Source organism: Quercus robur, chromosome 8, assembly GCF_932294415.1.
Source record: "Quercus robur chromosome 8, dhQueRobu3.1, whole genome shotgun sequence".
Lineage (NCBI taxonomy): Eukaryota > Viridiplantae > Streptophyta > Magnoliopsida > Fagales > Fagaceae > Quercus > Quercus robur.
The window spans coordinates 22145602-22217690 of record NC_065541.1 but is presented as its reverse complement, the minus strand read 5'-3'; the positions used below and the strand labels follow the sequence as shown (position 1 = coordinate 22217690).

General features: G+C 33.3%; 3 protein-coding genes across 4 annotated transcripts; 2 read left to right on the top strand and 1 right to left on the bottom strand.

Moving 5' to 3' along the window:
• Window positions 1-34954: 34954 nt before the first annotated feature.
• On the bottom strand, window positions 34955-40638 carry LOC126696050 (putative disease resistance RPP13-like protein 1). Its single transcript, XM_050392835.1, has 4 exons — window positions 40597-40638; window positions 35876-39996; window positions 35589-35677; window positions 34955-35492 (listed from the first exon to the last, which is right to left on the bottom strand). Exons 1-2 carry the CDS (start codon window positions 40636-40638, stop codon window positions 35896-35898), a joined length of 4143 nt encoding a protein of 1380 aa, XP_050248792.1. The 3' UTR covers window positions 34955-35492; window positions 35589-35677; window positions 35876-35895.
• Window positions 40639-41006: 368 nt separating this feature from the next.
• LOC126693939 (uncharacterized) lies at window positions 41007-42780 on the top strand. 2 transcript variants are annotated; one of them, XR_007645575.1, is made up of 3 exons: window positions 41007-41870; window positions 41950-42175; window positions 42280-42780. XR_007645575.1 is itself a non-coding variant. In XM_050389992.1 (2 exons), the coding sequence occupies exons 1-2, from the start codon at window positions 41376-41378 to the stop codon at window positions 42100-42102; spliced, it is 648 nt and encodes a 215-aa protein (XP_050245949.1). In that variant the 5' UTR covers window positions 41007-41375; the 3' UTR covers window positions 42103-42179. The 2 variants fall into 2 exon arrangements, 1 of the variants encoding a protein (XP_050245949.1); XM_050389992.1 differs by lacking the exon at window positions 42280-42780 and having other exon boundaries at window positions 41950-42179.
• A 271-nt stretch (window positions 42781-43051) lies between these two features.
• LOC126693938 (uncharacterized) lies at window positions 43052-44509 on the top strand. Its single transcript, XM_050389991.1, has 2 exons — window positions 43052-43362; window positions 43925-44509. Exons 1-2 carry the CDS (start codon window positions 43087-43089, stop codon window positions 44462-44464), a joined length of 816 nt encoding a protein of 271 aa, XP_050245948.1. The 5' UTR covers window positions 43052-43086; the 3' UTR covers window positions 44465-44509.
• The last annotated feature ends 27580 nt before the right edge of the window (window positions 44510-72089 follow it).

Below are 72089 nucleotides of genomic sequence, written 5' to 3'. Positions count from 1 at the left end.
ATTTATCATCAAATTAACATTATTTTTTTATTTGTTAGGATATATTTCTTAAATTAGGGGATAATATATAACATACAAAAATTTAATTTAGATAATATTTAACATCTAAATTTTCAAAATTTTAATATTATTAAATTAATATTATTTTATTAGAATATCAAGCTACAAAACTTGATTATTAAGGGATAAGCACAATCCAAATTCTTCAAGAGGTGATTAATATAAATTGGGTTTAGACACCGTGGTCGCGCCATGTGGCTTCACCAAATTGTAGAAATTTTAATAAATTTTTAGATTTTTAAAGAACTAAAAGGGTATAGTATACTACCAGGACTCTAATTCATTCTCATCATTAAATAAAATTAGATTAACATTATTTTTTTATTTGTTAGGATATATTTCTTAAATTAATGGATAATATTTAACATACAAAAATTTAATTTAGATAATATTTATCATCAAAATTTACAAAATTTTAATATTATTAAATTAATATTATTTTATCAGAATATCAAGCTACAAAACTTGATTATTAAAAGATAAGAACAATCCAAATTTTTCAAGAGGTGATTAATATAAATCTATCACAAAAAACAATATATATCTTCAATAATTTGATAATCTCTATCTATTCCAAAAAACAGTATATATCTCCATTAATTTGATAATTTCTATGTTGATGACATTTAAAATATATATATATATATATATATATATATCAAAATTCCTTATAGCTATCAACCATGTTCTCTTTCTTTTTCTTTTCTTTTTTTTTAATTTTTAATTTTTTATATGTTACGTTATGTTGAATCAACTCTTTTTTTTTTTTTTTTTTCATTCTATTCATATGACCGTTTTTTAATTCCAATTTTTATGAGATAAAAACAAACACATTGATTAGATATCTTTAATTTCAATAAGATTTAAATGAATTATATTTCAAATGGAACTCTACCAATATATATAACGCTATATATCCCTTTTGGAGTGAAGCTTATTTCAATATGTGAATGCCTAAATTCCATGACAATGCATGTATCATTATTTCTTCTTTTATTATTATTATTATTTTCATTTTGTTTATTTTCTTTAGTGTTATTATTGGTTTTTTGTCTTCTTGTGATTTTAATTGATGAGTTCAAAACATTCGAAAACATTGTCAAGTTTCTAAAGGCTCCTTCTTTGTTTTTGTATTTTGTTTTTATTAAATTGATTAGGTTTTGTGTATTGGTTGCCTTTTGTTTAAACTATTTTTCTTAGCTTTGATATAATTTATATGCTTAGGGTTAGGATCTTAGAATTAATGATTAAATTGTGTTAGAATTAATAGATTAATTTTAACAATTTTCTTATTTGATTTTTATGTTACATCAAATTATTAAGATGTTCTACACGTGTATTCTTAAATTATCACCTTTAATTTTTAATTTATAATATTATCAAGATTATATTAATTTTAGATTTATCAATTGTTTAGTACATTTTGTTTTTAAAATAATTATCAACTTAAAATTCAATTTGGAATTATCAATTTAATTTAGTAGGAAGAAATCTTACCCCTTATTTTAGTAAGATAATTATTTACACTTGATAATTTTTTCTTTTATCTTTATTGAATCTATTAAAATATATAATTATTTATACATTTATTTTATAAGCTATTTCACAAAACCGTACAATGCACGGGCCTATTAGTATATATATAAAACCGAAGTCTCTGACCTCTCCACAATTTTCCACATCAGCATTTTTAATTTATATTTTTTTTAAACTCAAATAATCATTAATTAGACTATAATCATTAAAAAGACTCACATTAGGATTCAAAAAAGAAGAGAGAGAGAGAGACTCACGTTATAACTCCTTTCTTCCCACCTCAAAACCCTAGCCAATCTATCCCACTCTCAAGTTTAAAAATAAACCGACCATTTCTGCAAACTTTCTCTCTCCAAATGTAGGAAGCCCTAAACGCTCTATAGCATCCCCCAATTATGGCTTCAAGATTTACCACACACCCTTATACACATGGTAAGTATTTTGCAATCCATCTTTTGCTTATCAGATCCTTGAAAGAAAAAAAGAAAAGAAAATATAGTTTTGCAATCCATCTCTATTATCTTGATATTTCTTTCTCCATGAACCCTAAATTGCTAAACGTAAACGTAATGGGTAAGGCAATGGGTTCCATGTTTGTTTTTTGTTTTTAATTTTTTAATTGTGTGAAAACATTTTTTTTAGATAATTGTTAAAAAAAATTAAAACAAGATTCATATGAGGAATAATTTGATCCTATATATAACTAATGAGGTATATCTGATTTTATAATTAATATAAAATTAAAACATGATTCAATGATGAGGTATATCTGATTTTATAATTAATATATATATATATATATATATATCATTGGCACTTGCCATCAACAATTTTTGGACCAAATTGACTCATTCTCCAGTCACTACCATCGAGAAATCAAATCAATGTTAGGGTTTTTCTATTTAGTTGAAAATTACCATCAGCAATTTTTGGACCAAATTGACTCATTCTCTAGTCACTACCATTGAGAAATCAAATCAATGTTAGGGTTTTTCTATTTAGTTGAAAATTACCATCAGCAATTTTTGGACCAAATTGACTCATTCTCCAGTCACTACCATCGAGAAATCAAATCAATGTTAGGGTTTTTCTATTTAGTTGAAAATTTTATTTGCTTATTTGTTTTGTTTTTACTGGGAATCAACGCAAAAAAAAAAGGTACGAAATTGATTTCTAGAGTTTTCATTTGTGATCTAATTCAACTAATCTAGGAAAATTTTTACATTACTTATAAAAAAAATCTAGGAAAAATCGCAGATTATCTTATTTCGCAATCAGTATTTCTGTTGTCCATTTAAAAATTTCACATGTAGATTAATAAAGTTATATTTCTTGGCTGTATTTGCTAGGTGTTCAGCAACAAGTTTAACTTGGCATTTGAATTTATGGCTGAAATTTATGCTGTTCTTTGGAAGTTCAAATTTGAAATCTTTTCTTCATTCATTGTGGTTTTTCATTGAGTAATTTTTTTCTCTCTTACTCCTCTTGATGAGTTTTTCCTTTTCACTAAAATTTTAACAGGTTTGGTATTTGACTAGAAGAAAGTTTTTTAGCATGAAGCACCTATTTCATTCTATTTGTCATCACCACAAGGAAGACATTAAGGTAAGACACATAATCTGTTTTAAAGTTAGAATGAAAATTACCATATCATACAAAGTACAAGAGATAAATTTTTAAAGGATGAGCTTAATTGTTTCTTATATATAATCAAAGCCTTTGACTTTTTTTAGACATCAACACTATTTAAATAAAAAGAAAACAAAAATTTTGATAGGACTCAAAAAAAAAAAAAAAAAAAGACTCACGTATATATATAACTATTGGGATTCAACATAAAAGATAATGGAATTAGGTATTATAATTTTGATATTGTTCCATGTTTTGAATTATCTATATTATTATTTATCAAAAAAAAAAAGAAAAGAATTGTCTATATTATTATTACTATGAGAAAGTCATTTTGCTACTCAAATTTGAAACTTGGTGTGTCTTTCTTATATCATGGTCTTTGTTTATATCTTTGCAGTTTATATTAGTTTTGAGTGTGTGTATATATATAACTATTAGGAGTTTTGCTTTATTAATTTAAGAATTGTAAATTACTTTGTAGGTTCTGGTAATTATGCACTTGCAACTCAATAATGTTCTATGTTAGACAACACTTCTAAACTATAGAAAAGTATAGAAATTAAATATTTCTTCATTTAAAAAAAAATATTAACTAGCAAAATGTCTATTTACTCATTGTTGGATTTTTTTTTTAGTCAATAGCTTTTCCGTGCATTATACAGGTTAGCGACTAGTTTAAAATAAAAATAAAAGGAAAAGATTACTTTAACATTTTTTATTAGCTTCAAAAAGAATTTAAGTTATGTGATAAAAATATATTGTGTAATACCTAATTTTTTAAAATAATAATAATAATATATAATTAAAATAATTTTAAAAAATATTAATGTAGCCTGTTTCAAATTTTTTAAAATTTGGGTAATAAAATTTCACTTAAAACAAACCATGTTAATATTTTTAATTACTTACATTTAACATCACATAACGAAAGCATGTTGTACAATATGTAACATCTGCATATATCGAGTCACATAACAAAACCAAAACACAAAAAGTATAACGTTTAGTGCTAAAAGAAAAAACAAAATATGTTGAATAGTTAAAAATATTTAAAGTAAATCACGGTTTAAATTAATAGAAACTCTTGATAATTGAATTTTAATCAAAATAATATATATTGCTAAATATCAGAATAATATTTTTAAACTCATTGAAACTTTGGTAATATGATTTCATTTTACAGTAAACAATGTTAACAATTTTAATGTATCTATAATGCACCATAATCTCTTTAAGGGTACGTTTGGTTGGAAGGTTAGAAAAGTGGAAGGATAGAAAATGGAGGATAGAAAATATTTTAATTTCTCTCATTTTTGTTTGGTTGGGAGTGGAAAAGTGGTAGGATGAAAAAAGTGAGTTTGTATAAATTTATGCATATACCACTGTTAAAAAACGGTGCTCAATTAAAACCAAAAAAGGAATAAACAACCAAAAAAAAAAATCAATCACCTAAATTTATTAAAAAATAAAAATCATTTCTTAAAAAAAAATCACATCTAAACAAAAAAAAAAAAAAAAAAAAAAAAAAAAACACAAAAGAAAAAAAGAAAAAGAAAAAGAAAAAGAAAAAGAAAAAGAAGAATATGAGAACTGGACACGTAGGAAACCTGCCCAGTAAATCAAAAAAAGAAAAAAAAAAAAAAAAGAAAAAAAGAAAAGAGGCAACGTCTAGGAGGAAAGAAAAAGAAAAAGGAAAAAGAAAAAAAAGATCAACGTGGACAAGCCCATGTGCAATTGTACATGGGCATTTTTTTCCAAAAATGATGTCTAATTTTTCCCTTTAGTTTTCTCTCCATTTTGGAGAGAAAACTTTTTGGTGGGCCCGAGAAGAAAACATTTAGGTCCTACCATTTATTTTCATACCTCCTCACCCAACCAAATACACTTCAAAAGTTTCCTTCATATTTTCTCTCCAAAGTTTTCTGTTTACCCCATTTCACCTCCTAACAAACACATCCTAATTATCTGAAATTGAGAGAAATCATAGAGATTGTAGTATGTTTTAAAAAATTTTTATTTGAAGTTCTCATTTTTACCCCTTTTTTCTTAAATGCATATACTTTTTTTGTTGTTGTTGAAGAAATTGCATGATTGTAACGTTGTTATGAAAATATTAATTTCCGCTTACATCTTAAAAATGTTACATTCTTTTTCTTTCATTTCAAACATCCAAATTAGAGAGAGTCAAATTATCGACATGTTGTCTCTGTTAGTAAATGGATAGAATATTGAGTAATGGGTCTATTTTGGTACTGTGATGACATTTTAATATGATTTTTTTGTGTGGAAAATGTTAAAGTTATAATAAATTTTACTAAAAAAAACTTACAAATTAATATAGTGATGAATATGATCAGTGATACTTCAAAAAAATAATAAATGAGTATTTAAATGAATAATGTTAGGATATTATAAATTTTACAACATGAGACTTAAAAAAATATATCACTAATTACTAAAAGAAATTCAAATATGGATTTAACAGGTAGTTGAAGTCCATCAAATATATTCATTGTTATATCAATTTGTAAATGTTATGTAGTAAAATTTATTGTATTTCTAACATTTTCTTGTTTGAACTATTTCTTGTGATTTGTGACACATTTATTTGTAAGATTTATGTATTCAAATTTTTATTATCTTTAGCATTATTCAATTTTTTGCGCCTTCTTAAAAGTGTATGAAAAATCTAAAACAACATTCTTTTTTTTCAAAAATATTTTTTAAAAAAAATCAAATTTTGTCCCCACATTTTGGGGCCTTTCTAGTTTGGACCCTAGGCCTAGGGCCGGCCTGAGTCCAAGCAGTGTCAGTTCTAAAAGTGTGCCATGTGAATTTGGGTGGCCTTCAGCATTATTCAACTTTTGTACCACTTTTGCTCCGGATCTTAATATCTTGTGTCGGCCTGTTTGACATGATAGCATCAGGATTCAGGGAAGTAACAAAATGAGCCCACTGGCAAATTAAGATGGTCTATGCTGAGCGTCCAATAGTCCGATTTCAACGCACAAGCAACCCAGATAATTTTTAGCCATAAATATATGGGAAGCTAATGCTTCTATTCTTTGACATTAGGGTCGAGTAAAGGTGTTCAATATATTTTCTACTTTAGATTCGGTTTTATAAATTTCAATTTATTTGTTTGTCAATGTTTTGCCAGAAGATGAATTTTGTTTATAATGAAGTTCGGATTTACATGAATCAATACTTTTCTCCAGTCCCACTAGAAATCTGTTGGTCTGGATCTGGTTCCATGTGGCTATTAGTACCCATTTGAGCCTAACCTATTACCTGTCTTTCTTTCTCTATCGGTTTCTCTAAGTTGGATTGCATATGCCCAAAAACTGCAATTTTGTTTTGATGCAGTCCTGTCCAGGTGTAATTATGTGTAACAATTGCACACATCTTTATCCTTATATGCGGCGGGATTCTATAGGCTTGATGAAGCCAAAAATGGTCGTTAGTCGATGACCTCATTGGAGCTTATGACGAGGTAATGTTACTTGCAAAGATGAGAGAGAAAGACACCGAAGTGACGTTAACCAATGGTTCTCTGATAATAAAGTTAGTAGAGTTCTCAATATATCTCAGAGAATCAGAATGTAATTTTGTGTGTTTGAGTTTGTGTACCTTCTCTCGATGCTTGGTGGCTTATTTATAGCCTTGGTACAGCTTTTGGGAGGCTCATTATGAGTGTAACTGATGACAGCCTCTTAATGGCTTTCTTGGCTGTCTTTTATAACGTATGCTTGAGTTTAAATGAGGCTTAATTGGCTCATAGTTGGCCTTTCTGACCGTTGGAGCTCGTTGGTTACGAAACCATTAATGATTGCACTATAAATGTTGTATGGTCGTCCTCTAATGGACAACCCTGTAGATTGTATGCTCATCATTTGTTTGGACAAGTTGTAGATTGAATGCTTGTTGGTTGTATAACGAGCCTATAATTTTAGTACTCGTCAATTGCCCCCCTTGTTCTTGTGTTGATCTTTTGGATGACTGTAGGAATATTGATGGTTTACACCTGTTTTGACAAAGACTTCTATTTTTTGATGCAATTTATATCACATGCTTCTTGCTAATCTTGATAATTAGGTAGAACTTTTGATTTGTTGATATTGTTAATCTTGCCTGCTTCTTTGAGAATTTCGTCGAAACAGTTATGCCCTTCGGTTTTATACTTTTGACTCTAAACATACGATGTTATTCTTGTTTTGAGAATTGGGTTGTTTATATGATTTTGTTCATTGGTTTTAATCTTACGAGTTTGATCGCATGACTTAATCTCGTATTGCGAAAATTTTGTTGTCGATGTGATTTTTCTCGTTGATTTTAATCTTGTGGGTTTACTCATGTGGCTTTACTCTCGTGATGAGAATTTTACTATTAACATGATTTTACCCTTCGGTTTTTAACCCTGTCAGTTTAATCATATGATTTACTCTAGCTTTGAGATTTTGATCGTCATTATGATTGTACTCGTCGGTTTTTAACTTTGTGAATTTAATCATGTGACTTACTCTCACTTTGAGAATTTGATTTTCAATTTGTTTGTACTCATTGGTTTTTAACCTTGTCAGTTTAATCATATGACTTACTCTAGCTTTGAGAATTTAATTCGTCATTATGATTGTACTCGTCGGTTTTTAACCTTATGAATTTAATCATATGACTGACTCTTGCTTTGAGATTTTAATTGTCATTATGATTGTGCTATTTTCTTTTAACCTTATAAATTTAATCATATGACTTTATTCTTGTTTTGAGAATTTGGTCGTCAATGTGATTTTACTGATTGGTTTTAAACTTGTGAATTTAATTATATGACTTGCTTTCACTTTGAGAATTTGATCATCATTATGATTGTACTCGTCGGTTTTTAACCATCTGAATTAATCATATGACTTACTTTCGCTTTGAGAATTTGATCGTCATTAGAATTGTACTTGTCAGTTTTTAACCTTATAAATTTAATCATATGACTTACTCTCGCTTTGAGAATTTAATTGTCAATATGATTGTACTAATTTGTTTTAACCTTATGAATTTAATCATATGACTTTATTTTTTTGTTTTGAGAATTTGGTTGTCAATATGATTTTACTCATTAGTTTTAACCTTGTGAATTTAATCATATGACTTACTCTCGCTTTGAGAATTTGATCGTCATTATGATTGTACTCATTGATTTTTAACCTTGTTGTGAATTTAATCATATGACTTACTCTCGCTTTGAGAATTTGATTGTCATTATGATTGTACTCGTCGGTTTTTAACCTTGTGAAATTAATGATATGACTTACTCTTACTCTAAGAATTTGATCGTCATTATGATTGTACTCGTCGGTTTTTAACCTTATGAATTTAATCATATGACTTACTCTCGATTTGAGAATTTAATTGTCATTATGATTATACTCGTTTGTTTTAACCTTATGAATTTAATCATATGACTTTATTCTCGTTTTGAGAATTTGGTCGTCAATATGATTTTACTCATTGGTTTTAACCTTGTGAATTCAATCATATGACTTATTCTCGCTTTGAGAATTTGATCGTTATTATGAATGTACTAGTCGGTTTTTAACCTTGTGAATTTAATCATATGACTTACTCTCTTGCTTTGAGAATTTAATCATCATTATGATTGTACTTGTCGGTTTTTAACCATACGAATTTAATCATATGACTTACTCTTACTTTGAGAATTTAATTGTTATTATGATTGTACTCGTTTGTTTTAGCCTTATGAATTTAATCATATGACTTTATTCTCATTTTGAGAATTTGGTCGTCAATATGATTTTACTCATTGGTTTTAACCTTGTGAATTTAATCATATGACTTACTCTTGCTTTGAGAATTTGATCGTCATTATGATTGTACTTGTCAGTTTTTAACCATGCGAATTTAGTCATATGACTTACTTTTGCTTTGAGAATTTGATCATCATTATGATTTTACTCGTTCAAATTGAAACTTATGTGACGATTTTACTCTTATCGAGATTTTTATCGTCTACTTGGTTTTACTCATTGGACTACAATGACGGGCTTTCTTCTTAAAAAAGAATAATATGTCTTTTGTATTGTAAATAAGACTTTTAGATTTTTCAAGAGAACGAAATTTATTTATGTGGGAAAAAATGCCCCCTTATTCATTGCTACTTACAAAACAGTTTGATAAAAGAAAATTGAAAACATCATCTAACTAGCAATAATACCTCTTGAGGTGTTCTACATTCCATGGATGAGGTAATTGTTTGATGTTGAGTAATTCGAGGTAATAGGTTCCTCCTTTGGAATACTTAACGATCTTGTATGGGCCTACGTACTTTCGTTGTCATTCTTTTTACTGGAGGAATGATTGTTCTTCTCCTTCTTTTTGTGTTGGAGCTCGTCGATTTCTTCCATCTATCCCATTCCCTGTTAATGTATCCTCTCCATTCATGTACTTCTAGGCTTTGAACAGGAGGTCTATCATTGTAGTTGGTGGGGTTTTGGCTAACGAAAAGATGAAGTCCTTGGTCATCAAGCTAGCTTGGAAGGCTGTCAGTTGAACTTGGTCGTCATTTTCGTCTACCTCCAAAATTGCTTAGTTGAAACACTTCACATAAGCTCTCAAAGTTTCCTCTTCTTACTGTTTTAATGTTAGTGGATGCAAAGTTGACTTTTTGTTTCTCTGGCCACCGATAAAATGTCGTACAAAGGAGTCACTTAATTGTTCGAAATTTGTGATCGAAGATGATGCTAACTTGCTGAACCAAACCTGAGTAGCTCCTTTGAGAGTTGTCGGGAAGGATCTACACACCACCTCATTAGGTGTCTGCTGAAGGTTCAACAATGTCTTGAAAGACTCTAAATGGTCTAGTGGATTTGAATGCTCATCAAAAGTCTCTAATTGGGGGAGTCAAAATTTCGATGGGAAAGGGCACTCCATGACCTCGCTGGTGAATAGAGAGTCTGTTCTTTTGATCATCCCATCTAGGTTCCTAGACGAATTTCCTTTCAAGGCATTTTTCATTTTGTCCATCTCTTTCCTCAAGCTCTTTAGGAGCTCGTCATTGTTTCGATTGGGCTAATCTGTTTTCCTGAAACTAGACTGCTCTGTTCACCTAGAATTGTACTACTCTGTTCATCTGAAACTTTCTTCCCTATTACTAGTTCATGGGCTATGACCTTCCTCGTTGTCATTGTTTTGGTTACATTGGCGACAAGGCAAGTTGCTATTCTATTGAGAGAGGCGCTGCCTCAACTCCTCGTTTTGTTTGGTTAATTCTTCAACACTTGCTGCCAGCGTTTGAATTTGTTGGGTCATCTACATTGGATCAAGTGGGGTCGATGAACTTGGATCCATTGCTTCGTTTGAATGGTAGAGCTATGAAAATATGTATGATTTAGAAGTCCTCACAGATGACACCAAACTGATAAAGCCAAAAAATAGTCGCCAGTCGATGACCTCGTCAAAGCTTATGACAAGGTACCGTTCCCTGCAAAGATGAGAGAAAAAGACACTGGAGTGGCGTTAGCCAATAGTTTTCCGATGATAAAGTCAGTAGAGTTCTCAATATCTCTTAGAGAATCAAAATGTAATTTTGTGTGTTTGAGTTTGTGTACCTTATCCTAGTGCTTGGTAGCTTATTTATAGCCTTAGTATAGCTGTTGGGAGGCTCATTATGAGTGTAACCGATGGCAGCCTCTTAATGGCTCTCTTGGCTGTCTTTTGTAACATATGTTTGAGCTTGAATGAGGCTTAACTAGCTCATGGTAGGCCTTTTTGATCGTTAGAGCTCGTCGGTTATGAAACCATTAATGACTATGCCATAAATGTTGTATGGTCATCCTCTCATGGACGACCTTGTGGATTATATGCTCGTTATTTCTATGGACGAGCCAACAGATTGAATGCTCGTCAGTTGTATGATGAGCCTATAATATTAGTACTCGTCAAGGCCCATTTGTAAAACTAAAAGTAGCTCTCTCTCTCTCTCTCTCTCTCTCATCCCAACTTTTTTTTTTTTTTTTTGGTGAGTTGATAGATCTGTGAAATTTTGGATGATTGAGTGTTGTAAATTATCAGTTTAAGCAAAATTAAAGAAAATAAAAACAACAAAGAGATTTTATATGATTAGGTAATGTCCTATATTAATCCACTATATGACAAATTAAGGTTATAACAATGTTTATATATAACATAACATAAGTCTACTCATAATGCCTCTAACAAATATGATCAAACTTTTTACGAAAAAGGATAAATAACAACTAGGGGTGGCAATTGGATGGGTTGAGTGGATATTGAATCATGTTATAAACTTATAATTAAATAAGTTGGGTATATAATTACTTATTTACCCATTTATTACTCATCTAAAAGTAAATAAATATCTATTATCCAGAAAAAAAGAAGAAAACCCTAGTGAGATCAAACTCAAATTAAGACACAGAAAGAAGACGAGAGGCACAACATGAAAGACTTGAACTGGATGAGTTTAATTTACACAAATACCAGCAAAATTATAGTCAACTATATAATCATCTTCATGGAGCTAGGCTCAGGAAGCCCAACATAAACTTAAGATCTTGATCTCATTTAGATATAATATTAGTGAATAACTAATAAACTAATCTGTTTGTGAGTGGTTTGCCACAAAGTAGTAGTTTTTAATTTGTCCTTAAGGATCATTCAAAATACAACAAACCTAATAACAGTACTGTTGCATATGAAGATGATGTTGTTTTGTTGATTTTCAAAATCAAAACGTATGACTTCCTTCTCGACATGTTGTCAACATATATTAGGAACTATTGAAAAGGGCTGATTGTTTGATTTAGCAAATCAACTTATGACAATAAATAACAAACTGATCTTGTCGCCATTTCACAATGTGTACGTATTTTATTCTTTTGTAATTGTCTAAAACATCATTATACATGTTTTTCAATTTCCCTTTTTCTTTTCAATAGGCAAGGCCATATAATTTCAACTGCGCTGAAGGAAGCAGGACGTGTAAATACGTAATAGATGTCAAGCATTTTGATCCGTTTGTGCAAAAATTTCATATTTATTTTAATATAAAAACCTATATTTTTTTAAAAAAAATTTACATACTTATTTTTTAAAATACCGCATGTCAGATTATCTAAAATGTGATCTTTTTTTTATGGAAAAAGTTAACGAATACCTTAAGGGCATTTTTTAATGAACCATTTTAATAAAGTTTTTATGGAAAAAAAAAAATTAACATTTTGACAGATTTTTCAATTTCTAATAAAAACAATATAAAAACTTTCTTAAAATGATTTATTAACCATTATCCTAAAAGAATTCATTAACATTATCATTTTTCTATTATACAAGCACATATGTAAGTGCCTTTATCAGTTTTTTATTATTTTTGTCAAGAGCCTTATACTCAACTAGTATGTAACCCATGCGTATGCACAAGAATGAAGAATTGTAGTGATGCTATTGTTATTAGCTTAGGTTATTAAATATATAGAACATAATTTGACCAATACATTTGGAGGTATTAAAATAGTTTTTTCTTGCAATTTTCATAATATTGGTTGCGCCAAATTTCTCATTGCATTGCTATTACGTATATAATTTTGAAAATCACTATTAAATCTAAATATACAATATCAATTCACAACTATTGTCTGTGAAATTCTACTAAATACAATACAAAATAGAATAATAAATTGGTCAAATAATATCTCTTAAATTGAATGAGGATGGGTATATGAGATCGTTTAGCTCAATTATAGTTTGGTAAGTTCAATATTTTCTCATACAAATATCTAAATAGAAACTATATAAAAAATATATTCATTAGTTCTGAGAAAAAATAATAACAAAAATCTAAACAATTTAATTTGTATGGAAAGCTAACAAAAGCAAAATCTAATTTTGATTTTAATTGAATTTTCTCTAAACTATGGTTTTATATATATACACACACACATATATGACCTAATTAATAATGGACCGTAGACGGTCATAGTATATTACATAAATGACTTATAGATTTGAATTGTTTTTAGTTATATGATTAGGTTTTTTATTAATTATTTATGTTGGACTCTTCGTTTTCTACACTAAATTAACTCATTTGGCACAAAAAATTAAAAAAAATTAAAAGAAAAAATTTAGATTAGATAGAACACGTGGCATAAGATTAAATTCTAATTGAAATCCAATTTTTATACTGAATTAACTCATTTGGTACAAAAATTTAAAATTTAGATTAGATGAAATGTGTGGCACAAAATTAGATACTAATTGAATTCCAACTTGAATTCCAATTGAATTTTCTTTTAGTTTTACCTATTAATATATATATAGATTAATACATTTAGGTATTTATAATTGAAGCATTTATGATTTAAATCTTCCCACTTGGTCAACTATCGACTTATAAAAAAAAGTTGAACTGACAATAATAATATAATTATTATTATTATTATATAAAAGTTTTTAATTGGATTTTAGCCGGCTTAAGTAGGCTGGCCGGCCAGCATTATCCCTGTAGCTTCTTCACGCAAACATTCTCCTATAAAGAAGATCATGATGAAATCTGGGGACAACGTCAACATGATATCTGGAGAGGCCCCAATTGTTTTTTCAAAGGCTTGTGAGCTGTTCATAGAGGATTTGACACGAAGGTCTTGGATGGTGACCATGAAAGGGAAGAGAAGGACGCTTCACAAAGACGACGTGGTCTCAGCTTTTATGGCCACAGATATCTTTGACTTTCTTGTCAGTTTGGTCATTGGTGTCCGATTCTACAAACCCTTTGGACTTGATCACGGTGAAAAGGGAAACATTTCAGCCTTAGGGCCTCCCTACCTTTCTCTTTCACTTGAATGTAACAAAGCATATCTAAATATACACTACAACTTTGAGAAAAAGACATGTTTTATTTTTTATTTTTTTGAGAAAAAAAAGACATGTTTTATTAGCAGCATGTAATGCGCATGACATTTGTATTTCAATTTCTTGAAATGAACCAGGATCTACTCTTTTTTTTTTATTTTTTAATTTATTTATTGAGTCAGACAATGGTATATCTATCTTTTTTTTTTTAATAATATTTTGTAGTTATTTATTTTCATCTATTGGAATGTGACAATGCAAGCTCAGAATCAAATATTGAAGGAGAAGAAGCAAATGTTTCAACGGCTAGTTCTCAGTCCAAAATGGTGTCGTGTAGTAAAGTGGTTAGACACAAAACACGCCTAAAGTGTAACGGTGTCGTTTTTCATTAAACCCAACGGTACCGTTTTGGATTATATTAGTTATTGAAGGTCTGAAGGATCACGCACGTGTAAGGATTTGTTATGACTCGTGTGAGATGGTTACAAGTCTGTTATACCAGACTCCGTTGGGCTTCTCTCTCCCTTCTTCTCTGATGTACCTATATATATAAGTATCGATTCACTTGTAAATCATTGAATTGTATTGTTCTCTTTCATAGCAATAATACTTGAGCTTTTCCAGTTTATTTTTCAGTCTCTATTTTTCATTTCTGTATTGGTTAACACAGTAACAGTGAGATAGAGAGTGGTTTTCTCATGGTATCAGAGCATTGATCCATATCAATGGCTTCTGCTCAGTCCAGTTCATCTTCTTCATCGTCTTCTTCAAGTGTTGTGCTTGCTATGGCTTCTTTAGGTCTGCCAGTGAATTCTTCGTTGCTGTTGCTATCAAATATGTCATCTATGATGACTATGAAGCTGGACTACGAGAATTATGTGGTGTGGAAACATCAAATCAAGGTAATTCTTGATACCTACTCCATGATTGATGTTCTTGATGACTTAGTCACTGCTCCAGATAGATTTCTTAAGGATTCATCTGGTAATTTTACCATTGAAATTAATTTAGCATTCATAGCTTGGAAGAATCGTGAACAAGCAATGTTCACATTCTTGAATTCAACTCTTTCTCCTGCAATTCTTGCTCTCACAGTTGGGCAAAAATCTGCTAGAGGAGTTTGGAGAGTGTTAGAGAAGAGATTTGCATCAATTTCAAGATCTCATGTTATGAGTCTCCGTAATGAATTGAATGCAATTAAGAAAGGGAATGAATCAATTGATGGTTATTTTCAAAAAATTAAGCAAGCTCGTGATAGATTAGCTGCTGTGTTTGTGTTTGTGGATGATGAAGAGCTTCTCCACATTGTTCTTGATGGTCTTTCATCTAGCTATGACTCTTTTAGTTCTGCTATTAGAACTAGGAGTGATGTGTTGTCAGTGGAAGAATTGAATGCATTACTAAATGTTGAAGAGAGAGTTATTAAGAAGAGATCTAATGGTGTTGATCAAGTTTCTATGGCTATGGCTGCAAACTTTCATTCACAAGGCTTTCCTCGGGGAAGAGGAGGAAGAAATTACAACCAGAGAGGAAGAGGTGCTCGTGGACATGGACCTCACTCTGGTGGAATGAATTCTCATTTTGGTGGGGGAAATTACTCCAATTTTGGTGGATCTGGTTCTCAGTTCCAGAGTTTTAATCCTGGTAATCAAGGTTTTCCATCTCAATTTCAGTCTTTTAATCAACCTAAACCTTCTCAAAATCAAGGTCAATCTAGTAGGCCTATTTGTCAGATATGTGGGAAGAATGGTCATTCAGCTCTTGACTGTTACCATCGCATGGAATTTACATATCAAGGAAGGCATGCCCCTACTAAACTTGCTTCAATGGTGGCCAATGCTGCTCAAGTTCAGGCTTCCAACTCTTGGCTTACTGACACAGGCTGCTCAGATCATGTAACTCCCAATTTGTCACAGCTGTCTCTTCATCAACAACCTATTCAAGGCAATGAGACTATTATTGTTGGGAATGGTCAGGAACTGCTAGTCACTCACATTGGTAATGGTAAGCTTCAAACCCTAACTCATAATTTTAGGCTTGATAATATTCTAAGGGTGTTTGACCTTGCTTCTAACCTTCTATCTGTTCATAAACTGTGTCTCCAAAATAATGTTTTTTGTTATTTTGATGCCAACAAGTTCTTAATTCAGGATTTGCCCACGGGGAAGATCCTTTATGCAGGGTTGAGTAGAGATGGGGTCTATCCTATTCAATCCATCTCTGACCTATCCTCATCATTGAACCATTTCAAGTCCTCTGCCTTTGTGTCTGTCAAACCACACCAGATTCTGCTCTGGCATCACAGACTTGGCCATCCTCACTCTAGAGTTTTATATTCTGTTCTTAAGACTATATTTTCATCTCTTTCTTTGTCCATGATTGATGAGGTTTGTTCCTCTTGTGAACATTGTATAAATGCTAAGATGCACATACTTCATTTGAAAAAATCTTCAATTGTTTCCACTTCAATTCTTGAAATTGTGCATAGTGATGTTTGGGGTCCCTCTCCTATTACTTCCTTACTTGGCTTTAATTACTATGTACTATTTGTTGATGATTACACTTGTTTCACTTGGCTGTTTTTGCTTAAGTCTAAAAATGAAGTTTTGTCTGTTTTTAAGCACTTCAAGAACATGGTTGAAACTCAACATAATTCCAAACTTAAAATTTTAAGAATTGATAATGGTTCTGAATATACTAATGTTGAGTTTCAATCCTATTGTTCTGCTCATGGTATTCTCCATCAATCTTCCTGTCCTCATATCCCTGAGCAAAATGGAGTATCATAAAGGAAGCACATACATGTTGTTGAAACAAGTCTTGCTCTCCTTTATCAGTCACATCTTCCTCTTAATTTTTGGTCATATGCCTTCACTGCTGCCACTTACCTTATAAATAGACTTCCTTCATCAGTGTTAAGTTTTCAGTCTCCTTGGGAAAAATTGTACTCTAAAACACTTTTGTTCATGCTCTTAAATCCTTTGGGTGTGCTTGCTATCCTTTTCTTAGACCCTATAATAAGATCAAGCTACAATCTAGGTCTACACCATGTATTTTTCTTGGCTATCCACCTTTGTCTAAAGGGTATATTTGCCTTGATCCTACATCCAACATAATTTATATTGCTTGTCATGTTCTGTTTAATGAAACTCTCTTCCCTTTTGCCACTAATCCCAATCTTACTAATCCTCATGTTCCTTTTTCTTCTTCCTTGTCTGATTGGTTGCCTCATCCTGCTCCTACTTCTTTAGCACCCTCTAAATCTGTTGATACTCCTCATTCTTCTTCTTTTTCATCAGATTTTGATTTGTTATCTTCTCTACTTCCCTCATTTCTTTCTACTTCTTCCCCAATCCCTGGTGTTCCTACTCCTCTTGATACTCCTTCCTCAGTGTCTTCACTTTCTCCCTCTGTGCTCCCAGATTCTATCCAACCTTCTTTATCATCTTCCAATCCTGCTTCTCTTGATCTTGTTCCTTCCTCCACCAATACCCATCCTATGGTTACAAGTTCTAAACATGGAATATATAGGCCTAAAGTTATGCAGGTACAATGTGATTATACTGAAGCAGAACCTCCTTCCTTTGCAATTGCTTCCAAGCATCCTCAATGGGTGGCTGCCATGGATGCTGAATTCCAGTCATTACAGAAGCAACAGACTTGGTCTTTGGTTTCTCTTCCTCCACATAAAAATGTTGTAACTTGCAAATGGGTTTATAAGCTCAAAAGGCATAGTGATGGGTCTGTTGCTAGGTATAAAGCCAGATTAGTGGCTAGGGGCTATCTACAACAGTATGGATTAGATTATGATGAAACCTTCAGTCCAGTAGTTAAGCCTGCTACTGTTAGACTTCTTCTTGCTTTGGTTGTGCGGCATGGTTGGCAATTGAAGCAATTGGATGTTTCAAATGCTTTTCTACATGGTCTTCTAAAGGAAGAGGTCTTTATGGCTCAACCTCAAGGATATGTTGATCCTTCTTTTCCTCATCATGTGTGCCTTCTTCATAAAGCCCTTTATGGTCTCAAACAAGCTCCTCGGGCTTGGTTTGAGAGATTTACCTCTCAGCTCCTTCATGTGGGTTTCTGTGCTTCAGCTGCTGATGGAAATTTGTTCATCTTGAGGCATCAATCTTTCATTGTGTATTTGTTGCTCTATGTAGATGATATTATCATCACTGGTAATAGCTCTTCTTTTGTTTCTACCATCATCACCCTTTTGGGCAAGGAGTTTGATCTTAAAGATCTTAGCTTGCTTCACTACTTTCTTGGTTTACAGATTGCTTATACCTCCATTGGTTTATTTGTGCATTAGTCCAAATATGCCTTTGATCTTCTCAAGAAGTTTGGCATGACTGATTGCAAGCCTTGTAAGACACCATGCTCTCCTAATCATCATCTCCTTCCCAATGACAGCCCTTTTTTATCTGATCCTAAATCCTATAGGAGTCTTGTTGGGGCTTTACAATATCTCACCTTCACCAGGCCAGACTTGTCTTTTGCTGTTCAACAGGCCTGTCAACATATGAGCACTCCTACCCAAAATCACCTTTAAGCTGCTAAGTGCATCCTAAGGTATCTTCATGGTTCCCTTCATTTTGGGATTGCTTTTACTCCAGGTCCCATCTCCTTATCTGCTTATAGTGATGCAGACTGGGCTGGGGATCCTGTGGATAGTCGATCTATTACTGGTATGGTAGTGTTTTTTGGTAATTCCCCCATAACCTGGTCTGCTAAGAAACAGTGCACTGTGTCTCGTTCTTCCACAGAGGCTGAGTATCGTGCTTTAGCTTCTACTACAGCTGAGTTGTATTGGCTTCGAATGCTCCTTAGAGATTTTGGCATTTTTCTTCCTCAACCTCCGCTTCTTTGGTGTGACAATGTTAGTGCTTTGGCCATTGCCTCCAATCCTGTGTTTCATGCCGCACAAAGCACATCGAGGTTGACTACCATTTTGTTCGTGAGAAGGTGCTCAGGCATGAATTACTCTTTCAATTCATTTCCACTCATGATCAACTTGCTGATCTATTTACCAAGGGCCTTCCCTCTCCCTGATTTAACTGGCTTACTTCCAAACTTATATGGAAATTCCCCATTCGTTTGAGGGGGCAGTGCAAGCTCAGAATCAAATATTGAAGGAGAAGAAGCAAATGTTCCAATGGCTAATTCTCAGTCCAAAACGGTGTCGTGTAGTAAAGTGGTTAGACACAAAACACGCCTAAAGTGTAACGGTGTCATTTCTCATTAAACCCAACGGTACTGTTTTGGATTATATTAGTTATTGAAGGTCTGAAGGATCACACACGTGTAAGGATTTGTTATGACTCGTGTGAGACGGTTACAAGTCTGTTATACCAGACTCCATTGGGCTTCTCTCTCCCTCCTTCTCTGATGTACCTATATATATAAGTATCTATTCACTTGTAAATCATTGAATTGTATTGTTCTCTTTCATAGTAATAATACTTGAGCTTTTCCAGTTTATTTTTCAGTCTCCGTTTTTCATTTCTGTTTTGGTTAACACAGTAACAGTGAGATAGAGAGTGGTTTTCTCAGAATGGTATATCTATCTTTTGTAGACTTTGAAATTTGAATCATTTTGTGACACATGGAATGTGTTTTTAGAGCAAGAAGCGATGTGTGCAATCACACGGAACAACATGGTTAAGATTGAAATGGTGTGGGGTGTGTGCAACACTGGTGCGAAGTGGACCCAAATGCATATCTAATTAAGGAGTTTAGGTATTGATGAGATTCTTATGGATCATTGGGAAAATATGCAAGAATGTTTTTAGAGCATGTTTGGTGCGTTGCGTGGGTAGAGAAAAAAACACAAAAAGATTCCTGAAAAATGAGCCTTAACATAGCGATGAAGCTAGATACCATGTTAAAATAGAAGAAGAAAGTAAACTTACGTAGAAAGAGAAAGTGAAATGGTTCGACTTGACAGTCTACGTTCACATAAAAAATTCTTTAATAACTACTGGAGTACATCTTTATTATGCTATAATGTGTGTTACAATTAACCATATATAGTAATTATAAAAATATATTATGCAATATGATAACCCAAAAATCAAATCACAGTTACCTATGATATTTAGTAAAATTTTGGCTGCTGAATGCTGCATGAAAATTTCATAAAAAAGAACGTAAGGAAATTAGATTATTACTTATTAGAACAACTAAACAAGGGTTGTTATGATACGAATTTAGTTTAAGATCATTGCACTACCAGTTTTCTCTAGAATAGTAGAATGGCGCAGCAACTTGGGTAAAATTAACTTCACCTATCATGGTCCATTAGAACAAAGATGTAAAATCCAAGCCCAATTGTCAGGTGCATAGAGTCAGCCCAGGAGCCAACAGTTAACAAACGACCTTGCCCGAACCTAAAATAAATTCAACCTAAAATAAATTTAGTTTATTTCCAAGCCCAATTTGCACTTGCACAGAGATTACACCTGGCCTAACCTAACCTAATCAAATCACAATTTTTTTCTTAAATACTGGCTCAGTTCTCATATGGGCATATGGCCTAACCCAATTAAATAACAATTTTAGTTATATGCTGGCTCAGTTCTCATATCAAATAACCCAGTGGTGTCAGCTTTGGCTTCCTTAACAGAGTTATAAGGGCCTGGGTTCAGCTGTCCCCACTCGTAAACCCAACCCGAATAAATAAGTTTTATTACAATAGAAAAAGAACCAAAACAATGATGATTAAGTGAACATAGAAGTATCTTATTCAATTAAAAAAAAAAAAAAAACGTAAAACTTTGAATGATACCAACTTTTTAATACTTAAATAAAATAAAGATTAAAGTACATTTTTACCCTTAATTTTTTTTTTTTTTAATTGTTTTCATTTTGGCCATTTTGTCTTAAAATTTTCAATTTGAAGATTCATATTTGATTATGCTTTCATACTAGTTATGCCATCCATTTTTGTTAATAATCATAATTGCTCCATATACCAACATAATAATGATAAATAACTTTTAGCGGTTACCTTTTTTAACTATTCTAAATTGTGTATACACGAACCCAATATAGGACACACACACTAACATTTAATTATAATGGACTTGGTTTAGGTCCAATGCATACAGTGCACTGGATCCGGTCAGATGATGACATGTATTCACTATTAAACACATGTTTAATAATACATTGAGGTCAAATACATTAAATCATATAACTTATCTGAATATAATAACATTATTCCTCAAACTCAAGGTTTGTTATCTTGTGTAGGAAACCATGACCATGAATAACTGAAATAGATGTAGAATGAACCGTGCACAATGTGGAAATACTGGCGATTGTAGCAAAAAACAGTGATAAGCAATCGAAAAACAACTACACCAGTGACCAAAGAGTTGCTACTATGGCCAGAGGATGGCTAGACTAGTGGTTTCAGGCATATCGGCAGAGGACGATGTTTTTGGTGAACCACATGAATGAGTTGGGAGGATTTCAACTAGATTGAACCTAGAAAGAATGAGTGATGCATCAATTAGTGTGACTTGGGGGCCTCGAATGGAAAAACATAAACTAAAATCAGAATCTACGCAAAAATACAGTCTAGAGAAGTGTGCTTTCTAAAGTGAAGAAATTATGAAAGATTTCAAGATGGCGGCCAACAATGACTAGTTGAAACGATGATCACTAGAGACTACACTGAGTGATCGTTGGTGATGGATTACTTGAATTGTATTGAAGACCATACAGTGATTTTGATAAGAGATTTAGAGAGAATAAGAAAGCGGGGGAAAGGGTGTTGTAGTTCAACCTAATAGCCTATATCCAAAAGGCAAATTCCCCATTGGCTGCATTTTTACTATTCTTAATAGCGTATTATAAATACTCATCATAGGGTATATATATTCCAATTAAAAAACTAATTATACGGAAAGGAAATGTGATTTATGTATACACACAAACAAATTGCATATTTGTTATGGCATACATTTCGAACACTAAAATATAGGGATCCCTAACAAATACCTATATGTTCCTCAAACATTAGTATTAGCATTTAGCACAACATATAATACTTGGGTATTTAAGCTGAGAAGCCACTTAAAGTAATGTAAGGACACGGTTTACAGCCCAAACCCAAGATGTATGTGATCTTGGCCCAATGAGCTTAGTACAATAAATTTGTAGAGAGTAGGTCAATTGTAGAGAGTGGGTCAAAGAATTAGGCCCTAATGAGTTGGACAATGGCTAGTACTGAATTAAATGACAATCAAACACAAATAAGAGGTTCTGATCTCAATGGACTTTCAGTCCAAGGAGGTCACACTTGTATAAATTGATCACAATTGGATACAAAAACAATTTAGATTGCTACAGTGTTCTCTCTCTATTTTTCCGATCCTTTTCTTATGGCGGGTCTTTCACATTATATAGCTCCCTTTAGATTATCTTGATCCTAGACTTGTTGATCATCTAAGCCCTTGCTTGAGTACTTGTCCTATCAGATACCCTCTTTGACTTTCTGTGAGTTGTGGTAGCCAAGGCAGCACTGTTCAGAGGTTTTTTCCACATAAATGTGGTCAGAAAAGTAGCTACAGTGCATTTAATGCTGTGGTAGTAGTTTTTTCTTAGATATTTTTGAGTTTCCTTCCTTCTCATATGTTCATGAGGCACGTCCCTATCATTAGAGTTTCCTGAAGGGTCATTCTAATTGATGGAATAGATACTTGAGCTACATTCATCATATCCGACGAAGAGTTCATCCTTGAACCACCTTCCATTCATTCCTTACTCATGAGACTTTAAATTGGAACCCCTAATAACTATTTGTTCCTCTTCGGACCATTCAACATTCTTAAACAAAGCCCAAGGCCCAATATATGATCCTAGGCCTTTCTCATTCTCAAGCCCAAAAGTTGGTAGTCTGGCCTTCTTCTCCTTCTCCATCCTCCTTGATTCAGACACTATATCTGTCTTTTTTGGAGCTCCAGCAACTGCGTTTCTTTCACTTCTCTACCTCATAACATACTCTTCGGGAATAAATATATCCATTATTTTTATTCCCGAATTTGGTGAGAGAAAAAAAGAAAAATTGCCTAAAGGTTTGCAAGCTTTGGTGAGTGCAGTAGAGTAGTGCACAGTGAGGGTGAAAAACATTTATAAAAATGAAGACATAGGATACTTGCCCCCAGGTTTTCATCTAGGAAGCACCAACGCTGCTGGGAGGGTGTCGCACCGAGGTCTGACGCAGGGTGCAACCACTGATGTGGCTGCCCCATGTGTCGGTGTTGCATCTGAGGGTTTTTTTTTTTTTTTTTTTTTTTTTTTTTTTCAAATTCGCACCAACTCGGGTCCAATTCATGTTGACTTGGCTTTGATTCATGCTGATTCTGCCAAAATCGGGTTGTATCGGCCGAATCGGATGGTATCGACCGACAGCCGAAACCAACCGAAATGGCTAAAACTAACCGCAATGACCGAAAAAGGTCAAAATCTGCCTTGAATCATGCCGGAACAGCCGAAATCGGTTTTGAATAAGGCCCAAACATCCTAAATCTATCCTTCCTCAATTTTATTCTAAATATTTGTTACTTCTTTTGTGTTTTCTTTTTTGTTTTCTATTTTGTTTTGTGTTTCTTGCCTTCTTCTTTCTTTGTTTTGTGAACCAAGGCTACAGTAATGTTTTTTTTTAAGAATATTTTAATAGTAAAAATATATAGAAAATAAAAATAAAAATATTTTTAATAATTTTAACCGCTGCACCCTCACCCTACTTTTTTAGAAATTACCAAGTCCTGCTCCCACACCTGCACCCTCACCTGAATCTAAAAACGCACCCGTGCTTCATAGAATTTTCATGGAAGCATGCATCAGTTTCTGGTGGGTCCAATAGGTTTTGGAAAATTGTTTGGTCCTCCTTTTGTATTGCTTGGAGTATAAGCATGCGTCAACTGAAGAGGCAATTAAGGTTCCCTTTAAGACATGTGTGAAGTTGAACATCTATTTCCTTTGACTTTCTTTTTCTTTCTTTCTTGTCTTACTGTACTCCACATCATTACATCATTTGTTTTCCCTATTACATATACTAGTATATAAAAAAATAATTTCTTTCATTATTATATTAAAAAATTACTTATTATTAATTAAAAATTTAATCGTTGGTCCTTCAAGTTTGTTGGGTTAAAATGAATTGACCCCTTTAAATTAATTAATTACCCAAGTTAATTAATTAGTCAAATTACATGCAATGGCATGGTAGCACAAACAAATCACCAAAATATCTAAATGCAGTGGAAAATAAATTTGACACAGGTGATTCATTTACGAAGGGGGAAAACTGCCAAGGCATAACTCCACCGGGTGAATTTAAGGTTACCACTCCGGAGAATCCACTATTATCAATCACAAGCGATTACAAGTATAAGGAATCTTACCAAACCCTTTGGCCTATCTTGAAATACTAACCTACAATTGAACTCTTACCACAATACCCAATTGGACTTGTATTGTTGCAGCAATCTCTCCGTTCAATGTACGAATCCCAGTACGTGACTAACCAATAATGCACGAATTCCAATACATGACTAACTCCACCAACTTGAAGAAGATGTTGGCTGCAAAGTTCTTCACTTCATCAACAATGAAAATCAGAAAGCTCCTTGGTTACAAAACCTTTAGCGTAAAGACGCAGTAGATTCTTCAGAGAAAGTGATGAACTAAAGCAATTTCTGCCTCCAGTCACACAATGCATGCACGACGGCCTTTAAAATAAGCCTTATATATGTATAGGGTTGTAAGGAAAAAAAAAACCCTACACAAATACATAAGCATTGGCTGAAAATCAAATTTGGAATTTCTGATTTCGTATTTCTCGACAGATACAGCTTCTGTCGAGCTCTAACATTAAATCTCAATAGAAGTTTTATGGTTGAGATTGTTGTCGAGCTTTAAAGAATAGCTCTTCTTCACTTATTTCTTGGTCAAATCTTCATGGCTTTAACACTTGACTTGAACAACATGTTTCTTGAAGTTTTAAACCCATTCTAGATCTACCAAATTACAAGTAAAGTGCATTTTGTCAAGGGATTAGCCAATTACATAAAAGTATGTTCCTAACAAAGTTTAATTCTTAGCAATTTTTATTTATTTATTTATTATTTTTTATTATTTTTTTTAAGACTCCTAGCAAAATTTAGTCTCAAATAAGGGGGGTGAACACCCATCCAATGGAATAGTCATCGTGTCAGATCCAAACCCAATGCACCACCAAAGAGGACTATCGATGATGACTGAAATTAGAAGTGTTCATCAAACTGCAAAAACTGCATAAACTACAAAAACTGCATCAAAACTATCAGCAAAATGATATAACCGCATTGCACCACAAATAACAATGCATTGCATGGTATAGTGTAGTGTAGTTTACGGTTTTATAATAAGAAAACTGCACAAACCATACTGCATCATACCCTTTCTATATATTAATATGTTTATTTTTTTAATATTAAATAAATTATTAATAGTTTAATAACCCTAATTTTGTATAAAAAAAAGTTTAATAATGCTAGCAAGTATTGATTAGGAAAGCCAGCCAAAAAAAAAAAAAAAAATTTAACTCATTAGTTTAAAACTTGGCCCAAAATAAAAGGAAAAATTAGTTAGTTTTGGGCTGGGTAAGAAAAGCCCAAAATTTTAAAAATATACTAGTTTCAAACCACATCTTATATATCACACCGCACATTGACCGCAAAATTGAGATGCGGTGCAGTTATGGTTTTGGCTAAACTCTAAACTGCATCTCACCACACTGCACTGCACATGTGATTGTAAAAATGAGGTGCGGTATAATTATGATTTTAGCTAAACTACACCGCAAAGTACGATACTAAAAATGACCCAAAACCACACTACACTGCGAACACCCCCTACTGAAATAGTAGATGAAAGTGCTGTTGGTGTCGGCTAATACGACTGTAGGCAGTTGTGAAATCAAGAATTTGCTTTTGGGACACTGAACAAAAAATGAGATTATTTTTTTTTCTTTCCCTGTAAATTCTAATTCCAAACTAAGTACAACAATTAATATAATATTATAAACATAATTCAATATATAATTTAAGTACTTTATAGCTCAATATCTCAATATGTGCCATATAAAGTATATTTATTAAATTTAAACAGTAATGAGATAAGATTGAAAAAAAGATTTGATATTTTTAACTTATTATTTATATGCCAAAAACAACCAATAATATAAAAAGTTAAACATCTTTATTCAAACTATAACCTACTCTCTTTAAGAGAGCGTCATCATGCATAATGATGAGATAAAACAAATTACTAATAGATTAAAAGTTGCTAAAAGAAGAAGAAGACATAGTTATATATATATATATATATATATATAATCAAATTAAAAAAATTATATTATTTTGTGAATTTTGTTAACGAATTTCCTAAGAAAATTCATTTAGAAAATACTTTTAGAAGCATTTTATAAGAAATGAGATTTTTTTTCCTTATATTTCTTACAAAAGCTGTATTAAATTTTCTTAAAATGATATATTGACAAATTTCTTAGGTTCACCTATTAATTAGACCATTTATTTATTTATATGATATATTTCATCGTATAAATAAATAAATGGTCTAGTTAATTATCATATTTAGTCACTTATAACAAAGGGAAGTTTATGAAAAAAAACTTATAACAGAGGGAAGAAAAGTCATACCTGGAGTTCCACGTGCAGGACTTTAGCAAACTGTAATGGAAGTATGGATTGGAGAGTAAAACTCTGCTTTGGAATTTACCAAAAAAAAACAATATAAAAAAAACTTTGCTTTAGAAGGCAACTTGAAGTGTAACACACCGCGTGTAGGACTTGGAGCAGATTGGCAATCACGTATCTGTTAAAAAATAATCTTATCTTTAGACTGCGGAATTTCATAAACAATTGGCCGACTACAACAAAGAGGAAAAATGAACAAAGGATTAGATTTCTCCCTAAATTAATTTGGAAATAAACTCTTCAAACTTCTCTTATATCTTTTTATTTGATATAAATTTTGAAAATCTAACCGTCGGACTGTATTTTCTTTATATTTTTAACACGCATGAGATTTGCATTTCGTTCAAATAGGATGTTATATATTATTATATCAATAAACTTATTTTTTATGCAAAATTTTATATTACAAAAACTTGAAATTTAAATATTTGATTGATGGCATAACTATTGAACTGTGATTGTCTTAAAATTTTGCTAGTATAAAGGATATAATAAAAACATACAATCTAGGGGTTAGATTTTCAAAATTCACATCAAATAAAAAGATATAAAAACAGTTTGAAGAGTTTCTTTCTAAAATAAAAGTGAAAATGTTATTGCCCACAAGTTTATCGACACAGTTTTGTACACACATCCCAAAACAGTAGAACTTGTGATTTCAGCTCACGATTTCAATTGAATTTGTGACTTCAACTCATGAGTTTTGTTGTTTTGGGGTGAGTGTATAAAACTATATGGATTAGAGTATCTATAATAAACGCCACTCTAAAATAAAAAGCAAAGCAGACCCTTAATAGTGGTTTGGACATTGGGTGTCAGTTGTTTGGCCTATTTTTACAAATGCCATCTACAATTGCATAACCTGGTGGTGCCATCTACAATTGCGTAATGCTGTAATTTTTTAAGGATGAAGAAGAAGAGTTCCTACCTCCGTCAACTCCAAACTCATAAGCTAGAGAAATTTTTTAAATGAGGAAGCAGCAAAAATTACAATTTTTTTTTTTTGGTTTCTCTTTTATTTTCTTTGTAAAAATTGTTAGGATAACAATGTATTTTCATCATAATTTATGAATGTCCAAATTAATACAAGTTTATGATATATATAATGGGTCATTCTAACGAGTGCATCCATTTTAAGAAAATTTTGATACCACTTTTATAGGAAATGAAAAAAGCTATCAAAATATTAATTACTTTTTTTTCATTTCCCATAAAAACTTTCTTTAAATGAATTATTGGGCACTTGTTAGCATTTCCCATATATAATTATCACTAATCAGATTGTACCCCGAAAGATTGTAACCATTGGCGTGATGGTCATTCTATAAGTATAAGTGCTTGTGGGATGTGGGATGTGGGGGGATAAAGGTTAGGACTTAAGTTTTCAAGAGAAAACTTCACACACATATACATTTATATTAGGTTAGAGTAGAATTCTTTCTATTTAAAAAAAAAAAATGTAATTTTAAACTCTTAAGGTCTGTTTAGATATCGCTTATTTGTTGAAAATTGAAAACTTATTGTTGAAAACAATAGTACTGTGGGACCCAAATTTATCTAGAAATTTGCATTTTGTTGAATTTGGTGGTCCATAAACAGTGCCGTGAGACCCACCATTTTTCAGTAAAACACACAACTTTTTTATCACAACGCTTCGATGAACGCTTATAAAATAAAATTAATACTAATTATATATAGATGCAAAATTTAGTCGGGAATCAGGGGACTAGGGCATATATTTTCTTTAAAAATTTTAAAATTTTTGGGATCACTTTTTAAATGGGTATATCTTCTTTAGATCTTAGGTTTTGGTCTGTGCTTTCGATCTTTGATTTTGCGACTTTGTATTAGTTTTTTCAAATTTCTTTTTCTGATTCCAATAAAAATTAAGTCACCTCTCCAACAAAAAGGCCATTGACACTACCGGAGAACTGTTCCTATGTTGGCGATGATTGTTGTCATTTTTCAGGTCACTAACGCTACCGGTGCGGCTTAGAAAGCCCTTCCCAAACCGGCCAATGAACACCCCTAGTCTCAAATCCCCAAGTCGAATGAATGTTTTCGTTGTTGGTTAAGTTGTCAATTGCTAATTTATAAGGGATAATTCTTAATGTAATAAATTACCGCCGCCTATTGTAAGACACTAAAAAGATACTATAAGGAGATTCGAGAGAACAAACTGAATCAATAATCTAAACATTTCAGAGCGAACAAGATAGACTTTGAAAGAAATCTAAACATTGATAGAAATTAAGGATGCTATCTTTCTTGAAAGAATCAACTAAAGTTTTTCCATCGAAGCAAAATAAAACACTGTTGTAAGAGCATTCTCATCAAGAGTTTTAAAAAATTTAGCATTCAGTATCTAAAAACCTAACTTTATAGCATTTAACACATGACTTTATAATATCTCTAACATCAAAATTTCTATTTTTTTTTTCCATTTCATTTAAATATTCTTTCTTTATTATTTTTTTTATTCTCCCTCTCCTCTCTCTCTCTCTCTCTCTCTCTCTCTCTCTCACAAAAAAAAAAAAAAAAAAACCACCCACCATCCTCAACCACCAGCCACATCCACCCACCACCACCACCACAAACCATAGAAAAAGAAAAAAAACCTCCATCCTCAACCACCAACCACATCCACCTACCACTAACACAAATCGCAGCAAAAAAAAAAAAAAAAAAAAAACCTCCATCCTCAACCACTATCCATATCCACCCACCATCACCACAAACCATAGCCAAAAAAAAAAAAAAAAACCCTCCGCTATCGCCCCCACTAGCTAGATCCACCTGCAATCACAAACAACCTCATCAGACCCACAACCCTATCGGACCCACGACCCATCAAACCCACGACCCACTACCATCAACCCATAACCCTATCAGACCCACACCCCACAACCCCACAACCCCATCAGACCCACGACCCATTACCATCAACCCACAATCCCATCGGTCCCACAACCCCATTGAACCCACGACCCACTACCCAACCACCCAAATCGGACCAACAAACCACCATACCGTGACTTAGGAACCAATCAATCCACAAGAGAGAGGGAGAGTGAGAAAGAGGACAGAGAACGAGAGGGAGTGTTTGAGAAAGAGAACGAGAGTGAGTCTGAGTCTAAGGAGAGAGAGAATTAAAAACATTAAAAAAATTATAACACCTTGCTACAGTGCGCTCTCAAAAATGAAAGCGCACTATAGCAAAATGTCAAATTTTTTAGCATATGGCGTCTTTAGTGGAGTAGCTTTTTGTGGATATAAATGCTAAAAATAGCATTTTAGCATTTATAATACTCTTGATGAGAATGCTCTAAACCCTAACTTCAAAATTTTAAATGGTCCATAGATTTGTCATTGGCTTTAAAAAGAAAATAACAAGCTATTAATGGCAAAATTTGTCCTTGCTAATTCAAACCATAGCCTTTTTTAATCTCCTATCCATTCATCAAGACATAAGAAAGAACAATAGCACAAAAGGGAGAGGGAGAGAGAGAGAAGATCATCTGTCTCTCTGATGGGGGGAAAAAAACAGTTGTAGCCTCGTAGGGAATACCAATGTAGAGACTTCAATAAGATATTGTAGTGATACATTTTCATAATTAGCCTGTTTAGATTGAGGAGAGAAAGAGGGGGAGTGAAGGGAAGTAGAGTAGAGTTAGCTGAAAATATGCTAATTTTGGGTTAACTCTACTATACTCTCCCTCCTTCCCCCTCAATCCAAACAGATCATAAGTTTATCTAATAGTCATTAAAAAAAAAAAAAAATTTACCCAATGGTCATTAAATGTCATTTTGACAAGGACTGCTTTAACATTGTTTCAATTATAACTAGATCATAAGTCATTAAGTTTTATTCAATCATTTTTGCAAGCCTTTCTTTTCTTGTGTTTTCTTAAATAATTGAAAAGTTTATAAGCTAAAATTTTCTTATTAGAAATGCATCTCTCCTTAATATATAAAAACGTTTTGGAAAGTATTGATATACTGGTCCATGAGAGGTCGAAGTCTTGCACACACAAGTTACAAATGACTAAGGGGTTGTTTGGTTTTTAAAAAACCATCACTCATCACTCTTCACTCAATTTTCATCACTCATTACTCATTACTCTATAACTTGTTACTTATCACTGAAAATACCACAACTTCCTAAGGTAGCATGTTTGGCACTTGTTTCCAATTTCGATAACTCAAAAAATTTTACTTTTTGTGGGACCCACAAATTGACTTGGTGTGGCTTTTACTTCTTCTTCTTTTTTTCCTTCAACCCCTAATACCCAAACTCACTGAACCCAGTGAAGAAAAAAAAATCAAACCCAGAAACCCAATGTGAAAAAGAAAGAAAAGAAGAAGGAAAAAAAAAAAAAAAAGAAGAAGAGAAGAATAGAGAAACCAAGCCCTGACCCAATGTGAAAGAAAAAAAAAAAAAAAAAAGACCAGGCCCAGTGTGAAAGGAAGAGGAAGAAGAAGAAGAAGACCAGACTGAATTTGACTACTCTCTGATTGTAGGTCCCTCAAATATATGTGTATTTATCAAAATACCATCATAACTTTGTTTCCATAACGCAAAAACATTTAAAAGTTGTTTTCAGTTTCCATAACTCATCACTCAAAAATCAAATAATTGAGTAATGGAAACAAAAATTGAAAACAAATCCAACAAACCAAACAGCCGTGGGACCCACCAGTTTTGAGTTATGGGTGATAAAAATAGAGTGATGGGTGATGGAAAACACTAAATCCAAACAGCCCCTAATATTCCTATGTGACAAATTTCAATGCCCGAGTCTAAACTGTTTCCATTGCCATTGATTTTGAAGTAAACTGAATTGATTGGAAGTAATTTATATCTAAATAGTGTAAGTCAAAGTGCTTTGATTCAGAGTGAACTATTTTTTTTAGAGAGATTTCAACCAATGGTATCCGCTCCTGATAATAGTTCTTTTATTATCAGACCAAAACATCAATCGGTTTTTTGGTGTAGGTGGGGATTGAACCCCAAATCTCTTCCCTAAATCTCTTATTCAACAATCAGAGACTTTACTAGTTGAGCTAACTGGAACCCACAACTCGGAGTGAACTTAATTGAAGTAAATATGTTTGAAATGCATTATCTCGAAGTAAGTCAGCTCAAAGTAAAATCAGATTATAGTAATGATATCATATTTTAGCCTAATTCATTATTCTAAGTGGGTGTTCGGAAAAAATTATTTTTGCCAACTTATTTTACCATTCAATTTATTTTTGCTACTATTTATGGGTCTTACTGCACTTTTTAGTACTATTTATGGATCTTACTATACTATTTCAGCTAACTTTTACCTTTGTCCCAAGGTGAATATGTATAGACAATATTTTTGTTTTAATTTTTATTGATTTATTATTTAGTTATAATATTAAAATTAAAGTAAATGAATATGGAAAGATAAAACTGCCTAAAATGAATTTGTAAAGCCAATATAGTTATATATTTAATATTGTCAAAGAATTAAAAGTCAAAAAATAAATAATAATAAAGAATAATGATGTGGGTGGCAAGAACTGCTTGGAGGAGCAAGTACTTCGACCCTCAACTAATTTGTTGGTAATTTGTTGGTGGGCTTTATTCTCAATCTTACTTTTGGGGCTCCAACTTAGGCTTGGTTGTACCCTCACAAGTACTGATCTCTCACAAATTCACTTACTTCTTCCCTTTTTTCCCAGTTTTTCCTTAATCACTCATCTTACTCCCCCTTTTCCAACCAACCCAACAATGGCCTAGTTCCCCTTTTATATCCATGAGTGAGTGGGGTGGCCATCATTTTTATTCCCACTCACTCACGTATTTCCACATCTCCCAGAATCCCAAGGGATCCTCACGAAATCAGAGGATTCCCTTGAAACTTGTTCCAGACGCTGATTAAGGCTCAGTAGTGGATTCTTTTCACAATCTTTAGCTCTCGGTTACCAACCCCATTTAGATCGAATATAAGTTTTTTATTATTATTCCAAATTCCCCTCAGGAGGGATGGGGCGGCATTCCCAGTGCTCGGCTAATGGTTGGGTCCAAAGTGAAGAACCTCGAGATAGTCCTTCTGTTGTACCCCAAGCTCATCACACTCAATGGGCCTTGGGCCTCGTACCGGGCCTTAATTATATGGTCGGCCCAATCCTCCAGGCCTGGTCCACCCACAAATGATATGGTCAATGATGTGGCAGATGTGAATGCTCAATAGGAGCATAATAACAAAAATGCGATATGAAGATCCAGTTAAAGGAAATTAAATCTTAATAAATAAAAGTGTGTGTAGTAAAAAAAAAAATATGTTAGATCACATTCTCTTTATGTTGTTATAAAAATTATTTTCTTTTATTTCGATAAGTAAAGTGTTCAATTTTAGACATAAAATCTACTTTTTTTCCTATATATTATTTTAAATATTAAAAATATAATATGGTATAGTCTCTTTGAAATGTCTAAGAAATATGCAGTTCCAATCTCATGTATCTATATTTGTAAACAAAACCCAATCAATAGTTTGAAGTTACTCCTACTATAAGAAAAATTATAAATATAATAATATTTTTTTAAGAGAGTGAAAATTTTGAGTAATATATTTGAAACACAAACAGTTTAGTTGTAAAGGAAAAACAAATTAGGAAAATATAACACACAATAACATAATTTATCAAAATACAGACACCCTAAAAAATGAATATTATCAATAAAAAAATCTAAATAATTAAATGATGATATTTTTTTGAGATAGATAAATGAAAAATATTTTTAGAAATTCTTTAATTTTTGGAGAGAACAAATTATTTTCTACAAAATTTAGAGAACAAATTAATTATATATTATACCATAACTAAAATATAATTATCTATTCCCACGCATTGCGTGGGTCTGCAACTAGTTTAACTAATACTTGATTAAACGAGATGGTAATTGCAAGGGAAGCAACTTACAAGTGACTACTAGATTTTCCATGAATCTAATACATTATACATATGATCTTATAATTGATCTCTTTTGTATTCTCTTTTTTTGCTAAGAATCTCTTTTGTATTCTCAGTTGTTCGTGTTTTTTTCTCTTGTAGAATGAGCATTGATATATAATTGAAACTTCATTGATTACTTCCGGTTTCACCTTCCACATGTTGCTTCTTAATTGATTCCTGTTCTATTGCCATGTGTCCCATTGCCTTTGGGGCTTGGTAATTGCCTTGACCGAGGCAAATGTTTCCAGATTCTAAAATAACTTGACCCCACTTTCTTGTTAATCACTTCACAAGGTGTTGGATTAACGCTACTTGTCATCCATCTAGTCATTAACCATGATATTTAATTATTTAGAAATGATAAAGGAACCCCACGTATTCTTGGTACGGTGGTCACTCCACAAGTATAAATACTTGTGAGGTGTGAGAGGGTAAGAGTCGGTGTTCAAGTCTCTAGAAGGGAGTTTCACACACATATACATTTAGATTATGTTAGAATAGAAATTCTATCTTGTAAAAAAAAAAAAAATGATAAAAGATGACCCTAGAGTAATTGTTAATGAATTATTTTAAGAAAACTTTTATGAGAAAATAAGAAAGTAATTAATATTTTAACAAATTTTTTTATTTCTCATAAAAATAAAAATAGTATAAAAATTTTTCTAAAATAGTTTATTAGCAATTATTTTAAATACATCCATTAACATTATCTTTAATTATTTCACCTTGACTACCGCATCATTTTCTCTTTTCCAGGTGGTTTGTGCCTGGCATGCCACGTGTATCTAAATAAAAATTAATTATTTGGCCCGACCGAGAATGTTCGCATTTTCGAGCCTTTACTCTTTAGGCAATTAAAACCACTGTTGAGAAAATAAAGTGCAAGGATTAAAAAAATGGGAACAAGCAAAAGGTTACTGTATTGGGCTTTTAAGGTACTCCTACTGTTAGATTCTGCTCCATATTCAAATAATTGATGCACGCAATTTTCACTTGCTTTGCCAGCTGCTAGATGTTGATTTTACCAAAAACAAGGGGAGAAATTTGAAAAATAAAATATCAGAATTCACATCTTCGTCAAAGACTTTTGACTGAATACTTGGCCTTTCCAGCATATGCATTTGATGACAGATTCAAAATACCATACTTCACAATCTTTCGCATCAAAATTTATGTGTAGATGATGTATCAACGCAACAGATCACTTTTACTCCCACGCCTAACATCCCACTCTACTACTTTTATTACAAACTGAAAACTTCTACCACCACCCTAAAAAGAGATTCCATTCTTTCCAAAGAAAGAGACTCTTTGGAGTTTGGACTAATGCAAAAAAAACTAGGAAGCACAGACATGAGTATGGGTACGGTACGATATGGTGACACTAGCAATTTTTGAAAAATTACAACATTGACATGAATGGTTCGACACTGGTATGACACCCCAAATGAAGTGTCTATGCTTCTTAGGCAAACAAAATCTTCCCCTCTGTCCAAGCAATCTCCTCATCTTAACATGTTACATCTTGAACAATTTCAGCACCTTTTCTAAGGAACTTTCCAGATACTAGATAGTTGCATAAGTGGTGATTACTTTCCAAACTTCAAAATGTTGACACTATATCTGCAGATCAACAAAAGTAAAACTTGGTGATGCAATAGAATAAAGAGATAAAGAAACATACTGCACCATTATTGAAAGAGAGAGAAAGCAACATACCATATGTGGAAGTATGCATATTTTTCCTCATCAAGTATTCATACAGGCTCCTTTTCCACCTATGTGAAGAGCACTGCAGAAGTCGAAACCTGTCATTAGCTAATATTAGGTGTTTTCATGAATGATGTATGGGTATGAAAGAAAATGGAAAATCACAAAAGGTAACACAAATCACCAGTAATATTCTTTGATGGAGGTCTTTATGGCTATGCAAGCTAGTGGATTAACTTGTGTCAAAATTCTTTTTGGTTTCTCTACTACTAACTGTATATCAAAAGACTACTTACCCCCAAAAGAAAATTTTATATCAAAAGGCATCCCAAAGTTCTAAACTTTGAAGTATTTGAGGCTGCCCTTCGTCTGGCAAGGTTTGAAGCTTATCACATTCCCGTATTTCCAAATGATCAAGATTGGTGAGGTTTACCAATTCCTTGGGCAGTGATTTGAGATTTGGAAGTCTCTGAAGATGAAGAGAGGATAAACTGGTAGGCAGCAACCACTTCTCAGGAAACTTTATTAACCCCCGACATCCACCAAAGGAGAAGTCTAGGAGACAAGTGAGTCTGTGCAGTCCCCATTCATATGAGGGCTTGAGATTCTCACAGTCTAAGATTGATAATGACAACAGATTGGCTGGCAGCCCCCCCTCTGGAAAAGATACAAGAGTTGAGCACCCATCAATGTGTAGTTCTTGAAGAGATGTGAGTCTGTACATCCGATTTGGTAGGGACTTGAGACTCTTGCAATTGGATATTCTAATTGATTGCAGCTTGGTTGGCATGCCAGATTCTGGAAAGGACTGAAGAAGTGGACATTCAACTATTTCTATGTAATTGAGACATATGAGGTTGTACAGGTCTCCAGGTAATGACTCGAGATTTGTACAATTGTTGATAATGAATTGCTTAAGGTAGTTTACAACAGTGCTGTAGGTGACTGTGGACAACCCAATAGTGCCTTCCGAGAAGGACCGAAGAGATTGACACCAAGAAACTTTAAAGAATTCAAGACAGCCATTGGTGTGAATCACTTGCTCTGAAATTGACTCCAAATTCATGCAGTTATCAATTTCAAGATGTTTAAGCGTGATGGGAAACTGGTCTCGTCGTAAATATGTGAGAGAAGGACAACCTTCAATTACCAAATATTTAAGTAAAAGAGTTGCCTTCTCATTGTTATGCATCTTCCACTCAGGTAGGAACTGTAGCGCCTCACAATCCTTGATCTCAAGGCTTGTGAGCCTAGAAGGCAAGCCTAGTACAGGAAAGGACACAAGCGAGGGACATTTTGAGACCCTTAACTCCTTGAGAGATGAAAGTTGGTATAACCTTTGTGGCAACTCCTTTAAGACTGGACATCCCAAAATTTCCAATCTTTGGAGGCATTGGAGATTTTGCAGCCCAACTTCATTGGACAAAGTTGTAAGATCACCAAGATTAGCAATCTGTAATTCTTCAAGAGCTGTTAACTGTTGAAAAAACCCTTCAAGAAAACATGTGAGCTTGGAAATTTGACATATACGCAAGTAGTTAAGTGAGTTGAGCTTAACTATATTTTGTAACAGCCCCTCATCAAACGTATTTACTTCTAATTCACGGATTGAAGGAAGCCTTGGAAGTTCTGCCAGTTGTTGGCATCCATCTACTACAAGCATGGACAAAGATGGAAAGAGATGCGGCAGTTCCCTCAGGTTACGACATGTACATATAGAAAGCTCAAGGAGGCATGGGAATTCTCTGCCTTGTTCTAAGCTATCATCAACCATCAAAAGCCTTGGTAGAGTTGCTAATTCTTCACACCCCTTAATACTCATTCTTTTCAAGGCCGGTAAGTGGTGGGAGAGTTTTCTTAGTTTAGGACAATTCTGAATTTCAATTATTTGCAGGTTATTAAAGTCTCCCCAGCCTTCAACTCCAGAAGAAGACCACTCCTCCCATTGTAACATGTTATCAAACTTTAAAGTCTCCAAGGATGGAAAAGGCATAGCAGAGGAACACCCATCCCCATAGAACTCGGCGCCTATTCTCTTTATTCCTTCCATTCCTTCAATCGTGAGGTCTTTGAGAGAGGGTAGTTGCCGAAGTTGGGGTAGACAACTACACTTCCTACAACCACTAAGTCTTAGGAGAATCAAATTGGAGAACATAGGGGATCCAAACCAACTTGGGAATTTTGTACCTCCGTAGTCATTGATTATAATTTGTTTCATGTTTTTGTGTGGTTGCAACATCTCAAGAACATCTGTTTCAACTGTTTCATTTCTTGAATCATCCAAACTGCTGCTCAGTCTCAATGGTCGCTTGGCACATTCTTGTGTAGATGCTTCCATGGCTTCCCCAAGGCTTGGAAATCCATGACCACTATAACCTGTAATGCTGAGATCTTTCTCACCTTTGAGAATTTGTCGCATTTTAGATTCTTCCTTTTCATCCACATCCTTAATTGAAGCTTCAAAGCTGTTACTCCACTGTAATACCAACTGATCAAGTTCCTGCTTTTCCTTCAAATTAGCTTCCATTGCATCACTAAAACTGACAACATTTTGCAGGCCTGAAATGAGAAGTGATCCATGAAGTTGCAGCATGTCCCTTAACTCTCTCATTCGTGACCCATCATCTTTACTCACTACGAAAGTAGACAATGTTTGGAGATTCTTCAATTTACAAATATTTTGTGGCATCTCTTTTAACCTGCTCCCACTAATATAGAGATGCCGTAAGCATGTTAGGTTGCCCATATCTGCAGGCAACTTAGCAAGAGAGCGGCATTCTAATAGGATCAGTGTCTGTAAGTTGTAAAGAGTAGCTGTTGAGTCAGGTAACGTTCTAATTGCTGTGTGAGAAAGGTCCAGGTAGCGTAGATGTTTCAAATCACCTATGGAATCTGGTAATTCAGTGATGCGACAAGCATTAAATGACAACACTCGTAGATATCTTAATTTTGGCAAGAGATCACGAGGGACTTTATTGGCCAAATAGCTAACGCCAAGTGTGCCACTTGGATCTAATGGTAGGAAGGTGCGTAAGCATTCAAGTCCGTTGAAGGCCTCAAATTTTGAGTCTACATCACGTCTGCCACGAATGTACGAGGAATGACGAGCCTTCTCAAAAAATCTGTTTTGATTACCATCCTTCAGCTTATCCTGAAATGTGAAACAAAATTCTCCAGAAACAAAATGAGATAAATCTCTAATGAGGCCATGCATTACATATTGTGATCTATTATTGATAGATTCTTGAAAGAATGACCTTGATACGAGCTCCAGAAAATATTCTCCACCCACTTCTTCCAATCTTTTCTTTCCTTTGGTGGGTTGCTGCACAAATCCTTCTGCCATCCATAACAAAACTAGTGTCTCCTTTTCAAATTCATATTCCTGAGGAAATATTGAACAATACGCAAAACATTGCTTCAAATGTGCTGGAAGATGATGATAGCTTAGTCTCAGACTCTGAAGAATATCACTTTCATCATCCGGTAGATCCCATATTTTCCTATTCAGTATATCTTTCCATTCATCCCCTTCTTGTCTGGAGCGCAGCAGGATTCCCAGTCTCTTCGCTGCTAAGGGCATGCCTTCGCACTTCTCCACAAACTTTTTTCCAATTGCCTCCAAATGTGGATAAGCATCAATGTTTCTGTTCTCAAATGCTTGACTCCGGAACAATAGCCAGCAATCTTCAAATGATAAACCTTTCAAATGATGAGCTGGAACTGTCCCCATGCTTGATGCAACATCCCTATTGCGTGTTGTTACTAATATTTTGCTTCCTTTGGCCCCAGTCTTTAATGGATTCCATAAGAGATCCCAATCATTATTTCTCTTGTTCCAAACATCATCTAAAACAAGCAAAAATCTCTTCCCAACCAATTTTTCTTTCAAACTAACTTGAAGCAGGTTTAAGTCATTGAGATCAGTATGTTTCAAAGTGACTGACCTAAGAATTGTTTTTGTTACCCTCACTACATCAAATTGATCAGACACAAAAACCCAAATTCTTAAATCAAAATAACTCTCTACTCTGGTCTCGTTGTAAACAATTTCAGCAAGAGTTGTCTTACCAATACCAGCCATACCAACTATAGGAATTACACCAATTTTATTGCTTGGTCCATCCATGAGTAGCATCTCAATTATCAAATTTTTATCATGATCCCTGCCATAGACACAAGTTTCATCTACCAATGAAGTTGTTGGTAACCTATATTTGAACCCAGATGACCTCCCTCCAACATTGTCTTTCAAACCAAGAACATCTTTATATTTGGCAATCAATTCTAACCTTTCAATAACTTTTTTCAACTTTGGGTGCGTTTGAATCGGCTTCAAACCAATTCCAGAAATCAATTTCCGGAAAAGAGGGCGTTTGGCTGTCACGGAAAATATTATTTTCCGGAAAATGTTTTCCTGTTGACCGAAATTTTCACCTTTGACCACGGAAATGAATTTCTGCCTTCATTTTCACTTCAATTCATTTCCGTGGCTTGCAAAACGCACAGAGAGAGAGAGAAAAAAAACAGAGAACACAACACGAGAGCGAGAGAGAAAGAACAAAAAAAAAAACAATCGAACGAGAGAGAGAGATCAAGTGCAGAATAGATCGACGCCAACGAACGAGATCGACGCCAACGAACGAGATCGAAGCCAACGAGTGAGATCGAAGCCAACGAAGTGCGAGAGCTCCGATCGATCCAGCCACCCAGAGCTCCGATCCGACCAACGAGCGAAGCCTATAGCTTGAACGAGAGCCAACGATCCACAAACCCCGATCGATCCAACCACCCAGAGCTCCGACCCGGCCAACCAAACACAGAAAGAACGAAAGACAACGATCCACGAACCGACACCGATCTACCTCACACCGGTCACGCCGAGCTGTGCCAGACGACCACCGCGCCAAACGCCGCAGACCCACGGTGAGAAAATGACCTGCTCAAACTCACACCAATCCGCCTAGGGCGCACACCTCACCTCCGACCCACACGTCCGATCCACACACTCACTCACCTCACCGATCCACTCACCTCCGATCCACACTATAAATTTCATAGTTGTTTATTTATATAAATATTTATATAATTATTTACATGTTTTTATTTATTAATTTTTGTATTATACATTGTTTATAACTGTGTATTTGTCGGTAATGTATATCAAAATTTTGGGACTTTTCTGATTGCGGGTTATTTATTAATTTTTTCAATTATCCATTGTTGATTAAACTGTGTATTTGTGGATTATGCATATGAAATTTTGGGGCTTTTCTGATTGCAGGTTATTTATCAATTTTTTTAATTATCCATTGTTTATGAAACTGTGTATTTATGGGTGATGCATATATCAATTTTGGGGCTTTTCTGATTGCAAGTTATTCCCAATTGGTTTGTGGTCTGAATTTTTTTTAAAGTTCTTTTGGGGCTTGACTGGTTATGCATGATTGGTTTTTGCTGTGATTTTTATTAGAATTTGGTTAGTTGGGTTATGTGTAGAAATTTTGGGGCTTCACCCATGCTTGGTGTTATTATGTTCTTGCAGACCAATATGTGTGTGTTTAAACCTTCATTGAAGGTGCTTTGGGTATATAGGTGATTATAAATAGAATGTAATGTGATGGTATTGTGCTATATCAATGTGCAGTTATCAATGTGATGGTATTGTTATAGTGTAAATAGAATGCAATGTGATGGTTTGGATGTTATATGTTTGTGGCTGATTTTATTTATGGTGTAATCAATAGCATACTTGTTTACATACCTCTTAGACTACAATGTTTGTGATTTTGTTAGATGAAGAAAAAAACCAAAGCCGCAATTCTTGCCTCAGTTGCATCTGTCCTCCTTGTGGGGGTTGCATTGTTAAAGAAATTACGACGTAGACGTAGAGATCTGCCTAGGTCGCCTTATGTTAACCATGCCGCCGAGAGAGAGGAATACATAAATAGTGTTTTGCATGGAAGTGAGAGACATTGTGTGAATCAACTTAGGATGAAGCCTATAGCTTTCCACCACTTATGTCACACCCTCACTGAGGGGGAGCACGTACGTCCGACTGTTCACATGTCTGTTACGGAGCAAGTGTTCATTTTCTTGCACATTATTGGTCATAATGTGAGGTTTCGTGTAATGGGTAGTCGGATCTATAGATCAACTGAGACTGTTCATAGATACTTCAAGGTTGTCCTTAGGGGGGTCCTGAAATTATATAGAGCTCTAATAAGACTGCGTAGCGAAGATACACCTCCAGAGATAAGGAATAGCAGAAGGTTTTACCCATATTTTAAGGTAAATATTGCGACTTGTGTGTTTTTGTAAATTGTGAAGATTTATGTAATTTTAAACCATTATGTTTGTCGAAAATTAGGATTGTGTTGGAGCAATAGATGGTACACATGTTCGTGCATCTGTGCCACCTGAAATACAAGGAAGATTTCGTGGTCGCAAAGATGGAACCACGCAAAATGTGTTAGCTGCCATTAGTTTTGACTTAAAGTTCACTTATGTGTTGGCTGGATAGGAAGGCAGTGCACATGATTCACGTGTATTAAATGATGCATTTGCTAGGCCAGGGGGATTTTCAATTCCCAATGGTATTACACGATTACTTCACCCTTTTGGTTTGTTAGTTCAATAAATATTATGTGTTTTCCTAAACATAGTAGTGATTTGGTTTTTTTTTTTTTAATATATGTAGGTAAATTTTATCTTGGTGATGCTGGGTATGGTAATAAAAATGGAATATTGTCACCGTATCAGAGTGTACGATATCACTTGAAAGAGTTTAGTGATCGTCCTCCTGAGAATGCGCAAGAATTGTTCAACCTCCGACACTCTTCATTGAGAACTACCATTGAGCGAGGGTTTGGAGTGGTGAAAAAACGTTTTCGAGTGTTGGATGCAGAACCATATTGGTCTTTCCCAACCCAAGTGAAAGTAGTGTTAGCGTGTTGTGTGGTTCATAATCACATTATGGGGGTTGAACCAAATGACCATATTATGGAAGATGCAATGAACCAAGTAGAGCTTAGTGACCACCAACAAGAAACACAATCCCGTCGGGAGTCCGTCGAAGATAGTAGATCATGGAATGCTAAGAGAGATGAGATATGCCAAGCCATGTGGTCTGATTATATTAGGAGTGGAGAGTAGTACTATATTTAGATTTTTATGATTGTAATGTGTTTTTTCTTTTTGTTTTTTTTAAAGGCAATGTATGTAATATAGACTTTTGGTGATGTAATGAAAAAGTATTTTTAGCATTACATTGTTATTTGATGGTATTACATTGTTATTTGATGGTATTACATTGTCATTTCCATAGTTAGCATGTTCCATTCTGTTGTGCACATTCATAAACGTGGTTGTATGTGTGTTTGATTTGTTATTCATGTTCCGAGTGTAATTACTAAATGCTACTCTCACTATACTATTTTCATATGTAGTAATGTCAAAGGATAAGGAAAAAGTTAGCGGCAGCAAGCAATTTAGGTGGCTGCCACCTATGCATGAGATGATGCTAAAGATACTAACAGAGGAGGCTGGAAAGGGCAATAAGCCCTCTAATACTTTTAGGGCCGGTTCCTTTGCTCTTGTAGCGAAGGAGATAACGGCCCATTTCGGGGTTGAGTGCCACCCTGTATTTGTGGAGAACCGGATGCGGACTCTAAGGTCCATGTGGGCAACTATTCAAGAGCTTAGAAAGAAGAGTGGATTCGGTTGGGACGAAAATCTGAAAATGATAACTTGTGACGCTAAAACATACCAAGAAGAAGTTATGGTATGGCTTCCAACTATATTTTCTTAATATAGATAATAATATATGTTTTTGCCTTTTATATGAAATTTATAGTGTCATTCTTTTTAGGATTCCATTGCTTTTATAAGGTTTTCCAAACATAACTTTCATGTCACCTTACCTATGTATTATATCTATACATATCTATGCGTTTTCATCTATCTATATGTGTATATGTGTCTGAGCTACAATTTTATTTGGTTCTCGGTTTGGTTGCTAATAAAATGTTGGGAAAGTAAAGAAAAGATTGATACTTTCTTTTTAAGGTGATTCTTTTAATGTTGTGCTTGCTGTTCTATTTTTTTTTTCTTTTTTTTTTTTTAATTGGGCTCTCTTAGCAGTGAAGTGTGCATAATAGTAGCATAATGTATTGACTTGTTTCATCCTTATTTGAGAGTTTTTTTGCATTACTTGTTTGATTACTGAGAAAATGTAGGAAAAAGTATGGAGTATTTGCTTTAATTGTTATTGCATAGTCTTTTATATTGAATTTATGAGTGAAGTTATTATTGCATTATTGTATACGTTCTTTTCTCCCTTACAGGCACATCGGAAGCATGCCGAGTATCTGAACAAAAAAATTGAGTTTTACGATGAATTAGCGATTGTGGTGGGGAAGGACACAGCCACAGGTGCCTTTACTAAGTCCGGAGTGGATATCGAAAATAAGCCAGATAATGGGGATAATGGGGATAGTGCAGAGTTTGTGGCAGATAATGTGGATGAATGTGTGGTTGAAAAGGGGAAGAACGCAAATGAATCATCCACCACTGGGTCGGGAATTTCCAAGTCCCGCAAAAGAGGGCGTGCAGCTTCTAATGCTGATGATAGTGTGCTGACTGATCTGTCTGATCAGCTGAAGGAAATAGCTGTCGCTCTGAAAGAAATTAATCGGGGCCCGGTAGATTACACAACTTTGTATAATGAGGTAATGGCTATGATGGCGGATGGATATAGCGAAGATATGCTCGCTACTGCCTTCGACCATCTTTGTGAGAATGAGAAGACGGCACGTGGATTTTTAGCCAAGAATGCTAGGTTGAGGAAGCTGTGGTTAGATGGTTATTTTTTCTCACAAATTTGATTTGCTTATTTCATGTTGACTGTGATGGTAGATTTACGAATTAACTTTTGTTGTAGTATTAATATTGACCTATCAATGTATTATATATGTACTCCTTTGTATTATTGGGACGATACAATTGCCCAAATTATGTATTTGTACTGTTCAGATACCACAAATAGGTATCATTTTTGTATGCCATTGAGGTGTAATGCCAATGGTGAACGATTGATGTGGCTGTTTTTATATAAATATTATGGGTATATTCGAATGATTATGTTTGATGTTGAACCAAATGACCATAATTTTTGTATTGTTACAGATATGTATAGGGAATGCAGGTTCTTGAATTTTATCTATAAGAGCAAAATATAGCATTGATCTTCTCCAATTCCTCCAAAACTTCATTCAAGGATGGACGATTTTTTAGGGCCAGATTCTAGATCATTTTCCGTAAAGTATTTTCCGAACCAAACATGGGAAAACGTTTTCCGTAAAGTATTTTCCGTAAAATATTTGGACGAACCAAACACCGGAATTAATTTTCCGTAAAACGATTTCCGTAAAATATTTGGACGAATCAAACACCGGAATTGATTTTCCGTAAAACGATTTCCGAGACAGCCAAACACCCGAATACATTTTCCTTTTCCGGAAATTAGCATTTCCGGAAAATATGTATTTTCCGGAAAACGTTTTCCAGCAACCAAACACAGCCTAAGTTTAGTTTTTTTTTAATATCAAAATAAAGTTAAACAACTAAATATTAACTTGCTTAAACCCATAAATTTTTATTCTTTCTTATTTATTTTTCCCTTAATTACCCACTACATTAATTATTGAGTTTGTGGGAAACATTAGCTATCTACAACGGGGGAGAATTTAGCCTTTTGCCCCTATTTGGCAATATGCCCCCGTTTTCAAACTATAGAGACGCGCCCCTGTTTTGATACTCGATTACCTTAAAATCGAATTTCATTAAATACTCGATTTGTAGAAAATCGAGTTATGATTGATCAAACTTAAAAAAAAAAAAAAAAAAAAAAAAAAAAAAAAAAAAAAAATTGTATGGAACTCGAGTTCCCAGAAATTGAGTTCCATGCAAAAAAAATTTTAGTGTGCTCGCCCCATACAAGGTTAAGGGAGCCCTATAGTGGCATTTTTGAGCCGTATAGTGGCGTTTTTAAGCCCTATTGTAGCGTTTTTCTGCAAATTTTTTTTAGTAAGTATAATCACCCCATACTAGGGAGCCCTATAGTGGCGTTTTTAAGCCCTATAGCAACGTTTTAAAGCCCTATAGCGGCGTTTTCCTGCAAATTTCTTTTCTAAGTGTGATTGTCCCATGGCAGCTTAAGGGAGCCCTATAATGGCGTTTTTTTTAGCCCTATAGTGGTGTTTTAAAACCCTATAGTAGCGTTTTGGAACTCCATCACCATAAAATCGAGTTCTATGCATTTTTTTTTTTTTTTTTAAGTTTGATCGGGCATAACTCGATTTTAAAACAATCGATTTTTTCATTGAAACTCGATTTTAAGGTAATCAAGTTTCGAAATAGGGACACGCACCTATATAGTTTGCAAACAGGAACATATTGCCAAATATTTTGCCAAATAGGGGCAAAAGGCTAGATTCTCCCTGCAACGGGTGCAAAATGCAATACACATCCCAATAAAATAATCAAACAAATAGCTAAAATCTCTTGATCAATCAGGTGGTAGAATTAGATGGGACAAGTCCTGTGGCTGAAGATATTGGGCGCCAGCGGATTGCTTGGATGATTTAGCATATGCAATAATGTATGAGACAACCAAGATAGTAGAATAAAAAAGTAATAAATTTGTTTAAATATCTCCCCCATTTAATACCCTACCTACCCCCACAACTCATTCTATACATTTTTGCTTCTCTCTTTTAACTCTTTCAAGTTCAAAATCCTCTTGAAGAAGAAGACTCGTTGCCTCGTTCTTGATTTCGAAAGCAGATAAGTATGTATTTAACTTGTTTTCTCTTTCGTTTTCTCTCTGTCTCACACACAAGCACTCTCTCACATCACCCACATACCTCAAAACGTCCTTTTTTTTTTTTTTTTTTTTTAAATTTCGGCCTAAATTGGCCGGTTTTGCATCGATATCAGTGTGTTTCGACGGTGTCACCCGATATGGCCTGAGTCGGCGCAAATTAGCCCAATTTGGCGTGAATTGGCTTGAGTCTGAGCTGAGTCAATGCGAGTCAAAAAAAAAAAAAAATAGACACGGCAACAACGTGTAGACAGCGGTGTCGGGCCGCGTCGGACACGAGTGCGGCGGCCGTTTTGCTGCGTCCGTGCATCCTAGTTCATAATGTTAGTCAACTTAAGGGTCCGTTTGGATACCACTTATTTTGCTGAAAACTGAAAACACTATAACAAAATAATTTTTAAATGTATGAATAGTGCCGTGAAATTCAATTTTAATTTTTTTTTCTGAATAAAGTGATTGCGGGTCCCGTGAATAGTGCACAGGACCCAATGAACAGTGCATAGTGTCTCCTAAACCGTGCTTGAATAGTGCATAGTGCATGGGATCCCGTGTAATCCACGTGCATAAAAAAATAAATAAATAAAGGGAAGATGCAAACACATAGACGCCCCTCACAAAACGCAATCCAAACGCTCATTTAGATGAAAAGGTAGCGTCTTGCGTCTGCGTTTTCTTCTCTTTTTTTTTTAGATGTGCATTTTGTGGCTGTGGTGTATTTCTAATGGTTTTCGTGCACTATTTACAGGATCTACAAACTTTTTTTTTAATAAAACTTTCATTAAAAATGGGTCTCACAATACTATTCACATATTTAAAAATTATTTTGTTACAGTGTTTTCAGTTTTCAATTTTTAGCAAAATAAACGGTATTTAAACATACCCATAGTAGATAGTTTTTCCATGATAATATGGCCGCCAAGGAAGAAGTCAAAGATTAACTATTAGTATCTAAAATTATATATTTATTAAATAAAAAGTTTAAAATCATTATTTTTTCCATGAGGCTGCCAAGAAGAAGCCAAAGACTCAAGCGTCTCTTTAAGATATTTTCTTTTTCTTTTTTTCACAGAATAAAGTTAAGATAAAAATTAGATAATATTTGTAAGAAACAAACCACCTGCCCCTCGAAACAAACACACACACATTATGATCTTTACCTTGCCATTCATAATTTTTGAGGTGGTTAAAGAATCCGTTATAAGGATTTGCTGATCCTTTCATTTTCATTTCTTAAAAAAAAAAAAAAAAAAAAAAAAAAAAAAAAAAAAAAAAAAAAAAAAAACACCCTCCAATGAGGGTGAAAAGTCATGACTTTTGCTTGTAATGAATGTCAAAGTTTAAGAAAATCTAGGTAAATTTTGTATCTAAAATTGCTCAAAGAAATGTTGACTGAAAAAGCTCACCAGAGCAAAGGTTGAGCTTGCTCAATCAAGATGTGAAGGTCACAAAGGCTGGTCCTAGACATTTTGGGATCTAAGGTGAGAACTAAAAATAAGGCATTTTTTTAATACTTATATGTATATTAATTAAATTAATGTTTATTTAATATTTTTATATTATAATATATTTCATTTAAAATATATTTTTCTTGCCTTTTGAGATGCAAATTGACTAATTAAATTTTTGTATTCAAGTTCTTCTAACATCTCCTTTTCAATAAATAATATAGCTAATCCACTTAATCTTTCTTGGGACTTAATTAAATTTTCTTCTTTTTTTCTTTTTTTAACTTTTTCGTATTCAAATGCATATTTTCTAGTAAACATTTCGAATCAAACAATATATTTATAAACACTAAAATAAAAAATAACTTTCAGGTGTAGAGCAAATGAGAAATAAAACCTGTTTTATATAAAAAAAAAAATATTGTTATAGTTTCACCGAACAATAACAAGTTTTTAGCAATCACAACCTACATAAATAAAGACTTATTCAATATATTACCACTAACTAAAATATATATATATATATATATATAAACACAAGATTAAAATTTAAAAAAAAAAATTAGGAACAGCCATAACAAAATTTAAGCATAACCATAACACAAGGCTTATTAATAAGACCCACTCACAAAAAAAAAACACAAAACAAATCCTATTACACCTATAACCCCCCCCCCCCCCCCCCAAAAAAAAAAATGAAGGCCCAAATGTGAAACGTCTAGCCAGCCATAACTCAAAATAAACAAAATAGGCCCAATCTTATTATCTTAACAAATAAAATGAAGAGAAAGCCAAGCCTTTATACCTGATACCTCAAAAGTCAAAACCTACAGAATTAATCAAAACGCATCTACAGCCAAAAAAAAAAAAAAGGCAATCGACAGTTCTAGTTCACTCCCCAGTCTCTATTCAGAGAATTAGAGTTTTTAGATCAGAATCATCAAATGTGATCGGATGATTTAGATCGGAGGAACCTTGAGCAGTTGAGCCAAGCAGCCAGCAACACTGGAGAGAATCAGAGAAAGAATAAGAGAAGCGGAGAGCAAGAGCCAAGAGAAAGAAGCAGAGGAAACAGTAAAAGTTTTAGGGATTTGAGTGAGGAAACAGAAAAAGTTTGAGGTTTTTGATTTGTGATTGTTTTGTGGTTAATCTCTTAGACTAGATTTGTAGTTTATTTTGTTGATTTTTGGTTTGTCTAGAGGATAATAATGTTATTTTTGGACAATTGATTTTGCTTAGAACCAATGTTTAACCAGATATACAAAAAAAATTTGTTTTTTGGTTAAAAGGATGTGCTGGATATTTTTAATTCACCTGAAACTAAAATTTTTTCCCCTACTACCCCTTCCTTTCTAAAATTTTGGGGTCCCCTTCCACTTAGGGGCTTTAGGCAATTGCCTAATTGGCCTAGTGGAAGGGCCGGCCCTGAAGGGCACTTAAGCGAGTGATGAAACCAGCTCAAGTGAAACAATAAATAAAGGTCCAAGAGTTAACTTGCTCCTCCATCGAGTGAGGTTGCATGTGTCAATATTGTATTTTGACTGCCCTTGTTTTCGTGAAATATCTCAATTTTAGTGTCTATTTGGGATTAGCTTATTTTGCTGAAATTAAAAACTTTTTATTAAAAATACTGTAGATAAAGGTAAAAGTTAGCTAAAATAGTACAGTGAGACCTATAAATAATACAAAAAAGTGCAGTAGGATCCATGAATAGTAGCAAAAATAAGCTGAATAGTAAAATAAGTTAGCAAAAATAATTTTTGCCACACTTAACCCAAACAACCCTATAATGCATTTCTTCAATTTTCCTCTGGAGTCCCTAGGAATTGATCCAATTAAGTAAATTTAAGCCAATTAGGAGGAAAAAATATCAAATTTTATTATTCAAAGGGTCAAACCAAAGCCTAGATGCTTGCTTATTCAACTTTGACTACGATCAATTGAGTTTGAATACATGCTCTGTTTGTTTCAACATTAACATTTTCTCGAAAATGGTTCATTTTCCAAAGAGCATTTTTTAGAAAACTATCTTATTTTCCAGTGTTTGATAACGACCTTGAAAATGCGCTTGAGAATGTTTTCTAGTGTTTGGTATGCAATTTTTTAAAAATATTTCTTGTATAATTTAAAACATGTATATTATGTAAACTAACTAATGTAATCATTATAAATAAAAACTAAGAATGAATTTGGTTTTCATACTAATTAATCTAAAATTTTGACAATAGATACAATCAAAATTAATTAGTTGTCAAATTTTCATGATCTCTACCACTCATCTTGCTCATATATATAGACAGTAATGTACGTACACACACACACACACACACATATCAACCATTTGTCTACTATGGTCAACCACAAGTCTTCAATATTACTCTAAATTAAGTATTTACATAATGTATTGCATAATATATCATCACTACATAGTATCTGTCAACAAAAAATGTATTTGCCAACAATTGCAATTCTCCTAAATAATTATCATTCATTATATAACAATATAATTAGTCCATGGTAAAGATTGTCCCATGTAAAAGCAATTTAGAGCAATATAGGTACTAAGTTTAAAATTTTCATCTTTTACTTCTTTCATTCTTTCTTTTTCTTCTTCTATTATTATTTTTTATTTATTTTTATTTTTTGCACTTTATGTACGAAATAGAAGTAACTTCTGCCTAGAATCCATCAAATTGAAAATTTCTTAGAGAAAAAAGAAAATCGAGCTTGAAACTCAAAGCAAAGAATTGGGATTTTGGTAGAGAGGAATGAAATAATTACCGCTGCAAATTTTGTTCTCCTTTGCAAGTCGGAACTATTGATCGATCAGTGAAGTAAAGAAAAATCTAATCAGAGAATAGTGTTACAGAGGGGAAGAGAAACATGAAGAAAAGAGAGAAGAGAGATCTATGGGAAGAGGAGAGACCAGAGTTAGTGACGATGAGGGTGTGAGGAGAGAAAAAGCAAAGGGAAGAGAGAAAAAGTGAGAAAACTTACCATGAGAGAGAAGGCCCCAAAAAATTATGTTTCCCACGGCTATAGACGAAAATAATATTTATAGGAGATGCAACACATGAGAGAGAGATTGTTTTCCAAAATTTTTTTTTGGAAAATAGCTTATAGAAAATAATCCTTATTTTTATTAGAGTTTTCCGTTGACCAAAGATAGTCTTCCATTGACCAGGTTTTTTTTGTACTACCAAACACTGGAAAATGTGGAAAACTATCTTTACAGAAGGTTTTCCAGCGAAACAAACAAAGCCATAGGTTTGTTTGGAATCTGCTTATTTTGCTGAAACTGAAAACATTTTGCTGAAAATACAGTAGATAAAGGTAAAGTTAGCTGAAATAGTATAGTAGAACTCATGAATAGTACCAAAAAGTGCAGTGGAGATCATGTATAATGGCAAAAATAAGTTGAATAGTTAAATAAGTTGGTAAAATTAATCATACCCAGCGGACACTATGTCTATAACTAAAGGTTAAGCAAGGTTGATAACATAAAGAAACACTAAATTCTATGATTTTATGATAAAATACAAGTTTTTGAGACACTTTGACCAAAGTTGACCACGATTGACTGAAGTTTGACAGAGATTTGAACAAAAATCAAATTTTCTAATTAGAGTAAATTTATGCTCGTATGAAAGATCATGAAATTTCCTTTGAAATGACTACTTATAAGCCCATGTCATAATTAAAACCTATGTAGCACGGATATGGAAACGATACTTAGTAAGACATGATACATAGTATTTCTTGAAAAACTAGGATACAATATGTAGTATGGTGATATAGTTTTTCTTGAAAAACTAAGATACGATACGTCGAGGATATGACAATTAATTAATTAATTAATTTTTATTTTTAGGTATATATATTTCATATTTGGAATAAGTTATATTTATTTTGGATTTAAAAAGTATGTAACAACAATAAAATGTTTGAAAATATATCTAAAACTAGTCGCTAACCCGTGCGATGCATGGGAATGCTACCAATTTTTTAAATTAAAAATAGATAAAAATTATATCCATAATAAAAGGACATCAAATATCATTACTGTCCCAAAAGATGAGCATCAACTATAGTAGAAACATTAACTCGTATTATTCATTCCAGCCATCACTTTTCTTTTCTTTTTTTGTGCAAAACTACTTACTCAAACAATTAAACTAAATATATGAGATTGTTTTTTGTCCATATCATCTCTGGAGCTCAAGCTCCTAAAGTGATAAGAAATGTTAAAGAGGAGAACACATTAGTCATTTTAACTGTGAAGGAAAAAAAATAGATCATTGGAACATTAAGAAAAACCTCCAAATGATGTGACATTAGAATTGTAACAGCCATCAAATAAAAACAAAATATACATTATGGGCATTCCTAGCCATTTTTCTCCTTCCAAATATCATTCCCATGTTTCTAGATATAAAAAAAATGACACAAAAGGAGTGTATATAATGGAAAGAATAAGTTCACCTACCACATCCAAAGGCACATAGTTGGCCATTAAATATTTTTATATTCAAGCAAACAAACAAATAGGGTTAATTGTAGAAATCCATCATAAACAAAGGGATACTATCACTTTGCACTCCAAAATATAAATAACTTTCCATTACCATCCCAATTGCACCTAAACTTGGAAATTCCACCCCATATTTTGAATGATGATTAAAATTAACGGTCACATGTAATTCACATGACAATAAAATAATTAATGATGATTCAGCTATATCTAAACCTTCAATATATTTTAACATCATATCTTTTGATATTTCAAGTGATGTCAAAGGCAGGACTCTACCAGGCAATGATCCAACAGTAGAAGTGCCAAAACCTCTATAGAGGCCAGGGATACCATCAGTCTTCAATATATGTTCAAATACTGAAATTCCTAGCATGCAAGAAAGACCGGAACTTTATAAAATAAAATAAAAACTTTGAAGTAGAGTTGTATCCTCAAATAACTAAATAGAAGAGTTTAATTCCTCTATGTTCCAATTTAAAACCAAATTGTGTATAAAAGCAAAAAAATTTCCTTTGTTCCAATATGTCTTTAGTACCAAAATCACAAATCCATTAAAACCAAACTGTGCATAGTAAATCTTAGAGATTGAAAGACAACTTTAAAGTGTTATACGTTATAGAAAGGGGAAAAAAATTGAAGAAAAATATAGCATTCACATACTAACTTCAGAATTAAAAAAAAAAAAAAAAAAAAAAAAAAAAAAAAAAAAAAACACACACACACACACACACACACACATAAAAACATGATTATTTGATAAAATACAAATTGTACATAGAAGCAATTAAAACAATGGAAATCTTGAGATGAAACAATTAAACCAAACATAAAACCAAGTTTGAGATAACCAAGAAACTTAAATATGTAACCATATTCCAATTTCAAATTCTTTCTAGAAACATATTACCAATAAATATGTAATAAATAGTACAAAATAAAGGAAAGACTGGTAAATACATGACTGTCTTTGTCTTGATGTTGTATTACCAAATAACCCAGATAACTAAATGTCAAATCCCTACCTGCAAAATAGTAAAAATCCAATTTTCAACCAACGTTCAAGAAACATTAATAGAAGAGAAATAGTGCATTGCAGAAAGTTTGAAGCAGTGCAGTGTAATGCAGATTTTAATGAAACAGTCCAGTGTTGATTTTTGTGAAACAGTGCAGTGCAGAGCAGATTTTAGTTGTAAATAGGTAACCCAAAATCAGTGTAAAACATGAAATACCAAGAATTAGTTGTAATAGAAGATACCATATGCAACCCAAAATCAGCGTCATTGTCAACATGGGTTTTTGGGTTTTAGTTGTAATAGAAGAGACCATATGCAACCCAAAATCAGTGTCATTGCCAACATGAATTACCAAGAATTAAAAAACTCGCCAAAAAATTAAGATTATCTAAATAGGTAGCCTATTGATATAAATCATGCTCTTAATTGCATATGGTCTCCCAATCAATTTAAACACTCTTCTACAATCTCCAAAAACTTGGGTCACATGGCCTACAAAAAATCTACCCCATCCAATTTTCTCACCCCTAATATCTTATTCTTTATTAGAGAGAAGTGTTTTAGTAAGAGGTAATTACCATAAAGCAATCAAACTAAAAAGAATTTGCAACCTCGATCCATGCTTAAAAATCCAAACTAAAAGAAACCTAAGAAATCCAAACTATTCTAAGTCTAAACTTAAAACAGTCAAAATATAAACCATGAAGAGCCGTATTTTTTCTACAAAAAAAAAAAAAAAAAAAAAAAAATTCATAGCTTTTCAATTTGATGTAAAGAACCTAAAATGAAATAAATTGCGATCCTCCATTTTTAAACTGCTTTTTGAGCTACTGTGCACTACATTAAATGGATCAAGATCCTCCATTTGCAAAACTAATATAACTGATTTAGTGATATATGCCAGATGTGTTTCTGTCATGTTCACTTACTTTTCTAACCAATGAATATTCATAATTGGGAGAAACCCAACATCAGAATCAGTGCAGAGAAATTATAATCAACATTAACATTCAAACTCTCTCATGTTCCTTCAATCAAACTATAAAAAACAGAATATTGATTTAAAACAGCAACCATATATTTGCTGTGTGTTTAGAAGAGAGCATACCGAAACAACCTTCAAGGATCCTTTGTTGTTTCTTGAAATAATCAGCTACCCAGTTTCCTTTTCCTACAATTAAATGCATAAGATGAATGAATGCATCAAAAATCATCAAATTTTGATTTTTTTACTTTCCAAAAGAGCTTAACATCAACTATGTCAAAGAATAAGAAATTGTTCAATGATATTAAAACTTCGTCCCATAAAAGAAGATTTAAAATAGCAACCATATATTTGCTGTGCGTTTAGAAGAAATTTAGCAATTTAGCATATACATATACTACCCTATTACTTGGATTACACACATATAAGAAATTTCAATAAAGATCCCAAGACAAAGGAACAGAATTGATAGTCTGTATAGGAATGAGTTTGCGGTTTAATTAAAATCACATGTTAAAGCTCATCTAATCTAATCACCAGCAAGCCCTTGGATTTTTACTCAAGTAGTTATGTACCTGATAAAGATTGAATTAAACCACAAAATATTTGAAGCCGCATCAAACTAAATTTATTGCATATTTGCATAGTTTATAGTTTATTGCATATTTCCACCTTAAATCGCCAGAACCTATATTAAAAAAAAAAAAAAAAAAAAAAAAAAAAAAAAAAAAAAACCTTTTAATGCCGGCAAACCAAAGGCCAACCATTTAGCCACAGCAATCGAAAACACCAAAGCAAATCACCCACAACCACAAAAAAAAATTCCATGAACAATTGAAGTGTAGAGAGAACAGTATATAGGAAGTAATAACTGGGCAGATAGATTTTCAATTGAAAAGCAAATCAGAATTTTTACCTCAACAAATATGGTTAAAAAATTCGAAAACCCAAACCAAACAAAACCCTAACTCATACATAGAGACAAAAATTTACAGAGTTATACCTCTTCGGTAGATATATGTTGGTTTGTGGGAATGGTGGGTATGGTAGGTTTTGATTCTTTGGATGCTCTATCATGGGTCTGAGGAAGGAGATCTCTGCGGTGGTTGGTGGTCTGCATTTTGGAGTAAGGAGAAGTGGTCTATGTTGTGGGTCTGAGGAAGGAAATCTCTGTTCTGAGGAAGGAGATCTCTGTTGGTTTGTGGGTATGGTGGGTTTTGATTGAGGAATCTGGGTATGGTGGGTATGGTGTCTTTGCCGTGGGTCTGAGGAAGGAAATCTGCCGTGGGTCTAAACGTTGGGTGAGTTGGTAGAGGAGGAGCTTTGGGTTGAGGGAGCTGGTAGAAGGAGCTTAAGGCCTAAATTTTGGAGAAAGAGAAGGTAGAGTATATATCGGGTTCGGGTTTTAGAAAAGCTCTAGCGTTTATGTTTTTTTTTTTTTTTAAAGTTTTTTTAAGTTTATTTTTTTGGCTTATGTTTTTTTTTTTTTTAATATTGTGCTGACGTGGAAAATTGTGGGAGCTTCAAAAGCTTCGGTTATATATATATATATATAGATTAATTTAAAGACAATAAAATATTGTTTAAAGTACAAACAAAATAGTTCAAATAAACTAGACACCTATAAAAAGCATTTAGATAAACATTATTCAACATCAAAATAGAACAACTGAATTAAATAAATAATTTTTTTCTTCCTGAGTGTGTAATTGACACGTTTTTGTCTGTGTCGGATACGTGTTTGACACCAATACGTTGGCAATTTTGCCATGTTCGTGCTTCGCAGGTTAAAACGAGTAAAATATCGTAAAAACATAAAATAAAAGAAAACTACCCAACACTACACAATTTTTAATATGTTGATCGTCATGATCAAAGGATGTCATATTGGTGCAAGGGGATGCCATCAGAAAGATAATGGGAAAATATCTAATTTGGTGAGCTCAGCTCATAAAAATTCCACTTGAATAAGGAGAACTCACAAAAATATAGAAAATGGGACTTTAGGCTAAAACATGATTAACTTTTTGTCTTCCCATGGCTGTAATTTTTCAAATTAAAATCGTTGAGAGTCAAAGCTAATATCTTTTGAAAATAGATGTCACAATTTTTTCAATGAAACCTTATTTAAGCCGATCCGAGGTTGGGAGGCCAAATACCATGTCCGAAAAAAAAAAATAAATAAAGGAAAATTTTCATTTTGTTCACAAAATCAACCTAAGATGCCTACTTTGCGCACAATTTGTTTTTGGGTGGTGAATAGCGTATATTGGATTCAAAAATCTTGTGACTTTTGAAACTATTTGTGTTCCTCTACATCCAGGTTCAAATGCATTGTCGGATCATCTCCGGATTGTTGAAATCGATTCCACAAAATTAGAAAAGATCATCTTTACAAGCTGACAGTTTGAACCACCCAACTTCCAACTTGAATAACTTTTTATTTGTTTATTTTTTAACCAAATTGAATAAAAATTTTATATTTAAAAAGTAGACATCGTAATCTTTCTAACAACACTAGAAACACATAAATTGGAGGTCTAGAAGGCCATTATACAAGTGCACAAAGTTGGTACTTCGAGAATAGAAAAACAGTTATTAATTAGAAGGGGAAATTGCATTTAACCCACCTGTGGTTTGGCCCATTTTAACAAAGCCCACCTACGGTTTAAAACTTATCACTTAACCCACTTGAGCTGCCCTCCATTAGACACCTGTTACCCAACTTTGCCCTCTCCGTTAGAAAATCTCCTTTACTGTATAAGCCAAAATTAGAACCCAAACAGAACTCCCAAAAAGAAGAACGAGCTATCTCCCTCTCTCTACCTCATAATCCCTAAAAATTCCCAAACCCATTATCCCTTTCTCTCTTTACTTCGATTGCAAAGTGAAATCTAAACATTTACTCTATTGATTGCGAGCAAGGAGGTGTACTGAAGCTTGGGTTTTCCTCTATATCAGGTATGAAATGACTTTGTAGGGCTTACCATTGTTGTGTTTGTTCTTTTTCAATGTGTAATGATTAATGAAGGTTACATGATTAAAGGTTTTTTGTCATAAAATAATTGGTTTTTTGTTAAATGATTTCTTGCTTTTATAGTTGACATTGATGACTGTGGTCCCTAGGAATATTTTAGGTAGATGCATCTTTAGGTTGTCTGTGGTCCCATGGAGACAAATTGTTTAGTTGGTTGTATTTCTTGTCTTCCCTGACCCCACGTTAAATGGTATTTTATGTTGTATGGAATTATTTTGCTTTTGTCAATGATTGGTGCTCTTTGTGCATGTGTTGGTTTTGTATTTGATTACTATTGTTTGCGCATGTGTTTTAACTTTTGCAAATGGAGATGAAATTTGTTTTGATTTTACTATTCACCATAGTCGGTATTTTGAGCAGAACCCTAGTTTAGAGTATGTAGGTGGTGAGGTATCTATAATGGGTAATGTTGATCCAGATTTACTAAGTCATTTTGAGATACAAGCCATTTGTGCTGACATTGGGGGACCTATTAACAATAGGATTTATTATTTAATACCTGGTGATAACTTAAAGGAAGGGTTAAGGTTAATTATTTTAGATGATGATGTGACCTACATGTGTGAACTACATGCTAAATGGCCAACAAATGAAATCACATTGTACGTAGAACCTGAAGTTCAACCAGTTGCTGTTGAAGAACATGTAGTTGAACCAGATCAACCAATTGCAATAGAAAGGCCATGGGAAATGAATGATTAAGATAATGGTACTACTTGTGAGGAGGTGGCTCCAGTAATGGGTGAACACACTGGGGGTAATGACAATATTCTCTCTCTTAAAACATCTGTGGTTAAGCAAAATGATGTTAGTGAATAACTTGTTGAGGGTTTAAGGGATGATAGTGTTGGTGGGGCTGTGATGACAATGCTGAGGGTGGACAACCAGGTTGTCGAGAAGTGCATGTGAATGGTAGTGTTGGGCAAAATGTGGATGACAATGCTACCCATGGACAAACTATTGGTAGTGAAGATGTTTATGTGGATGAACCTGATTGGCTAGATGAAGGGTATGAAGGACCAGATTATCATGATGACATATTTGGTGAATCATGTGCTCAGAACAATGAGGTGCCCAATATGAGAGAGCATCAAAGAGAGATTGAAAAGGTAAATGAGGGAGAGCATTTGAAGGAGTAGGTTAGAGATAAGGGGAAGAAACCAGAAGCTGTTGCCAGTGATAAAGCTCTTGATGATGATGACTGGGCTAAAAAAGCTCTTGATGATGATGACACTAGGAGCGTTAACAATTCTGAGGATGAGGATGAAAGGGTGAGATGTCGAGAGTTCATTGAGAAGACTGGCATAAGTAATCCTCAGTTATGCAAGGGTATGAAGTTTCCAAATGGGAAGGTCTTTAGGGTTGCCTTGAGGGAATATGCAGTGAAAAAGCCTGTGGACATTAAGTTCAAGCTTAATGAAAAGACCAAAGTTTCTGTCCACTGCAAGTGTGAATGTGGTTGGAAGGTATATGCATCACAAATTTCAAGGGAGTTAACCTTCTAAATAAAGACCATGGTTCCAAATTGTACATGTGGGAGGACATTCAGGCATAATCAGGCCACTTCTACATATGTGGCTAGGAAGTACTTTGATGATTTTAACAAAAACCTTGATTAGGCAATTTCTGGTGTGAAGCATTGAGTTATTTAGGATTTGTTTGTGGACTTGAGCATAAATCAAGTTTACAGAGCTAAGAGGAAAGCTAGAGAGTTCATACTAGGTGATGAGAGGTTGCAGAATTGGAAGCTTATGGACTATATTGAGATGATTAGAGTAACTGATGTGGGGAGTAAGGTGATTTTGTAGACTGAGATTACTGAACCTAACACACAACCCAAGTTCAAGAGGCTATATGTGAGATACAATGCACAAAAAGTTGGATTCTTGGGGGGGTGCAGGCCACTTGTAGGATTAGATGGTTGCCATTTGAAGGGAAAGTTTGGTGGACATATATTATCAACAATTGCAAGGGATGAGAATGACAATATTTTCCCTGTTGCATTAGCTGTAGTTGAGCAAGATCACAAGGATTCTTGGGGGTGATTTTTACAAATATTTGCAAATGATATTGGGAAGCCAGATGAGCTTAATTTGGTGTTCATTTTAGATAGACAGAAGGTAATACAATTCACTTGCTTTTTAAGATTTCTATTTGTTCTTAGTCATTACAATTTTGCTTTTTGAAAGTTCTGTTTTTGTCAGATAGGCAAATGTTGTTCATTTTTGTTCTTTGGATGTTGATTGATTTTGTGTATGATAACCAAGAATTGATCCCTACCATGGAGTTGTTGTTTCCAACAATTGAACATAGATTTTGTGTGAAGTATATTTACAACAACTTCAAGTTAAATTACAAGGGTTTAGAATTGAAGGTTGCATTATAAAGGTGTGCTCAGCAACAATGTTAGGGAGTTTGAGAAGAGAATGCAAGATTTGAAGGACCTGGACAAAGAAACATTGAGTACCTAGTAGACATCCAACCAACCGAATGGACCAAGTCACATTTCACTCCAAGGGCCATCTCAGATTGTAATGTGAACAATCTTAGTGAGTCATTTAATTCTATGATACTGGAAGTTAGGGATAAGCCTATCATTGCCATGCTAGAATGGATTAGGGTTAGTTTGATGACTAGAACGTATAGTAAGAGGATTGGGATTGAAAAGTTCACTAGTGACATATGTCCAAACATAGTGCAAAAGCTTGAGTAGTTGAAACTTGATTGTAAGTCATTTTTTACTGTTCGATCAGGTTGCTTTATATATGAGGTTGATAATAAGTATGACAAGCATGTGGTTAACCTTACAAGAAAGTGTTGTAGTTGTAGAGTTTGGGATTTGAAAGGAATCCCATGTAAACATGATGTTGCAACAATCTATAAAAATCTAGAGAGACTTGAGGATTATGTGCATTCATGCTATAGAAAGGACGCTTATGTGGCTGCATACAAGGAGATGATTACCCCACTGCGTAGCCAAGATGAATAGATTGAAACCAACCAACCTGCTCATGTTGCTCCAATTGTGTTCAAGCCTCTAAGCTAGCGACCCATGAAAAGGAAGAAAGATGCAAATGAGCCAAACAATCCATACAAAGTTTCTAGGTTAAGTAGACCTATAAAATGTGGGTTTTGCCATAAGGAGGGGCATAATTCAAGGGGGTGTAAGGCTAGAATAACTAGTGAGACACCATGGCAAAGGAGACATGGACCTGAGAGGAAAAGAAAATTTGTAAGTAGAGCAAGAAGGTGTTCACTATGACTATTTTATTACAAATCTATTTCTGATGTAAGGCAATTATTTTTGTAGGGACAAGAGGGACAAGGAGCAAGCATTAACCAACCAAGTTAGGGTTCAACTTCTAATCCTCAGCCAGCCAGCCGGTAAGACGGCTAGTAAGTTAGCCACCTAGGCAACCACCAAGGAAGTTTGCAAGACAATCACCTAGATCCGCAAAAAAGGCAGCCAACCAGGCAACCAATCAGCAAACAAGGCACTCACCCTGGACTAGTAAACAAGGCAGCCAACCAAGCAACCAACCAGCAAATAAGGAACCCACCTAGACTAGTAAATAAGGCAGCCAATTAGAAAACCAGTCAATGTGCTCAATTAATGAAACAACAAAATAAGTAGCCACCCATCCAAGCAATAAGTGGGGTAGCTAGCCAACCACCCATCAAGTAAGGCAGCCACTCAACCAGGCACAAAATTAGCCAACTATTCCCTTAGGTCAACAGCAAGTGAGCCAACAAGCAAGTCGGCCAGTCAACTAGCCACAAAAGCAACCAATGAGGTAGCCAACAGGCAAACCCTACACACAGCCAACTCAAACATCTACTTGAGCTTCAAGTAGACCACCACTATCAAGTAACCACAACTCAATGGTTCTCATGCAACCAGCCCATCTCACATGCTTCTAAGGAAACATGGGACACAAGAAAACCTCTATCTTTGGTATATACACAAACACCACCCTTTATACTTATATAAAACACTGGATTAGGGTTATCTTGACATGGAGTTGCTATATATTTTGTAGCCTCAAAGCGGGTTGGTTCCAAAAAGGGTACTTAGGACAAGTCATCTATTCCCATCTGGAAGAGGTGGATTAAGAGTTCAGACATTTGGTGCAATGTTCTCAATAGGGGACAATATGCAGGGCAAGGATAAGGATAAGGACAAGGGCAGTGGCAAGGGCAAGGTCTTTGGGAAATGAAGCTTGGAAAATGTGTTTCTAGTTGTATTACTTTTTTGTTATTGTGCATGTCTAATAGTGGCATGTCACCACTTTCTACTGTAAAGTTGTTTTGAGATTGTCTTAGTGGGGACAAAACCACCTATTATTTTTGTACTTTGGCACTGTTTAGCCATTAATATTAGGTGGAGTCCACTTGTTTCAAACAATGTTTTCTATATGTTATTATATATGTATGGAATGGTACTCTTTCTTTAAAACACACTTCTTTATGCTTCAAAATTTGATATAAACAGAATCTTTTGGGGTGCATAAACAAGAACACATTATATATTAGTTAGGCATTAGCAACAATGGTAAAAAAAACATACTCTATTCAAATAAACAACATTCCATAGTGCCAAATACATGGAATACACTTTCCAACAGTGATATTGACACAGCCCATTGCCAAAAGTGATATCAATACAACACATTACCAAAAGTGGTAGTACCCAAAATTAAACAAGAATTACAACAACTTTCCTTCAAGGCAGACTCAATAGCTTTGTTCCAAACTATCCCATCCTACCAAAAAAAAAAAAAAAAAAAAAAACCTATGACACAACAAGTGCAAATTTGTAGTTGTTTAACTTCTCTTTAGCTATCATTTCCCTCACCTTAGCTTTTTCTTCCCTTCGCTTGGCTACTTTTTCCCTTCCCCTTAATTTTTCTTCTATTGCACGAGTTAGCATTTCCCTTTCAGTAGCTACTTTTTCCCTATCACTAGCCTCATTTTCCTTTTCCTATGCAACTCTTGCCTGATTCTTGTACATGCTGATTCTTGCAAGGACAATGAGTGCAACTTCAGACCCATGCTTGCATGTTTTGCCATCCAACCACCTAAAGTATTTACAAGTAGGTTCATCATCCTACAAACAAAATCCAATTAAGGTTATTCATAAAGCCAACAAAACAGAAAACCAACAAAACCATAAGATAAACAAATCTAAAAACCAAATGTTACTCACCACATCATAATAGCAGCACCCATAAAACCTTCTCCCAAAATTGTTCAAGGTTAAAGCAGTCCGTAGCTGACAACAGTTAGTAGAACATGAATGGCGACTGGAACTCGAGTAATAACTTGAAGAAGACATGTTTAGATTTCACTTTGGCAATCGAAGTAAAGAGAGAAAGGGATAATGGGTTTGGGGATTTTAAGGGATTCTGAGGTAGAGAGAGGGAAAGAGCTCGTTCTTCTTTTTGGGGGTTCTATTTGGGTTCTAATTTTGGCTTATATAGTACATGGGATTTTCTAATGGAGAGGCCAGAGGTGGGTAACAGGTGTCTAACGGAGGGCAGCTCAAGTTGGTTAAGTGATAAGTTTTAAACCATAGGTGGGTTAAGTGCAATTTCCCCTAATTAGAAAGCTGGAAAGAGCAGCTTAATATTTTCACCCTTCTAGATGGGCTCAGATATAGTATGTGCCCTTGCCTTAGGATTTTGGAATCTCTCCTCTATAAATAAAATCCTCCTATTCCAGCTCCTATTCCAGCCTAATAGATGATTTGCTCCCCCCCCCCCCCCCCCAAAACTCTTTCTCCCTCACCTCTAACCACTCCTAAACACTCAAATCATCAAAATTCATCAAAAATTCATCAAAGTAACCTTTCTCACATAGGTATAATTCTTCCTCCTTTAAGTACTTGATTCTTAGTTTATATTTGCTATTTTCTTGATTATCTATCTTGTATTCAATTGGTTGGTTGAATATGTAATAACATGATCCCATGACCAACATAGTGATCCACACGCATCAAACTAGTTTGACATTTCTCTGATTTCCTAGTTGTAATAGCACAAAAATTTTGTGTTTGGATAATGGAATTCTTAAGATGTGAGAGAAATTCATACTTTATGACTTTTATTCCATGACTTTGATGTTGATACACATATTTTCATGACTAAACCCATGTTCATATGCTTAAATTGAACATGTGATGTGATGATCTTCATGCTTATATAATGGTGAGGAAGTCTAAAAAAAAACACACATGATACACTCTTTAATGGAATATAAACTAAAATGTTAGTTTCGGTAGTGAACCTTGAATTCATGAGGAGTTACCTAAAATCCATAAAGTGTTTTGGAATCCTCCAGAGAAAATAGAGAAAGCCTTTATTTTATATAAATTAAAAAATAATAGTTTGCCTACATTTGGAGGCTACATAACATATAAATACTGAAATGAAAAAAAAAAAAAAAAAAAAAAAAAACCCTAAGATGACTGGGAAAACGCCCAAAACCCTTATTCGTGCTAATCCTATGATTAGGTGGAAAAATATTAATTTTTTATTCCAAAAATAGAAAATTTGAGTTAAATGCAAAAACATAAACTACAGACATTAAGGGTTGTCACAAAACAAGCAAGATCTTCTTCTGACTATTGAGCAAAAAGTTATTAAAGAAACAATAAATTACTAAAAAAATGACATATTCATTTTTTCCAAGGCCTCAATGGAAGAATTCACCAAAAATAAAAGAGCACCTTTTTGTCGTACTCGAGTTTCGGCCCACGCTCAACATTGTTCCCACAACAGTTGAGAGTTTTTCACTTAGCAACACATGTTTGGTGCAAAATGCAAATAATGTGCGCACATGTGCAACACTAAGGTGAGGTGTGTACGAGTGAACTTCCTTAATTATGTTCATTTTTAGGAGTCGCTACCAATCATTGGAATTCTAAGGTGTGATTGGTCATCTAAGTCGGATTGATTGTATTTCCTAAATTAACTAAGAAAACTCTTGAGGCTCCTAGACTAAATAAGAAAAATGTCTCAAACTAGAAGACATGGATCCGGAAGCTCAGTTATGTGTTGGGAAGGTGTTAGGCATTCCACCACGCCTATCCAAAAGGATACTATCTCATTTCGAATTTAATCCTAAATCTCACCGTTTAAAAGAGAATGATATGCTTGTGCGTGTGAAATGAAATAATGATTAAGCTTATCTTATGATGACAAGTAGTCTATCCTAGAATGACATGTAAAAATAACATGTATAATCTATCCTAATATGGCATATTAGAAATGACATATATTTATCCTAAGATGACATGTGAGAAGTGATATGTATCTATCCTAAGATGGCATGCGAAAAATGACATGTACCTATCCTAAGATGACATATATCTATCCTAAGATGGCATGTGAGAAGTGACATGTATCTATTTTAAAATGGCATGTGAAAAATGCATTGTATGTATCCTAAGATGACATATGAGAAATGACATGTATCTATCCTAAGATGACATGTGAGAAGTGACATGTATCTATTCTAAAATGGCATGTGAAAAATGACATGTATGTATCCTAAGATGACATATGAGAAATGACATTTATCTATCCTAAGATGACATATGAGAAGTGACATGTATTTATCCTAAGATGACATGTGAAAAATGGCATGTATTTACTCCAAGATGACATGTGAACAAAATATATTAGAAATCTAGATAAAAAGGTATAATTATATGATAGCATGACATATTGATGTGGGATGCGGAAGCGTCAAGAAGCAAAACACATTTACTTCTAGAAAATAAGAAACAAAACATGTTTGCTTTTGAAAATAACCTCAAATCCACGAAGGTTCCTTGAATCTACAAGGGTCCTTAAATCTACAAGGAGAAAGGTTCTGGAATCCACCAGAGAAACAATAGACAAAAGTCTGAATTTTATTGATTAAATAATTGTTCAAAAAATGTTTACAGACTTAGAGGCCTATTTAAGGAGAAATTATAAGATCCACATGGTGGATAGTGATGTGGTCCACCATTCTACTAAAAAACTTCCACTTGTTTAAAATTGTTAGTTAGAAAATTTTTTTAAATAGAAATTAATTACTAACTCAACAATTTTAAACAAGTGGAAGTTTTTTAGTGGAATGGTAGACCACGTCACTTGTCTACCATTCTTGGACTCTATAATTTCTCCTATTTAAGGGCTCCATAAAACTTGACAAACAAGAAAATATATTCTAAAATAACTCCTAATTAATACCTAACCATAACAAGAACTAAATTTGACCTAAAAAGCATTAAAAGCACCTAAAAACAAGGAAATAAATAACCTAAAATAACGAATTTTACATAAAAATACCAAAATTAAATAAGTAAAAAAAATCAAATAATAGATTATGTCCTACATCAAACCTCTCCACTTGAAACATACTCGTCCTTGAGTTCATCTTTGAAATCTGAAATCTGCCTCTCCAAATAAACAAATACTTCGAATGCTTGAGCCCCTTGATCTTCTTTTCATACTTGCAACTCATCAATGGAATTAAAAAATAAACTTGAATTTATTTTTCCTTGTTTTTCATATAATTGTAAAGATTTACCAAATAAGATTTGACAATTGAATCAAATCTATAAACCCCAATAAAATCAATTATCTTTGGTTTATTGCTTACCACCACAACAACAAAATGTATTTTTGGAGTTGTGATTTTAATTCATTGGTGTGACTAGTCTTAATGCGTTGTTAAAAATGTTTCTTACAACATAGTTAATGTTTTTATTTTACGATTTTAATGTAGTATTGTTATTATATTTGTATAAATTTCTTATATTTGGCACTACTTGAAGACATTTGAGGACATCTCCTTTTGACCCTAATTATTACACAAATATTTTTGTATTGTTATAAAACATCTTGTGTTATTGTATGTGTTGCAAACAATTTGTATGGATGGATTAAATTGAATACTTGTTTTATTTTTATTTTTTGGACTGTATGGATCGTTTTCTTATAAACGTGTTGTTGAAATAAATGCATTGTTCAAATGTGAGGTTCTAATAATGTAATGATAGGTTACAAGTTAATATCAAAGAAAATAAATGGAAATAGGAAATTAGTTTTGGCAACGAATTTTTTGTCACCAAATACAAAAAATTAAAAAAATTTGGTTTTGGTGACGAAATATTTTGTAGCCAAATATGGAAGAAATAAAAAAAATAAAAAAATATTTTTGGTGACGAAAAATTTGGTTGCCAAATATAGCCAAAAAATTTTTAAATGGTTTTAGTGATGAACTCTTTCATCGCTATATGTAGCTGAATTTTTTTAAAATGGTTTTGGTGACGAAATTTTTTGTCACCAAATGTGAGTTAATAAAATAAAATACATTTGGCTACGAAACTATTTTGTTGCTGAATAGTGTATTTAGCTAGGAAAACTTTTGGTGACGAAATAGCTTCGTGGCCAAATTTTTTTTTTTTTTTTTTTTTTTTTTTTTTTTGTTTTTAACTACTCGGACCTTTTGGCGATGATAATTATCATCGCCAGGACTTTTAGCAACTAGGTATTAGTGACGAAACCAATTTCTTCACCAAAAAACAGATTTTGTCGCTAAAAGTCATAGGTAACAAAAACTTGGACTTTTTGTGACAAAATTTTTGTCGCCAAAAATACATTTTGTTATAGTGCACCAAAATAGAAGGATCTTGAGATTGACAATCATATGATTTGATTTCATTAAGATTCTTGAAACTTTCCTCTTTAATTTCTTCCCCAATGGTCTCTATTATCTCGACTTCAAGATCTTTCTCTATAATAGGATCTTCATTACTCTCCCCCACAATAATCTTGTGTAGACACTCGATTTTGCACCCATAATTTAATCTTAGAGGATGGCTAGAGTGACCATTCATATACCCAAAATTTAGGGTTGCATTACACACATTAATTCATTCATTGCATATCATAAAAATGATCTTGAGATTGTAACGATTGCGGCGATATGTCCAGTTCCTGAATCGGACCATCGAATTGAAAGATATCACAAGATCAAGTTTTCAAGGTTTGCATGCATTTTGTTTGGGTGGAACTGATCGCACATGATTAATTTAAATTAATTCTGATTGGTTAAACAATTAAAATTAATTAAATAATTTTGTGATTGGCTGTTGGTTAGTGTCAAAAATAGGCTTGCTTGTAAGGGAATAAAGTGGTTAATTAGATAACAAAGAAGTTATGGATAATCAAGTCTTTTTGGAACATTTATCTATAAGATAATTATCACTTTAAAGCCTTGAATATCAAGAAAAATGGTTTAATTTTTAGAATATGAATCAAAAACGCGTCTGGGTGCAATTTTTGACTAAAAATCCTCAAAAAAAGAGTCCAAATCGGGCCAAAACTCAAATGCAGGCTTGGCACCCAAAAGGACCTGTCAGCACTCTTAGAGTGCCGATCGGCACTTCCTAAGTGACAACTGGCCCAATTGCTCGGCCCAGCCCGGGAGCTTCCTGATTGAGATAAAGCCTATCTTTTTCAACTTTTTAGAGATAAAGACGCATTCCAATTCGTATCTAATCTCATTCAGTTTATTTTTTAAGCATCCCATCCTCTATAAATAGAGGAAAAAAAATCAGAATTCAGGACCACTCTTTCTAGCTCTTCTTTGCTGACTTCTCTGCTCTCTTTACATTAAAGACATTCTAGAGGCTTTTGCTTTAAGGACTTCTTTTTTGTAAGTAAAGTATTTTAGACCTCAAAGAGGTGAAAACTTCTTTGATTTCTAAAATATTCTTCTGTTGAAGAGCATGCTCATGCAAGAGGTATTTAGTTATATTCTTCTATTTGTTTTTTTCTTTTCCATTAGTTAATATGTTGTGATTGTTTGTTGCATGAATGTGGTTAACATGTTTGATTTTTATTGTGCGTTGTTCTTAATTCATATTTGCCATGCTTATATACTTAGTTGAAATTTTCTTTGACATGTTCTTTTGTTGATTGTTCGTTTTAATTTTTTCTTTGATTTCAAAATCTGCTAATGATCATCAAAACTCTTTTTTTCTTTTTCTTTTTTTAACTCAAAACCGATCTGTATTTTCATTAAATACAAATCTGAATTTTTTCTAATCTCAAAACTAGTCTGTATTTTTCTTAAATACAGATATGAATTTTTTCTGGTCTCAAAACTGATCTATATTTTCATTAAATACAAATATGATTTTTTTGGTCACAAAACTGGTCTGTATTTTCATTAAATATAAATCTGATTTTTTTGGTCACAAAATTGGTCTCTATTTTCATTAAATACATATCTGTATTTTTCTGGTCATAAAACCGATCTGTATTTTCATTAAATACAAATCTGAAAAAGTTTTCTTTTTTTATGAAATTGCAGATTTTGAAATTTCAAAGAATGAATTAAGAGTTAAGTTAAAGTCTTCTTTTTAATATGTGGTGCATGCATAGTAAGTTTGTCTCATCAATGTGAATCCTCTTTTAAATGTCTTTTTTATTTACTTTAAAAAACATATCTGATTTTTACAAATCAAAACTCTTTTTTTTTTTTTTTTAATCTTATAAAATAGATCTAATTTTTCTTTGAGAGGAGGTCATATTCATAGGACAAACTAGACGCTAACCCATGCGATACACGGGAAAACTATTGGAAAATAAATTTAATCCATCTTTTTGTTCTATTAAATGTAATATTTCTTTTATTCTTTTAAAATAAGAGTTTAGGTCTAATGATAAAAAGCAATCATCATGTAACGGACGTAATAGATTAACATTTAATTGAAACTATAAAAGAAAAAGGGAATAACATCATTTTGAATAGTAAATCTATAGTTTTATACCATCTTAAACTTTTTTTTTCTTAATGGCATAATGTGTTAGGATCACAATAGAGTATGTGTAAAATCTAACTGTGAAAAGTTGTTCTTAGAGGGTCGGAAATGCATTAATTTTGTTAAATAAAAGCATAACTTTTATCAAATTTTATAATAACTTTACAAATTTATAGCTTTTATCTTTCAGTTAAGGTTGTATTAGAGGATTGGAGTTTTTCTTAATTGGATGTGTTTGTAGTTAATATTTACACACTTTTGTTTCAATGGCCAATTAACTTTTTACAAAATTGACCAAAATGACATTTTACACTGGTCAAAGTTTGCATCAAAATTTTCAACGAAAAATAATAATAAAAAAAATAAAGAATAATTTAAACAATTATTCTACATGAACTTTTCACTGAAGAGCGAATTTAGATTCAACTTCCACCTAAAGCGTGCAACAAACCATTTCCCAATTTTCAATTTCATTATTAGTTGTCTCAACTTCATATTGCTACTATACCAAACACCTGTTTAGATGCGTACTTAGAAGTGTAGCATCCCATAAAAACCTCTTCCCCAATTGACATTAAGCCAGAAAAGCAAACAGCCTCAAAAAACATGCAACTACTTCACACTCTTGGCTTTAGTGTTCTTGGAACCAAATGCTTACTAAACATCAGATTTTGTATATCAAATTGTTGCACACTCTAAACGCTTTTTTTCATTCGTTAACAATTTCTATAATTACTACAACAGGCCATTGAAAAAAAATTATATAGAAATAGTAAGTAATAATACTAGGTCTATCTTTATCTTAAAGCTAAGATAGTGATGTTTGAGGGAACATTTCAACTTAATGGGGTGCAAGCAAAATGCAAATCAAACTAAACTATATATTAGGATAAACCACTGCTATTAAAAAAAAAAAAAAAAATGCAGGTCCTCCCATTCTTTCTTGCAAGCCAATAATAGCTGCAAGAGTTTTCAAAATTGCTCAATTCCATGAGAGTATTCCACTTGATGGTCTTGACCCAATCATCCTCCTTATATATCCCATCCCCTACATGTTAAAATTTTAAAGAATGAAAATTGTCAATCTGTGGTTTCAAGCAAAAGTTACATTTGTACAAAATACAAGCAGCCTAACTCATTTGCTTGAGGAAAGAAAGACCAACACCTCAGTAAAAAATTCCTGACTACAAATTGGCAATTACTTCAATTTAGCCACACAAAAAAAAAAATTACAAAGTCTACAATGCTTCCCAAACCTAAAAGAAAATGAAAAGAATGAAAGAAAATGTTCATCAAAGCATCATTCACAGTAATATATATATATATATATATATATAAGTGCCCAAAAGAACTACAAATAACCAAATCAAATAAAAAGTAACAATATACACACACAAAAAAGAGCCTTATGTGAGGATTATGCTACTCTTTAAGTTTTTTTTTTTTTTTTTTTTTTTTTTTTCAACTTTAAATCTCACTTATCAAAGAGTAGAAGTTTTTTTTTTAATCTCTCACCATTTTGTGAGTACCATCATCAATTGGAAACAATTGGAGCTTTAGCTTCATAGGAGTATGTTGTTCTCAACAATTTTTTTTTGCAAAAAGTAAGGCAAAGGAGGCAGAACTTTGCCAACAAAATTAGGATCCTTTTGGTATGGAATTTAGATTGGAAACAAATCATACCATCAAAAACTTTAGATGTCTAGAATTTAAATCCTTTTAGGAATACAGAAGGAAAAAAAAATAGGCACCCTCCTAGAGCACCTAGGTCATGTTCAACCTCTTTATCCATAACTACCTGCTACAATTGCTCAGTTGCATTGAAAACCAAATAAAACCCAACAAATGCAGCTTTTTTGCATTTATTATATGTATATGATGAGATGACACCAGCTAATATCCATTTTAATGACCTTCATGAAATATTAACATTGTGAATTTGTGATGCTGTAGACAACAAGATTAAAGATGGTTAGTCACTATGGTTCTTTTGTCAATCATAGTAACTGGGTGCTAAGTAAACTGCTTAGCCCCTCAAGGGTGAAAAGCCCTTGAATTAAGCATCTCTTATGAATGAAAGTATATGTAGCCAATTGCAACAATTTAACCCAACAGAGCAAGCTGTTAAATAATTGTTTTTGCTAAAAATAAATAACTTTCCTTTGAAACAAATAGAATCTCATTTAACAAATATATGTTCCTGGGAAAATAGCAAGACATAGATGTAATGGAAGATGTAGCCCACTTTATCAATGAAGAAAAGCCAAAAGAAATTGGTGCATAGAAACTTAATTTATCAAAAATTTCTAATAGCCATTAGTCACAACAGCATGCTAAATTCCTAAATGTTTCTTAAAGAAATTTCATTGAAGACATGGTATGAACAATAACTAAAAATAACAAACACTGAAGAGTGTAGGACTATGACAATACTATTAATGCTGACTCCCTAAAATAGAACACCAAAACCTTCTCATAGCAAACTCATAAATACTAAATTAATAATTGAGACTATGCAAATACTAAGTGGCATTCAAAATAAAGAAAAAAAAACCACAGATTGAAAGAAAAGGAAAAAAATATTAGATTGGTTTAAAGCAAGTATAGAGTAGTCATGAAGTCCCTCTGGAGATGCTTCTTTCACAATCACGTGAAATTTGAATATGAAATCTGAAGAATTGGCTCCTTTAGGATATGGAATTTTGGAATGTGTGGGCAACTGAAAGGTGTGTGTCTAATGTTTCTTCACCAATTTGAAAGGTAGGTTTGCTCATGCTATGACAGAGGCTA

Excerpts from the sequence above, each read along its gene's own strand:
- LOC126696050 (XM_050392835.1), bottom strand. The coding sequence starts at position 40,638 with ATGAAATTTATAGTGTGGATCGGAGGTGAGTGGATCGGTGAG. Across the intron at positions 39,997-40,596 it reads GAGGTGAGTGGATCGGTGAG|GAAAACATTTTCCGGAAAAT; the intron begins GTGAGTGAGTGT and ends TTCGGTCAACAG.
- LOC126693938 (XM_050389991.1), top strand. The coding sequence starts at position 43,087 with ATGCATGAGATGATGCTAAAGATACTAACAGAGGAGGCTGGAAAGGGC. Across the intron at positions 43,363-43,924 it reads CATACCAAGAAGAAGTTATG|GCACATCGGAAGCATGCCGA; the intron begins GTATGGCTTCCA and ends TCTCCCTTACAG.
- LOC126693939 (XM_050389992.1), top strand. The coding sequence starts at position 41,376 with ATGAAGAAAAAAACCAAAGCCGCAATTCTTGCCTCAGTTGCATCTGTC. Across the intron at positions 41,871-41,949 it reads GGTTTTACCCATATTTTAAG|GATTGTGTTGGAGCAATAGA; the intron begins GTAAATATTGCG and ends GTCGAAAATTAG.